The 72089-nt window shown below is 39.9% G+C and overlaps 3 protein-coding genes and 2 long non-coding RNA genes across 7 annotated transcripts; 3 read left to right on the top strand and 2 right to left on the bottom strand.

Annotated features, from left to right (window-relative positions):
- The first annotated feature begins 11999 nt into the window (after positions 1-11999).
- LOC121398008 (protein FAM135A-like) lies at positions 12000-13465 on the top strand. The gene is made up of 4 exons (XM_041576333.1): positions 12000-12188; positions 12641-12808; positions 12924-13044; positions 13304-13465. Exons 1-4 carry the CDS (start codon positions 12088-12090, stop codon positions 13463-13465), a joined length of 552 nt encoding a protein of 183 aa, XP_041432267.1. The 5' UTR covers positions 12000-12087.
- Positions 13466-14101: 636 nt separating this feature from the next.
- LOC121398368 lies at positions 14102-15184 on the top strand. 2 transcript variants are annotated; one of them, XR_005964283.1, is made up of 4 exons: positions 14102-14152; positions 14302-14436; positions 14570-14643; positions 15003-15184. It is a non-coding gene; the product is annotated as an uncharacterized LOC121398368 (long non-coding RNA). The 2 variants fall into 2 exon arrangements; XR_005964282.1 differs by lacking the exon at positions 14102-14152 and having other exon boundaries at positions 14210-14436.
- Positions 15185-18708: 3524 nt separating this feature from the next.
- Positions 18709-21589, top strand: LOC121398366. Its single transcript, XR_005964280.1, has 5 exons — positions 18709-19066; positions 19150-19301; positions 19603-19713; positions 20024-20774; positions 21180-21589. It is a non-coding gene; the product is annotated as an uncharacterized LOC121398366 (long non-coding RNA).
- Positions 21590-34532: 12943 nt separating this feature from the next.
- Positions 34533-37615, bottom strand: LOC121398357 (DELTA-thalatoxin-Avl1a-like). Of its 2 annotated transcripts, none has more exons than XM_041577547.1 (3): positions 37527-37615; positions 36641-36811; positions 34533-35392 (listed from the first exon to the last, which is right to left on the bottom strand). In XM_041577547.1, the coding sequence occupies exons 2-3, from the start codon at positions 36742-36744 to the stop codon at positions 34975-34977; spliced, it is 522 nt and encodes a 173-aa protein (XP_041433481.1). In that variant the 5' UTR covers positions 36745-36811; positions 37527-37615; the 3' UTR covers positions 34533-34974. The 2 variants fall into 2 exon arrangements, with proteins under 2 accessions (XP_041433481.1, XP_041433482.1); XM_041577548.1 differs by having other exon boundaries at positions 36641-36825; positions 37527-37596.
- Positions 37616-43671: 6056 nt separating this feature from the next.
- LOC495410 (uncharacterized) lies at positions 43672-62872 on the bottom strand (the record flags this gene model as incomplete). The annotated part of the gene is given in 12 exon segments (NM_001095067.1): positions 43672-43883; positions 44052-44282; positions 46364-46625; positions 48030-48052; positions 48480-48689; positions 50085-50349; positions 53825-53895; positions 55324-55401; positions 56779-56865; positions 57655-57741; positions 59622-59751; positions 62749-62872. Coding segments are annotated over 11 exon segments (1464 nt in total). The 5' UTR covers positions 59662-59751; positions 62749-62872.
- Between the last annotated feature and the right edge of the window lie 9217 nt (positions 62873-72089).

Consider the following 72089-nt stretch of genomic DNA (forward strand, 5'->3'; position numbering starts at 1 on the left):
CCGCCAGGCCCAGACTGGCAATCTGTGGATTCAGGCAAATGCCAGATGGGCTACTTTAAGATACCGTCAGTTACTGTCCAGGCTTGTTGCTCGCATGAAGCCACATCCACAAATTGTGGCACTCGTATGTTTTATTTAAGCCCTGGAGCTATAAGCACAAGGGCTGCATGACAAGGGATCTGAATGCCCAGCAGTCACATTACACTGGTTTATGTTTACAGATTGGCCGAATCAGACGCAGCGATGGTTGGGCCCTAGCCCTCATGGACCCTCGCCGGCCCAGACCTGATCCCCCCATCAGCAGCCTCCTAAAGAAAAAGATAATGTTACGGTGCAACAACGTTCGCACATGCTTGCGGGAGTTAGGAGGGCCCTTGTGTTGCAGCCCCGTTGGGCCCCCGGTGCTCCACTCCGACCCTGGATGCAGCTGTGATTGGTTGAGACGGGAAGATTTAAAGGAATTGTTCAGTGTAAAAATAATAACTGGGCAAATAAATAGGCCGTGCAAAATAAATAATGTATCTAATATAGTTAGTTAGGCAAAAAAGTAATGTATAAAGGCTGGAGTGACTGATGTGTAACATAATAGCCAGAACACTACTTCCTGCTTTTCAGCTCTGACGTCGGGGGAGATGCAGTTCACTTCCTGATCTTCTGAGCAACTAGAAACATCCCACCCACCTTCATACATTTTTTTGAATATTTTATAAAATGTCAGGAGTTTCTCTTCTTCATTTTCTCGTATTATCTATTAATAACAGAATGTGGATGGTTTCCTGAATGCGCAGTTATATTGTGGTTTCTTTACCTTTATACAATATAAACACGAGAGTCTGCTTTAATCCCCCCCCCAAATAAGTGATTGTAAATTCTTACTGAATTACATAAACAACAAGTCATGGTCATTAATCTTCAAGAGACACATTTTAAAATAGGCCCATAGACCAACATTTAAGAAGAAATAGCGACTCACCTGAGTGGCAAATACAGTAAAGGGGTCGCCATTGGCATTTTCACCAGCATTTTATTCATACAATTGATAAGAATGGAAGATACATTCTCGCTAAAATATATCCAGGGTCACTCTTGCCTATTGTTATTTTCCCAACCAGAATAAATAGAAACGCATGGATCTAATGATGACCGAACTACAGAAATTCCAAGAAGATGTTAGGTGGTGATATCAGGGTTACGCTAGAACCCAAACTACACACCTCCAAACCTCAGTCAGGGTTTTGTGGCCAAAAACTCAAATTTTTAGTGGAAAAAAAAACCCAAAAATTTTTCAAGATTTATTATACCCCGATGCTGCAAAAAGCCAAAAATCTGCCATCTCAAACCTGTCAAGGTCTTGTATAAGTCAGCGGGAGATGCCCCTATAGCAATCTGAAGATATCATAGTCGATGCTAGGTTTGGTTCAATAATCTAAAAAATTTGGGGGTTTTGGGAGCGATAACCGGAAAAAAAACGAGTGATTCAAACATTTGCTAGATTTGGGATCTTGTTCCATTTGATAAATTTTATCTAGTCTTTCCGCAATCATGAAAAAATGAGAGAAATGAGAATTTTAGTAAGTAACACCCTAAGTGGTTTTCAACTACTCTTAATTCTAATGTAGAAGCTTCGTTTATGAGGATAAAACTGTGAGGCTTTAAACAACATGCACAAAACATAGTGTATAAGACACGAGATAGAGCCCAGTTATTATTCTCATGATACTAATGATGGCAGGAAGTGATGGGCGAATTTCTCCCTTCGCCGAAAAATTTGTGAATCTCCAGTGAAACAGCGAAAAATTAGCAAAACTCGAAAATCGATGTCCACGTCAGTTCTGAAGCTCGCGGCAATTTTGACGTCAGCGTTAAAGTCAATGGGCGTCCAAATAGTGTTGACGCGTATCGAAATTCATTGGCAAATTTTTGTGGGAGTTGTGCGAATGTATTCGCCGGCGGCGAAACATGGAAATTCACCTGCGAATTCGCACCAGGCAAATTTATTCGCCCATCACTAATGGCAGATTCATAAATACAGTTCACCAATATATCCGAAAAACTGCTACTTTATCCTATGGCCGGGCACAAAGTATAGAAGAGTCTATTTCATTTAGAATATTCAGTCTCTTGAGAAATAAACTCAGACTCCCTCTTGGGGCAGTCGCATCTGAACTGGGAACTGGCACTTTTATTGCACCCACTGTAACCCACACCTCCTATTTGTGTCTGTAAGTCTCCCACTTAGATTGTAAGCTCTACAGACCTCTTGTCTCTGAATCACTTTGTCTTTTTCGTCTCTAATGCAGCTGTACTTTGTATTTATTACTGTAATGAGCCATTTTTTCTATTAGTTGACTGTTCTGCTGTACAGTGCTGCGTATATAAGTAGCGCTATATAAACATATACATATTTACTAACATACATCTAGTCCAGTGATCCCCAACCAGTAGCTCGCGAGCAACATGCTGCTCATTAACCCCTTGGATGTTGCTCCCAGTGGCCTCAAAGCAGATGTTTATTTTTGAATTCCAGGCTTAGATGCAAGTTTGGTTGTATAAAAACCAGATGTACTGCCAAACAGAGTCTCCTGTAGGCTACCAGTCCATATAGAGGCTACCAAACAGACAATCACAGCCCTTATTTGACATCCCCATGGACATTTTCATGCTTGTGTTGTTCTCCAACTCTTTTTTACATTTAAATGTAAATGTAAAAGTAAAAAAAGGTTGGGGACCCCTGATCTAGTCAATTATTGAAAATGCAGCTAACAACAAAGACCCAGGCCCAGTCGGCTACATCTAGACATTGTATAAGATTTATAAGGAACATCTTGAGGAACGTATGTTGAAAGCCGTCAATAACTTTCTTACAAACCTAAGAATCACCTACAGTACATAAGGTCTATCCTAGATATTAAGGGGCTACTCGTTAAACAAATCTTTCATAGCTTTCAACAGCTCTACATGCTGACAGTCTCACAGAACCGCATACAAGTTTGCCCTCTCTTATGAATTAATTTTCAAGTATAGTCAATTTTGTAATTTTAAAATTCATTTTTAGAAATCTGAGGCTCTCACTGCAACACTTTTCTGTTTTTCTGGAGGCTGATTCACGTTGAGATAACTTTTAGTATGATGTAGAGAGATATTCTAAGGCAATTGCAATGTTTTCATTTTTTTAATATGCGTGGTTTTTGAGTTATTTAGCTTTTTATTCAGCAGCTCTCCAGTTTGCGATTTCAGCCATCTGGTTGCTAGGTCCAAATTGCCCTAGCAACCATGCCTTGATTTGAATAAGAGAATGGAATATGAATAGGAGAGGCCTGAATAGAAAGATGAGTAATAAAAAGTATCAATTATTTGTAGCCTAACAGAGCATTTGTTTTTTAGATGGGGTCAGTGACCCCCATTTGAAAGCTGGAAAGAGTCAGAAGAAATAATAAAATGTAAATAATAAATAGAAATAATGAAGTCCAATTGAAAAGTTGCCTAGAATTGGCCATTGAATAACAAACCAAAAGTTATCTTAAAGGTGAACCACCCCTTTAAACCCTCATGATATTTCTACACTAAACTAGAATCCAGTATTTACACATTTGTCTGAAATAAAACTTCAGCCAGAAGCCCCAATGTGCTTAATTACTTTAAATATTATGACATTATCGTAATGATAATAAAAGATGGATTGAAACGGAACAAACAGTAACAGATAAACCATTATAAACTCTTTGGTCTCTAATACCCTGACTGCTCTCATACTACAGATTTACCATTGATATGTGCAAATACTATTACGGATACTAATAATCTCTAGAGAACAAATCCACATTTAATACGGTCCAGTGACCAACTAAGGGGTAAGCGGCGAAAATTCACCAGCGACGGCTTTGCAGCCAGCACAACACTTCGCCACACGTAAATTCACTCAGACAACGCTAATTTACTAAAATGCAACGTTGCATATAGGGCGCCGAACGCTGGCGAATTTTCACTAGTGTTACTTCGACAATCAAATCGAAGATGCGTTTGCATTCAATTCTGACGAGCGCAACTTCGTTAGAGGTCTTCACTCAGGCTAATTTGCATACGGCGGGGAATTATAAAGTTGAATGGACGTATATGTTGCATCAAATACATTACACAAGTCCTGGGAACCTTAATAAAGACAATAGAGTTGTTATATTGCCCTACACATGAGCCCACTGTATAGTTTATGTGCCATATGATAGGAAATGTAGGGGGGAAACTGGGTACCCAAAAAATGTTAAGGACTTTTGCAGCCTATCACTCTGAAAAAAGGAAAAGACGCCAGTGTTTTTTTTTGACTTTGGAAACTTTTCCCACTAAAAATATGATGTAAGTGACAGAAGAACGAGGAAGTCCCATCTACTCCATTGCACTTGCCTGGTCTGAGCTGGTGAAGGCAAGTCTGGCGCATCACGTAACGTTCAGTAAAATCCGCATCTTAGTGAATTTGCGGAGTAACCTCCATTCGCCAAAATTAAAATTCACCTGCCGATAGAGTGGGAATGAGCACTAGCGTCTGTCTCTTTCACTAGCAAAGTGACGCCTGCACCCGTTAGTAAATCGGCAAAGTGCCTATAAATTGTCGCCAGCGTTAAGTCACTTTGCGGTTTAGTAAATCTGCCCCTAAGCCTGAGCTGCCCTGAGACATTTCCCTATAAAATTAAATATTCCCAAATCCAACACTGGGAATCTATAGAAATCATTCATTTAAAACTATCTATGAAACCTGGTGTCTCCAGTCCTCTCCCATTTTCCATTCTTTATGGTATAACCATTCTGGCTGAAATATTTCAGGTACAGGTATGGGACCTGTTATCCAGAATGCTCAGGACCTGGGGTTTTCAGGATAATGGATCTTTCTGTAATACCTTAAGTCTACTGAAAATCTTTAAAATAGACAAAAGGTTTGCTCAATAGGATTAATTAACTAGCACAACGACTTTTATTATTACACAAAAGGAAATTATTTTAAAAAAGTGATTATTGGATACAATGGGTCTATGGAGCGGTTAATAATAAGAGTTCTGGATAAGTTTTGGATAACATCCTATGCTTACTTCTTGTTCAGAATATGCCAGTTATATCTTGTACTTGTACCTGTATCCAGAATCAGGACCTGGATTCGGATAAGGGATCTTTCGTATTTGGATCTTCATATTAGGTTACTAGCTGTACTTAAAAACCAACAGGATGTTTTGTTTCCATAAAGGATTAATTAATCTAGTTGGTTCAAGATACAAGTTAAGTTTTATTTTTTTTTATTACACAAAGAATGGAATATTTCGAAGATTTTAATTGACAATTCAAGGGGAGGCATTCCATAGACTAACAGTTTTCGGATAACGGTTTCTGATTCCTGTCTGTAGATATGTCGAAGTTTACAGTTAGAACAGGCCCAGACTAATTGGATTAGTATCTGAGCTAAGGCATGCGCAGAATTAGAATAGATTGAAGATTTTTCCTGATCGAATCGTTGAAATGAATCGAAGGTCGTAGTTGCAGAAGGTCGAATAGTCTCATTCGCATGGTCGAAGTACCGAAAAATACTTCGAAATTCAAAGTATTTTTCATTCGAAATCCTTCACTCGAGCTTAGTGAATCGGCCCCTAAGTTACTAGAAATCATGTAAACTTCAAATTAAACATTAAATAAACCCAATAGGCTGGTTTTTGCCTTCCATAAGGATTTAATTAAAATCTTAGTTGGGATCAAGTACAAGCGACTGTTTTCATTATTTTTTACACAGAAAAAGGAAATTATTTTAAAAATTTGGACTAATGTGAGTCTAGGGGAGATACTTTCCGTAATTTCTGAAAAAACTGGGGGGGGGGGGGGGGGGGGGGGGGGGGGATCGAAGGAAAATCCTTCGATCAAAAAAAGTTTAGCAAGCCTATGGGGACCTTCCCCATAGGCTAACATTGACTTCGGTAGGTTTTATCTGCCGAAGTAGGGGGTCGAAGTTTTTTTTAAAGGGAAAGTACTTCGACTATCGAATGGTCGAATAGTTGAACGATTTTTCGTTCGAATCGTTCGAATCGAAGTCGAAGGTCGTAGTCGAAAGGTCGAAGTAGCCCATTCGATGGTCGAAGTACCCAAAAAATACTTCGAAATTCGAAGTATTTTTCATTCGAATCCTTCACTCGAGCTTAGTGAATCGGCCCCTAAGTCTACTAGAAAATCATGTAAACATTAAATAAACATTAAATAAACCCAATAGGCTGGTTTTGCCTCCAATAAGGATTAATTATATCTTAGTTGGGATCAAGTACAAGCGACTGTTTTATTATTACACAGAAAAAGGAAATTAGTTTTAAAAATTTGGACAAAATGTGAGTCTAGGGGAGATACTTTCCGTAATTCTGAACTTTCTGGATAAAGGGTTTCTGGAGTACAGAACCCACACCTGTATACGTTGTGAGGAAAAAGGGCCACAGCCATTACAAAGTGCAACAAGTCAGACTGTGAGGAATTCTGGTGAACAAAACCATTTTGAAAAGAAACTAATGTTGATGTTTGAAACCCCAAATTCATTACTGCCGACGTTTATAACTAAAATGTGCTAAAAAGTCATTGTTTTCATGAACAACACGGACTCCCAGACGCCATATTTGTCTGACAACTCTACACTGATCACTGTGTGACTTGTAGTTCAGTCATATCTGCGGCTGAGCAACATGAAGCAACTAACGAGGTTTTGCCTCAGGGAGCCATTGGCAGACGTGGAACTAGAATTGCTGCCCCTTCCACATCGCTCTCACATATCACACATTCCCCACGAAGTGCGCAATAGTTCTGCCGCGCCCGGTCTTTTTATTTGCGCTGTTGCCCCTCCCCCTTACGTGCTGTCGCCATTCTCCATTTCCCGCCTCCCTCTCCTATTTGTTGTCGCCATTCTCCATGTCCCGCCTCCATTTCCTGTTTGCTGTCGCCATTCTCCATGTCCCGCCTCCATTTCCTGTTTGCTGTCACTATTCTCCATGTCCCGCCTCCATTTCCTGTTTGCTGTTTCCCGCCTCTCTCTGTCCTTCGTCGTTCGTACAAAACTATGCAGTTGTTTTGGGGGACGGGAGGGAGCAGCTCTCAGAGGCGGGGAACATGAATACCGAGTCTCTTGGGCAGAGGAACTTACATATTAACTGCAGGAACCAATCTCTGTCCTACTGCCGTGCTCTGAATGAAGCAATGAGTGCGTCCAGCCTCCATTAGTTATTTGTTAAGTTATAACACAAACGCTAGGCCTTCCTATAAGGTGTGCAAATCATTGGTGTGGGGACATGTGACCCCAAAACAATTAAAACTAGTCTTTTGAACTGAAATACCAGTTGTGTGGACTCTGTATCCTACATTTGTTTCATTACTTCAATGTGCCCAGCAGCTCTGCAGCCTTTGTTGCCTAAACACAACTGCTCTGCTATAGTCACACACATAATTCCCACTCATGAACAGCCCTCTGAATAATCTGCAATCAAATAAAGGGCATTGCTCATTAAAACTACATATGTATAAGTATATAATGGTGCTGCATGTTCTTTAGACCTGATCATGTGCTGCAATAAATACAGTGTGGCAAATTCACTGAAGGGTGAATTTTCACCATCATCAGGCGCAAATTCTCTACCATTATCAGTGTCGGACTGGGACACCAGGGGCCCAACTCAAAACCTTAGACCAGGGCCCACCAAAGAACCATAGATCAGGGGCCACTCTCACTACTATTATTCTTCTTCTTCTCAATCAACCTCTATTCTCCTAGTCTCTTTTCTTTACATACTATAATCTGTTATTCCATCTATTTAGCCTCTTTGTTCTCATAGAAATAGGGAATGACTAGGGATGGGCGAATTTGACCCGTTTCGTTTCGCCAAAAATTTGTCGCTGACGCCCATTAAAGTCTATGGGCGAAATTTTTTTTCGACGTACGTCTTTTGATTTTGATGCACAATGCCATACAAGTCTATGGGCGTCATTTTTTGGGCAAAAACAAGGCAAAAAAATTCGCCCATCCCTAGGAATGACCATGAAATAGGCCAAATGTTTAGCAGCACAAGGGCCCCCTGACACCTGGGCCCCCCGGGAGTTTTCCTGGTATCCCTGTGGGCCAGTCCGACACTGACCACTATGCTAATTTCCGAAAATGCCAACATGCGTCTCAGCAGCTGAACGTCGGCGAAGTTTCTCAAGTGTAAATCCGTCATCGGAAAGTAGCGAACTTTCGTTCTTTCCCCCGAGGAAAATGTTGTTCATACTCTTACGCTTCGGTCAATTTGAATAGGACGGGTACATATAGGTCATATAGATCTTTATTAGAGATGTTGGTAAAGAATAATAACCTAACTGGTGCTTATTGCTTGACCAACATGTTGTGTGTTAAAATTTGTATGATGTGAACCACTTTTCCTTGGTGTAAATATAATAAAATACAAGTTTTCAAAGGCTCACAGTGAAAAACAACTTGTTCTCGTTGCACCGGTGCCCAGTGTGTGTAATAAACATAAAATGCCACATTTACACTGGTCCTTAATATGGTTCCTGCTTATTTATTATATTATTTTATTTGCTTTATTACATTAACCCAATATGTTCCTTTGAAACCAAATACAGGGAATAAAAATGAATGAATTTTATGGAAAGAAGACCCTTTCCTTATCCAGTCAAAGAACATGTCCTATTTCTGAAGTTACTTTAGCCCTCTCAGGAATCTTTAATAAGTTTTATTTTCACTATGGGAGATGTATAAGCCGGAAGACATAACATTCTGCTTCCCATGGAGAAAGCCAAGTGGTAGATCCTATTGATTATTTCAATGGCCGCACATCTTCCCGTATTCAGTGTAGCAACGAGTTCAGTCACCTTCAAGGAGACCTGGGGACTCTGTTTACATGTGGCACATTCTCTCTATTCTTACATATATTGTTTCAATTAAATAAACAAAGAAAAACCTTAAATGTAAAAATCCACTTTTTCCTTCAAAGTGTAATAATTTACTTTCCTAATTCATAGGGAGTCATTTAGTGACTATGTAGCTACACTAAAGGGGAAATTGATATTACAATTCATTTGAGTATTACTTAATGTGGGAATGTGGTCGGGCAACTCATGAGGAGGGATTTTTTTTTTTTTAAATGAATAAAAAAAACCTAGACCAATACATGGGCCAACATAGTCACTGGTCTGTACGTGGGGTCTGGGTGCTACTGCCTTCTTGTAAAATCCAACTGAGACATTTACTGACAAACACAATCCACCTTTTGGCATTTTCTATGTTATTGCATTATTATTATTATTATTATTATTAAGTTGAAGTTACAGATGAAATACATAAAGTATATATATATATTTGCCAATAATGGTTCCTTTTCTGCTCAATTGCTTTCCCAAGGTGCTTTTATTTTGCTATAGCAAGACAGTCATAATAAACATCAAATAAACCCAATAGGCTGGTTTTGCTTCCAATAAGGATCTTAGTTGGGATCAAATACAAACAACTGTTTTATTATTACACAGAAAAAGGAAATCATATTTCGAAAATTGGATTATTTGGATGAAATGGAGTCCATAATTCTGAGATTTCTGAATAACGGGTTTCCGGATAACGGATCCACATGGCAGGGTGACTCTGAACTATTACTGTACATTTTGTACATCACACACAGTTGTTGCTCTTATCCAACAGGGGCCTCTTATTCAAATCAATGCATGTTGCTATGGTAATTTGGACCCTAGCAACGAGATTGTTGAAATTGCAAACAGGAGAGCTGCTGGATAAAAAGCTCAAAAATAACTCAAAAACCACAAAATAATAAAACATGAAAAAAAAATTTAAGTACAAATAGCAGGGAATGAATTAAAAGTGTAAGTTAAAAGGCCAGATAAAGTCCTGTATAAGGGCAGAATAAACACGGGGAATGAGGACTGATATGGTCGTGATTAAACTGATCCGTTCCTCAAGCCTCACTTATTTTCTGCTGATATCGTCCGTTTGTGTAACAGTCAGTAAATATAGATATTTAATAAGAGAAAGACATTTGAGCTCATTACGAGCGTCAGGCTCATTTATATGATGTGCAGTTAAACAGCTGTTTGCAGCTCTGGGAGGCTGGACATCGGGTCACATGACGCACCATTATGACATCACCAGTTGCGTTCAGTCAACACTTCAACTTGCCTTACAGCTGCGCCACTATGACATCATCGTCACCATGGTAACGGCATCAGTAAACAAGTCAATGCCATTATGACATCACAAGGCATCCTGTGATAAGTCAGTAAACACATATTAAGCATCAGTTTTCCTGCATCGCATCGTGACGCATCGCAGAAAAACTTCCCCGCTTTTACTTCGACTTTTCTCAATTCTCTTTCTATTCTCAATTTTCTCAATTTCTTTCTTTATTTCTATCTTTCTTTCCTTCTCAATTTCATCTTTATTACTAGGTAAGTGAAAAACCCTGAAATCTTGAATTTTATTACATTTGAACATATTTCAGTAAAGAGACAGATAAAAAAGTGCATTTTGCAATGTTCATTCGTTTCCAGCTTTGTAGATTTGGGTTTGGCCGGTAGGATGGTTTATTCCTCACATGTAACACAAACCTACACACACCAGGGAACACGTACAACACCTTTTACAGCCACATTATCAGATGATTTGAACCATTAACATGATTTTCCTCTTTGTTCCTTTGCTTTTTAGTAGATTAACCTGAAACAACAATAACTATGGAAAAAGTACAAGCTACACTTGAATTTTCATTACAACTAAAGCAATTCCAGATTCCGTTTTTTCTTCAAAGTGGGTAAGTGTGTCTTGATGCTTTAAGGAGTCCAATTTGGTTGAATCCAAATCTTCCAAAAACTTCCTAGGACTGAGTTGAATGTTAGATTTGGCGCATACTTCAATATGGCAGCTTGTAAGGCAATTGCTCTCACATACTCACAATGTCCTATGATCAGTGTTGAGTAAATAGTAAAACTGCAAGTTACTGGGCCCTGCAGTAAAATCATTTTAGGTCCTTTAGACATTGAGCAACATATTCCAATTGTTTTTGGATTGGCATCTCCTTCATAGAAATTACATTTACACTGTGGGGGTTATTTATCAAAGTCCAAATTTATCTCAGTATTTTCTGCTGCAAACTCCAATAAAATCCGCTCACGTTTTTTTTTGCGCTTATTTATTATTACATTTTCCCAAAAATGTGCTTTGCTGGAAAAAATCAGATTTTCACGATTTTTTCGGATTTTTCTTCAGATTTTCACTTTTTTTGGATTTTTCACCCGAAAACTCTGAAAACTTCGGGGGTATTGCATGAAACCCAGCGCATATCAAAAAATCATTGGGACTTCTCCCATTGACTTATATGCAACCTTGATGGGTCTGAGATGCCGGATTTTCCAATTTGGACTTTTCCATCCTAATAAATTCTGAAAAATTCGTGATTCGTGAAAGTTTAATTTTATAAACAAAAAAATCACGATTTTTTGTGATTTTTGCATTTGGAGTTTAGTAAATAACCCCCTACATATGGACAGCAGCAAAGGGCGGCTTGTGTAGCAGTGAAAGGAGCACATAGAAACATTCAGGCAAATGAACTTCCCCTTTAACAGAACGTGTTCATGAGGAGCAGAGAGAGTTTGATTTTAATGTCACATTGTTTTTGCTTTTAGATGTTACCAAATTAAGACATCCTTTGAGATTCTGACGAGCATCCCTCACACAATCGAAGCAAGGATTTTCCATACTGAAGGTACTTGTTACTTATAACCTCGTTACCTAGTTCTGCATATGGAGTTTTATTGCTGACAATCTTCTTTATTCACTCTGTTGTGTTATAGTTTGGTAAATTGATTAAAACTCTTCTGTTTTAGATAACGTGAAGTATCCGGCTTCAGTTAAGGGCAGTGTCCTTTTCAGCAGTGCATTTAAATTAAAGAAAACCAAACGTGCTATTAGAATTGACGACGTTGTGATCTACACCGTTAATATCCTCCTGGATGAGAGTCAAGTAAGTGATAAAAAGTCTTTTAGATCAGCTTTGTGTTTGTGTGTTCCGTATACCGTATCTTATGTTTCTTCTATTCTCTCTACAATGGCAGATTGAAGAGACTCTGAATACCCTGGAGAGCAAGATGAACTTTGGCCTTTACTATGCAGAAAGCCATAAAGAGTAAGTAGAGAAATGATCAGAATTGAAGAATAGATTAAAACTCTGACTCTATATTTGTGCTGTAATTCCTTTCTTTCCCATTTCTCTAATGTTTTTGCTTTACTGGAAAATGTTTAGATTCCCCCAACCCCCCATGTATTGGCCAGTTAGACTTACATATAGAAACTGATTTTCTACCTGAGCAGTTTAAGGGGTGGTTCACCTTTGTGTTAACTTTTCATATGTTATAAAATTGCTAATTATAAGCAACTTATTTATTTTTAATAGTTTTTTTTAATTTAATTTAAATTTAAAACCAATTGTAAATTGTCTCAGAATATCACTATCTACATCAGTTCTGTTCAATTAATCAGCATATAATTAATTCTAATACAATAAAGCTAACAAGACTGATGGGTTAGTGAAATCTGATTTGTGTTTAACACATCGATCTTCTGGTTTTATCTGAACAGATTAAGCAAATGTAAGCGTTCGGCACCAATGTGGAGAGAGGACATGAAATTGCACTTTAACCTGCATCGAGGGATTCACGGCCAGACGAATATAGTGTTTGAGTCATGTTCAAAGCTGTCGATCATTGTTCATGGCCTGTTGGTTGTATTACAACCCCCACTGAAGACGTAAGTACACGGATTGTTATTGTCAGATAGAGATGATGACATTATTTTACTATTCCATTAAGAAATAATATCAATTTCAAGATAATACAATCATCTGTATTTGTTGTTTTTATAGCTTTTCCAAGAAAAACTCAGTATTCCAAAGAATTCTTCCCAGCCGGTGGAGAAAGGCTAAAAAAACGAAAGTGGAAAGTGTCATTTTGGGCAAAAACTTCAAAAAGAAATTGGCAGCAGACGTAAGTAACAAACATGAATTTGTATTTGAACCTTCCAGAGGGTAAAAACAGTTATGTGAGTGGAATTATAATTACAGACAACCCCAGGCCCCACTAACTGCCTCCCTCCCTCCTCCTGAACCCCAACGAGTCTCACCATTTCACCGATGTCTTTAACTGGCAAAAGAGTAGTGCTGTGGGGTAGTAGGGCACCATCTTGTAATGATTTGTGTCCTCTTTGCTTTCTTTCTTGCTTCATGCCTCTGTTTCTCTATTTTAGGGTAAAAGCTTTGTGATAGAAGAGAAATACTTGCAGCATGCCTACCGTTTCCTTTCAACACTACGATCCTGCTTGCTGCTTTCCTATGATGGACTGTACAGTTATTTCATCTCCGTATCAGAAACGCTGCCTTCCTCATGCAAGCTGGAACTTGGTATGTGATTGCTTCTACTTTGTGACACCTAGTTGTCCTGTTCTTTAGGTTTTGTTCAACTTAGTTCATTTAGACATTGACCTTTCTCTGACCACCCAACATCCAAAATGGATAATAGATATTGATGAGTCAATGAAAACATTCTTTCCTCTCGGAAGTTGAAAGATTATGGGCATGAACAAACAAAGTGCACATTTAGGTATCCCAAAGTGACCGTTAGTTTACACACTGGCCTTGATATCATCATAGAGTCAATATTAGGGCAGTGGCAAATGGTAAAACACCCGCTACTCATATTAGGTCACTCACCATCATTAGGAAGCACCGCGAGTAACTGGGCACCTACAATTATTGCCTACATGTCTAACAAGGCTCCTCTTATTCATTTTATTGAGATGTTCCCTGTGGTGGGTAACAGATGTTGGAGAATAACATAGGTCACCTGGAAAACTCCCAAGATTAGATTCTTCTGTTGCACCATTGCTATATCCTAGGGGCTCTCATTCCTTTCCAGTCTGATCCACTCCATATTTTACATCAGAACAGCAAAGTAACACACGTGGGAAAGGGAATAAACTTATATTCTTAGATTTACAAAACATTATTGTGAAATGTAATACAATGCCGTCTTTGTTTCCTCCACAGAAAAACTGGATCTGAAAGTCCGGCTCAGTGAGTTATCTGACAAAGTGACGGTAAGTTTGCTCATTGCTTATTCTGTAATCAATACTAACCTGTAACCCCAAACTAGTTTCCTTATACTATTGGGGTATTAAAAAGTGCTTTACATACTGTATTCTCTGTGTTTACACAAATTGTTGATTATTTAATATTTTAACCATAGGAAATAGAAGACCCCAATGATCTGGCAGACGCAATAAATAGCAGCCTAATAGAACTATCAGCTCAACTTCTCAATCTGTGGGGAAAATTTCTTCAATCCTCTTTGGAGATTGAACAAGAGAAGAAGCAAATAAAGGTAAGAAGCGCATTGAATAGGCTTTAAGGCAGGGGAAGCTTAGTGCTCAATCTTCAGTGGGACTCCATTTATTGTTTTACATTGCCGTTATCTCTCAAGGTTTATGAACTGTGTCTATTTTATTGTTTTATAGGAAGAAAAGTTCAAGAAATTATTCTTTTCTACTGACCATCCCCAACAAGAAGCTATTTTATATGATGAGAAGATGTGAGTACATGGTGTTTCTTCAAATATTTATGTTTAGAGCCAGTTCTTATTTGATTGGGGAATATTACTTTTACACATTTTATGGACATTTACAGTCCTTCACAGTTTTACTTGCAAGTGATGTTTATATATGAAAATGTCATGCTGTTGTCATACTTATATAATAAATGGGAATATAATAAATGGTCTAGAATCCTTAGCAACCAAACAACAGATGTAATTGGCCTGATTATCAGACGTTTAAAATCATAGGATTGGTTGCTTTTGGATACTCCAGATTTTTTATTCCATCCCTCAGTTTTTAGTTTACTGATCTCTGGATGTGATTTATTTCTAAATATACCCGTTTCTTATTGCAGAACCGAAAGCCACAAAGAGATTTATGAAAAAGTCAAAAAAGCTCCAAAAGATGATTGTCTCGAGTGCCGGGACACGGACATGGTATCAAAATCTGCCCCCGTTGTCTTTGAAGACCGGTACTTAGAGCCTGAAGCAATAGGTACGTATGGAAAGAATCCACAGGTGCTGCTGCCTCAGTGTGTGACAGTTGTCCATCCATTATTATTATATAAATACGTATTTCTAAAGTACCAACGTATCCCACCGCTCTGTACAATAGAACCACTGAGATGACGTACTGAATGAAAGATAATATCACTTTTCTATATATGAGTGTGGATGGGAAGGCATTTTCCTGCTAACGTTAAAAATTTTGTTTTTATAGATTGTTCAGAAGACTTTGTAGATTGTTCAGAAGAGTTCGTAGATTGTTCAGAAGAGTTTATGGATTGTTCAGAAGACTTTGTAGATTGTTCAGAAGACGTTATGGATTGTTCAGAAGACGTTATCGATTGTTCAGCAGAAGTTAAACCATCCTCTGTTGACAGTATTGAAGATAATCTCAAGAGAATTATGTCACTCCTGTCAGCTATCGATGCAGACAATGGTTTAAATCCCTCCTTTTATGCCATGCCATTGTCTTTGAGGAAAGGGTAAGTTCTGATTCCTAACAAATATAAATATAATGCACAAAATGTAATGTAAATAAAATCAAATAGTAAAATATATAAAGGGCCATAACAATCCTAAATAAGTATAAATCCCAGGATCACTAGTAATCTTGCAATATAGTCACTTGCATTCAGCTATAAAAGATAACGGGGCTTTTACTGGAACAACTGGATTTTTGTTGCTGTTCATAAGAATCAAAATGAGCGATACAAGCGGCACTCCAAATAAATTTGAAGGAGTTTATTGCAACATTAGGGTAACAAAATCGCCTTACGCATTGCGGGAGACATTCCCTTAATCATAGGCCTGTTGTTGCGTGGTGGGGTGAGTCTTGAGCGGTCATATTCTCACTGTGTTTATAAGAATGTAACATCCCCCCAAGTTCTTTTCATCATAAAGCCAGGCTAGCAGAGGCCGAGCCATTGGGTATGGCATTCAAGCACCTCATTGGGGACATTTGTTTTCTACAAATGATTTATTTTTGGAGCTCAAGACTCTTAATCCAAGAGACACAGACTTCTCATGCTTTACTAAAGCAAATAGAGAATGTATATATACTTAAGACTAGATTTTGCTTAGTGAATACCCTATTGTTATTGTTATCAGGTTTATGTGTTTTCACCTAGAATTTTGGATTTCCTTTAGTGGTGTCAGTTAGTTTTACAGATATCGGTATTAGCCTAAAAATATATCTTTTGTTTTTTTTTTAGGTTATTTGACGTTAAAAAAGAACTGAGGAAATGGATAAGTCAATTCTTCTCCAACAACCCTTCCAAGGAGTTTACTCTGAGCATGGAACTAGACAACGGATCAAATGAAGGAATATCTGTGCATATCAGGATAAGACCTACTTATTGTAATTCCCTTTTTACTATATCTTCTCAGGTTGGAAATATGAATATAACATATATTTTACCTTGACTTGAACATTAACCCTGGACTTATTTTTACCCTAGATACAACAGATCCTCAAGCAATAATTACCTTTGTATATGGATGTCTCGGTGGAAGAACTGCTGTCATTGGGCATCTAGGAAACAAGGTACAGTATGTAGCTGGGACTTGGAACAAGATCAATAACTGAGGGAGAAATGATTATGGAATATATTATTCGCTTGCCCCTTGTTATTTCCTGCATAGCTGGTTCTGACTATTGAAACAATATTGTAGCAGCCAAATGATAAGAGGAAATACAGTCTAATCTGCTTTGTCGCATCAAAGTTTTATTTTGATGTTTTTGATGTTTTATTAAATTCAGCCCCTATAAGTTGCTATAGGAAAGGGGCTTTAAAAATAGTTGTTAGAATGGCCAAGGCATTGTCTCAGTTAGTCTTCTAATTCTTTGGTTTTCAAGGCAATGCTGCATTTATTTCAAATTACTAATTATATTTGTTTGTTTGTTTGTTTTCTTAGGATCAAACTCTGGATGAATATAATTCTTTGGCTAATTCTCTATTGAGCCAAATTGCAAAACTTGTGGAATCTAACAGCCTAATCATATCCAGGATCAGGTAAAGAATGTGATATTGTACATACAGAAATGCTATCCATCTATCTATCATCTATCTATCCATATATCTATCATCTATCTATCTATCTATCTATCTATCTATCTATCTATCTATCTACCCATCTATCTATCCATCTATCTATCTATCTATCTATCATATATCTATCATATATCTATCATCTATCTATATATCTACAAAGAGAGGGAGGCAGCAGACAGGGCACTTACTATGCGCATTACATAGAAATGGAAGTTGTAAGTTTTCCACCAGTAACTTTGAGTAACCACTCAGTATGTGATTGGTCGTCCATTGGAAAGGGAGAATCTAATTGGTTGCTATTGATTACTGGGGCTGGTGCTTTTTACAAATCATTATTCTTATGTAAAGTTAATGTTGTCTGATGCAATCTGATACTGTAAATACTATATATATATATATATATATCTTCCAGCAAACAGTGAAAGTATTCACATCAGACATCACTTGCATTTTACTCTAAATATGCCTAATTCTATCATTATATGTAAAAAAGATGAAGATATTAACTTTTCTTCTGTTATGGGTTAAAAGTGAGCTACAGTTAAGAAATGTACATCAATGTGAGACCCAACAGTCTTATAGGGCAGGGCCTACGTTACTCACTGTGTCTAATGGGGATGTATAATGTATACATAGAAATGCATCATATCATTTTCTTAGAATATTAGCTCATAGAGTAGAAAAGCAACAACACACCCAGAGAGCAAAAATAAATGCTAATATTGCTGATGGACACCCAACATTGTGTGTTTTTATTGTGTAGATTATTCCAAGAAACCAGCAAAAAGAAACTCGTTTGGGAGCGACTTATACCTACACAAAAACAGCAGAGCAGTTCTACTGGTGAGTTAAACATTGATTTCCCCATTTGATTTCAAAGGAAAGAGGACATTACTTTGATAAAATTGACTTATTTTATTGTAGGTTCCAAAGACGACTCCAGTAGTGAAGAGGAAACACATCTAATAGTCAGTGCGCACGGCTTGGGTGGTAAGTAAAATTTTAAAGATTTGATTCTGACACGAACACTTGCGTGTGTTTTGTCATATGATTTACCATTGCCCTGCCCTGTTATAATTAATGGCTTTATTTCTACTCTAGGTTCCGCACTTGATCTTCTATTAATAAGACCTCATATTGAGTCTGGAGTGACACATGGGAAAATCAAGTTCCTAATGTCTTGTTGCAACGAGGTACGTATATCTGTGTGTCTAGTTCTGAGGAGTCATCTCCATTCCTATATGAGACTGTTCAAACATTCTATCCATCTCAGCTCAATGGGAACTAATAGGCAATGATGATAAAATGTAACTATCCTGAGAAATCCTTTTATTATTAGTATTTTATTGGTTTACTGATGATTAATATGAAATGATCAGTTATAGTGGGGCCCATAAAGATCATTCTGATATATAACTGTAAGAACTGGTCTGTAACAAATTGACGTACTGTAACAAATAGATCCACCAATGACAATTCCTTTTGAACAGAAACGTCTTCTGTGGGGTTTAATATCTCAAAATATATAGAAAAATTATATTAAATTGCATGAAAAATGTCGCATTGACAAGGTGGGAAGTGGATAGGTCTTATAGAAGATTATTGTTGCTGATTGTTAGCAGACAGGCCCTTTAATATTGCTATTTTATACACCGTTAAATAATTGTGGCAATTATAATGTTTTCATTAGTGTCGGTCTCTGTGCATGTCTTGTTTTAATTCTGATGCAATATTTATTTTTCACTTCTTGTGTTTTCTTTACAGCGCTGCACCACTGGTGATATTGATAAATTAGGCAGCAGTCTCCTAAATGAAATATTACAGTACATAACAAGCAAGAAGCTCATTATTTCCAGGATCAGGTACAGTAATTAGCAAAAAATCTCTATATAATCTCTTATATATATGAATTTTTTATAGTAATGTTACTTTTCTCTCCCCGCAGCTTTATCGGCTTTTCTTTGGGCAATCTAATAATACGCTCAGCCTTGTGGAGACCTGAATTTGAAGGCTACCGTGGAAACCTGCACACTTACCTCTCCTTCGGTGGACCACATATGGGCCTTCTGTACCCCAACTCGTTTCTCTTTAAAACTGGTAGGGATTTACTGGCCATTGCTTTATTATTGACAAGTAACTCAAAGATTAGAAACAACAAGTAATATATGTATATGGATTTAACCATGCTTCATTTACATCAAGTACAATTCATTTATCATTATGATAGGACAAAAGTCAAAAATGTCAAATTATGTTTGGGAAAGATCACGGCTGTATTTTAGAACTTTCAAGATGCAGTGTGTTTCCTGATAATATAACCCCACACCTACATTTCAATGAACTTTAACATGCTTTTATATAATACACTGAATAAATCTGTGCATCTCTTTTGTTATAGGCCTGTGGTTAGAGAAGCGGTTGCATATAGGTGTCTCCGTATCTCAGATGGCATTATCAGATCACAAAGACCCAAGACAAAGTTTCCTCTACAAACTCAGTCAGAAAAAAGGTAAGACATATGGCCCGTCTTTCGTATGGCTTTCATCTGTATATTAAATCATATAAAACCCTAAAATAAAGCTGCTGTGATCTGAAAGTTTTATTAGAAGCTTTTGGGAACTATTTTAACCATAACCAGCAAGGTAGTATTTTAAGAGATTTTCCATGTCTTACAATTGACCTGACATGGACCCAATACTCTTCAGTAACTTACATTAGTGATTTGAAATTTATCTTATTGAAAGTATTATGCCCGTGATTTCATGAAAGATACGTCTATATTGTTCTGGAATCTCATGGTGAATATTATTGTATTACAGGCTTGGAGCACTTCAAGAATGTGATTCTCGTGAGCGCGTTACAAGATTACCTTGTTCCCCATCACTCCGCTCGTATTGAAATGTGCAAAGATGCTGTGAAGGGAGATGAGTTAGGTAAGGTCTCACTTTTAAACATACGTCTACTGAACAGAGTACATGTACCACTGAAGCAGTAGCCAGTTCTCCTCCAGCCAAGACTACAGCTCCCACAATGCCTTGCACACTGATGTGATTCTTTACAGGTTTGTTTATCACAGATCATGCAACAGATTAAGGAAAGTAGGCCTCTTGGCTGGAGGAGAGTTGACCCCTGCTAAATAGTTCCAGCTGTACATTTTATTAAAAATCTTTCCTGCACATTAAGAAGGTGCACAAGTCTTTGCTGGATAAATCCAAGGTCATTGTTTGTTGGTGGAATGGAAAGACTACCGTGTATTTATATAACAATGTAGTGCCGTTTCCTTTTCAGGAGCTGTTTACAGTGAGATGCTCCGAAACCTCCTTGAGCCTGTTCTACACAACGAGAACTGTAACTTTGTGAGATACGACGTTAGTTTCGATCTGGCCAAATCATTCTTGTCTTTCGCTGGGATTGAAGGCCACCTCGCATTAATTTCATCTTGGCAATATTTGGAAAACTTCTTTCAAAACGCTGGCCTGAAATATTTTGAATAGAAGAAATGTGATGCCCGAAGTGCCAGAGACATTGAGTTGCAGAACCTTTTCTACCTTGTTGCACAATGGACTAATGGTGAGATTTATATCTGTTTAGATTGTTCCATCTAGGTTTATAGATAGGGCCTTATTTATCAAAGTCCAATTTATCTCAACATTTCCAGCTGCAAACCCTGATCTAATCCGCACAGGTTTTTTTCTGTGTATTTATTATTACTTTTTCACGAAAATTTTTTTTGACACTTCTCCCTTTGACTTATATGCAACCTCGACAGGTCTAAGATCCCGGTTTTTCTAATTTGGACTTTTTCCATCCTCAGGGTTTACTGAAAAAATAATAATTTTTTAAAAGTTTGATATTATACTAAAAAAATTGGGATTTTTGTATTCGGAGTTTAGTAAAAACCCCCCCTAGAGTCTGTTTTATTTAACTGTATTATAGCTGATTAATATACTGATATAATCTTATTCTTACCTACAGATTTTGCCGCAAAGACCGATCTACTGTAAAATGCTGATGTTATAGACCTGTGAAATGTATTTGTTCTTTGTAACTGATTTACCAATAAAATAAACTTGAATTAAACATATTTGTTGATTCTTTTATCCTTTAATAGAAAATGGTCAGACATGATCATGGGGAGGGAAAAGTCAAAATGTTTTTTGTGACACCCTGATAGAGACAAATTGCATAAAAAATATGTATAAAAACTTTCCGACAATGAAAACACCATTAAGCAATAACAATAAGCCTATTGGCAAAAAAAAGATTATCATGATATGTGTTGGTCACTGAGTATAGTTGTGAATACAGAGATTTGTGCAACAGAGAAAATAAACATCTCCCAGCTTTGTACAATATATAAATCAAATACTGTATAAATCAGCCTGATTTAATGAGAAAATACAAATTATATTGTGTATATAGTGTTCAGCCCCCAATTGGCCGGCAATGTATTTCCTATACTGGGAGAGAAATTATGGATTTGAGTGTTATTGAACAAGTAAAATACCCCATTAGTCTGTAACCTTGTTATGAGCTAAGGGGGCCCAGTCTGAAGGCCAGTTAGGGGGAGATTTGGGGTGAGTGCTTATTTGTGCCCTGGGTACCCCTGTAACTATAGCAGGGTGACACCCCAATGTTTCTATATATCTGTATCCTTGTTATGAGCTAAGGGGGCCCAAGCTGAAGGCCACTTAGGGGGAGATTTGGGGTGAGTGCTCATTTGTGCCCTGGGTACCCCTGGAACTATAGCAGGGTGACTGTTACCCCAATGTTTCTATATAGCTGTAACCTTGTTATGAGCTAAGGGGGCCCAGTCTGAAGGCCACTTAGGGGGAGATTTGGGGTGAGTGCTCATTTGTACCCTGGGTACCCCTGGAACTATAGCAGGGTGACTGTTACCCCAATGTTTCTATATATCTGTAACCTCGTTATGAGCTAAGGAGGAGCTACCTGAAGGCCAGTTAGGTTGGAAAATGGGGCAAGGTACCCCCCTGGAACTATGGCAGGGTGACAGATATTTCATATACACAGATAAGATAAGGGTACTTTGGCCAGATGTTGAACCCAAGAGCGGTGGTGCACACCATATATTTAATTAGCTGGTAAAAAGTTATTAACATAACACTTAACCAACTAATGTCTCTTACCAAAATGCTTAGACAATTCATTGAGTTCCTGGTCATATAATGAATCTGGTACATTAATTCTTCCTCTGTTCTTGGAGTGGTACAGGGTGACAAATGTGCACTTGGAGACCATCTGTATAAGGTTCCTGGAGTTGGCATTGGTAAGATAGATAAGTCGGACATCCAGTCCGGGAATAGACAGGAGAAAATTGATCAGCCAGTCGTAGGACTATGGATTTTCCTGCGATACAATTGCAATCACTTTTTTAGATGCCATATTTTCTGGGGGGAAACCTTAAAATTAGACATTGTGAGGTCTCAACATCTTAGTTAAATATATCAATTTGGACTGAAATAAGGAAATAATTAGCTAACAACTGTTGAATAATTAAAATACAGGTCTGTGATATTCAATTGTCTGGATATAGGGGCTTAATTGTTCTGAAATTGAGAATTCAAGGGTACCTAGAATATGCGCAAACCAGTGGAGCCCCAGTTGGGTAACCCATATGAACCAATTAGAGAGTTGATTTAATTTTCTACCTTCAGCAAACCGGTTATTGGTGGCAGAGTCATACTTTACTGCTCTGGTCAATGCTAGTGCTAATTTTAGAATCTTTCAGAATTAAAGGTTCCCTGATACTAGATCCCATTTCTTTATTTGTTTTTGCACACTATAGTATGTTCATTCCATTTACACCAATCAAAGGTATTTCAGATATTCAGGTGGGAATCTCTCAAGCTGCATGTCATCCCCCAAATATGTGAGGAGGCATCTTGAACAGGACAGCGATATAATGGGATAACTCATACAGCATATGGACCCGTCTACAGATGGAACCTCGTTTGATATGCTAATCTAGTTCATGTGGGGCATGCTGCACTTTATTTATTTTGGTGGGAAATGTATATGACTTTCTGTGCCAGATATCTTAAGAATGTTTGTTCTATCCATACCCAAGGAGAACCCCTCTCAGATACTCACAGTCTTTTGATATATTCATAAACTTGTCATAAACTAGGAGGACCTAGACCAACCATTTGACTTCAAAGTCCATAAACCACTGCTCTGAGTTCTTGGTTTATTTAAGTTGATAAAAATCAGTACTTTTTCCCCTACATGGATCTTTCTTGAGGTTATCTAAGGATATGGGCTATAGGCAAACGATTGTCAAATACAAGAGTCCTCTGCACTCAACCCATTATCAATATATTTAAGACAGAGACATTTTGTGCTACTGCTACTGAAAAATGCCTTACCCTTTAAACAAAACAGGGATTGTTTGTCTATATATTGCAATATATTTAAGATGGCCAACTACTATAGGCAAATGAAGAGACAAGAAATAAAAAATCCTTCCCCAGACCAATGTATTACCAGATGATGTTCCTCATAATGGGATACTTTTTAGAGGCTTGGTTTTGAGTTACATGTATATGAATATAAAGCTTCCAACCCCAACAACCAAATGCATCACATTCCTGGAGTATTTAATTGCTGCCCATTGTGTTTAATCTGTAGGTAAGTGGACCCCAACCAGTGGCTCGGGAGCAACATGTTCCTCACCAACCCCTTGGATGTTGCTCCCACTGGCCACAAAGCAGGTGCTTATTTTTGAATTCCTGACTTGGAGGCAAGTTTTAGTTGCATAAAAACCAGGAAGTACTGCCAAATAAAGCCTCATGTAGGCTGCCTGTCCATATAGGAGCTACCAAATAGCCAATCACATCCCTATTTGGAACCAATAAGATGTAATCGTTATTAAACAAGTAGTTCTGGATAGGGAGGTGACCCATGGACATAAAAGAGTAATTTGCACGTGTCCAACTTCTCGTATTAAGGCAGTGCTATGTGAGTGGCAGGAGGCACAGGAATGTCTTTTGCTTTAAGAAGGCACTTACTGTATTTTCTAATATCTACAGAGCAATTCCCACCTAAGTGCTAAATGTATCACTCCCCCAGCATCAGCTACTAAATATATCTTCCAGCCTCCCAAATACAAATCCAAGGATAATAAAATATCAACAGTTGTTTGTTCTCATGTTCCTTACTACTATTCATGGGCTCAGAGGAATAAATTCATGGCCCTGGGGCCTGCAGCTAAAAAGAAAAGATGTTGGGTATTTATATGACCAGAAATACCCCCCTCTCCCTGTGGCCCCCTGCGGGCTCAGTAATAGTTACTCCATGGATGTTTTCCCCATACTTTTAATGCACATTTGGGATAGAAAGGCAGTGAGTGCAATTTTGGAAGCAATTTGTCATTTCTTCCCACAATTCCAGCATCATTGAGACCTAATGCAGCTTTGCATTTGCCAGAACTGCCTGACATGTCTTGTTGTTTGACCAATCAGATGCTCAGAGTATGTCCGTTTTTGTGCGACCGCAGTTGCAGCTAATAAGCCATTTGATCTATGGGGCCCACTCCTCTGCAGAACTGGAGGGCTGCAGAACCATACAGCAACCTCTGTGCCTACACTAATGGAGCCCAGACTGGCTTGTCAATGGCACATTGTCCCTATTGTGTGTAGGATTGTGGGCGTGGGCCGATTCTATACCAAATAAACACAGGCTTGTACATAAAGGCAGCTGCCAGTCCAATGGGCACAGAGCCAAGGTATTTGCCCTCCCCCTGTATTTCCAGAGTCCTGCCCACATTCCCATGGCCCTTCCCACATTCCCATGACCCTTCCCACATTCCCATGGTCCTTCCCACATTCTCATGGCCCTTCCCACATTCCCATGGCCCTTCCCACATTCCCATGGCCCTTCCCACATTCTCATGGCCCTTCCCACATTCTCATGGCCCTTCCCACATTCCCATGGCCCTTCCCACATTCCCATGGCCCTTCCCACATTCTCATGGCCCTTCCCACATTCTCATGGCCCTTCCCACATTCTCATGGCCCTTCCCACATTCTCATGGCCCTTCCCTGCTCTTGGGAACTTGTTGTTTGCAGAAAGCTCTGTCCTTTAACTCTGCGTGTAATTCCTAAATGTGATCTCCACCCAGCAACTCATCGTATGCCCAAGGAAGGAAAATTCTAACTTCCCTATATACATAATATATATATTAATTAAAGGTGGTATTTAAATTATAAATACATGTAATTGCTATTGAAAGCAGTGTCTGTCTGGCCCTTTCTGTCCTCTGGTTCTGACTCTTGATACAGTGTAGCCTCTGGGTGTCTGTCAGTTGGCTTCTGCTCCAATGTTTCAGGAGTCAGAACCCGCAGTGAATTTAAACAGCCTGACCCAGCTAGACCCTATAGTAACATGACACAGAGAAATTTGTTCTGCCCCCTCTCAGGGCTGCCATCACTGCACTTAGGGGGTTATTAGAGGGATGTGACTACAGAGGAAGGAGACCCAGGGTATAGGGGCCCCATGAGGCCCTATTTCATATATCATTTCAATAAATATTGGTAAAACAAGTCAAACTCTAGACATTTTAGGGGCCTGAAAAATAATTTGCTGTGGGCCCAGTAATATCTAGTAACACCACTGGTTATTTACTAAACTTCGAATTTCTCTGGTCGTGCTTTTTGGGGCATAACTCAAATTTTTCTTTTTCCTTTTTAAAAAACTCAATTTTTTCAACATTTATTAAAGCCCGATGCTGAAAAAGAGCCTTAATCTGAAAATCCGACCATCTCAGACCTTTCCAAGGTTGTGTTTAAGACAATGGGAGAGGTCCCTATCCTATTTGGAAGTCTCTGTGGTCTGCGCTGGAATTAGCCTCCAAATCTGACTATTTAAGACTTTCTGGGCAAAAATCCGAAAAATTCAGGCTTTTCAGGAAAAAGCCTGAATAAAATGTACGATTCGTGAAAAAACTCGTATGATTCGGATTTTTGCTTGATTTTATCGAGTTTGTCCCCAATCCGAAAACGAAAAATAAACACCAAGACAAAAGAAACTTTTAAATAGCAAAGCCTTTATTAAGAAATAACTTACAGAAAGTCCACTTCCTGTCTGCTTCAGAAACGGCGAAAAGGCGACCATCCATCCTGCAACGATCGATTTCTCCTCCCTGGCTATTCACTGACAGGCGTCGCCTCCATCCTCCTCCTGGTCTCCCGACGCACACTTCTTCCTGCTACTGTTGTGGGGAAGTGAGTTCGGCTGGAGGGGCCTCCAGTTGGTGGGAAATTGGAGCCGGCTGGATAGATGTGCAAAGTCCTGGGGCCGGTGAAGCTCTCCATCCAGGATCTCTGCAGGGCTCCCTGCACTCCCCTCTGGGGGGATATGGTACAGACTACAGTGCAGCCGACAGGGCAGCGACACAGACAGTGAACACAGTCCGTCCACCAGCACTACCGTCGCCTCCAGTTCTCAGACTGGCCCCGGCGGGACCCAACCTCTCGGCTTCATGGCAGTTGGCGCAGTCACAGGTGGCTCTGCCCAAGTAGTGCAGGGACTCCCCCAAGGGCCCGGTAGGTGACTGCCCGGGCCTCCACCGCTCCCTGCCCCTGCCGCTCCCCCTCTGCTTCCTGCACTACCGCCGCCACCAGTACTGAAGTGTCCCAGGCCGGCTGCGCTGGGACCGTGGGAAAGGGATGGCTTAGCAGAGGCAGAGGCAACAAATTTTTAAACATTTTTTTTTATGTTACTGGTCCTTTAAATAATGCTTTTAAATAATGTAATAAGGTAAAATTGGGTATGGGAGTTTGGTTGAGGTTTTTCTTATTTAAAAAAATGTAGGGATGCACTGAAGCCACTATTTTGGATTCAGCCGAACCCCCGAATCCTTCAGGAAAGATTCGGCCGAATCCCGCATATGCACATTAGGGGTGGGAAAGATTTTTTACTTCCTTGTTTTGTGACAAAAAGTCTTGCAATTTCCCTCCCCATCCCTAATTTGCATATGCAAATCAGGATTCAGATTCGGTTTCGGCCGGGCAGAAGGATTCGGCCGAATCCGAATCGTGCTGAAAAAGAATCCTGGATTCGGCGCATCCCTAAAAAAATTTGATAAATTAAGATTTTAGTAAATGACCCTCTTAATCTTAGAAACAAAATGAGTTTCACCCAACAGCAGTCTGAATACGTTCCATGGGGCCATTGTGATGATTGGATTAGGGCGGCTTCGTTTTCAGCTTTGAACAGAGGAAGCATCTGGGGTGAGAGATGAAATGATTCCCATTGCTTTAGACTTTGCACCTCTGGGGGTACGTCCAGGTATTGGACCTGTTATCCGGAAAGCCGATATCCAGAAAGCTCCGATTTACGGAAAGGTCGTCTCCCATAGACTCAATTTTATACAAAACAATCTAAATTTTTACAAAGTATTTTCCTTTTTCTGTTTAATAATAAAACAGTCGCTTGTACTTGATCCCAACTAAGATATAATTAATCCTTATTGGAGGCAAAATCAGTCTATTGGCTTTATTTGATGTTTATATGATTTTCTAGCAGAATTAAGGTATGGAGATCCAAATTACAGAAAGATTCCTTATCTGGAAAACCCCAGGTCCTGAGCATTCTGGATCAGGTCCGGACTGAGAATTAAAATAGGCCCTGGCATTTCAGGTACACAGAGGCCCAATAAGCCTACACAGAGGCCCTCCGGCCTTGGCTGGTGTTTTACCTCATCCTCATCAACTGTGAGCTGATTGTAATATTTAGCAGCTTTTATCACTAGATTATAGGTGAAACTATTCTATTCTATGTATTGGCTGTGGACAAGAAATAAATGTTTTGAATGATGTGACCCTATCCAAGTTCTGACAAAATAAACAACAGGAAACATAAGTTAACCCCTCACTTCCTTCACCTTCTGAGCTTTCATGTCTTCTTCTTCTACAAAAAGAAAGAACCATCTAAAAATAAAAGGTCCCAGTAACAAATAAAAAAATGAATTGACAAAGCAACATTAACAGCCGCAGCTGGGAAGTGACTTACTTATACTACCCATTATAGGCTCATTATAACATTTATAACTAAGCAGCAACTAAAACTGATGTTGATGTATGACCATAAAAATATACACATATTTAAAGTGATAAACATATCACATAAAAATGTAATCATTCAAGTACTCTCTACCAAGAGTTAGTTTGTGTGTTGAGATTTCCCAATTAAAACAGCAAACACAGAAAGAGCAAGTATTCCTACGAGTTAAGCTCCCCATAGACGCAATGATTCTTCTTGCCGAACGACCGATTTCAGGGAAGCCCGACCAATCCGAAATTATCACGCAGTTAGTGGTATTCGAACGATCGTACAGCTTACGATTTTTCGGCTGACATCTGTCGGGAAATTGATCGGCCAGGTCAAAAAATCTTTGTCGGTCCCAGTGCAATGTATCTATGTTTGCAGGGCCAAGCAGCTCCCCTTTGTTTTCCTGCCAAATTGGTCTTTTTAGTTGATGATAAATTCGTAGGATCGTACGATCGTTCTGAGAAGATTGTGGTCTCACAGTCAGGATCTGATCTTTTATAAGTCTCAACTTCTATGGCCAGCTTTACATTATTTTCAATGCCCACGCACTGTGTGAGCAATGATGCCCTGTGTGACATAGGTTGGACTGATGTGAATGACAAATAACCTGGGTGCCCCTGCCCTACTGTAAATGATAAGGATATTAGAAGTCACTAAGGGGTTGTTCTGTGACCATATAAAGACACAAGGCTGCAGGCTGAGTTATACAGGGAACTCTGAGTATCACTCCTGTATTATAAGGGATAATGTACCCCCTACTGTAAATGATAAGGATATTAGAAGTCACTGAGGGGTTGTTCTGTGACCATATAAAGGCACAAGGCTGCAGGCTGAGTTATACAGGGAACTCTGAGTATCACTCATGTATTATAAGGGATTATGTTCCCCCTACTGTAAATGATAAGGATATGAGGGGTTGTTCTATGACCAAATAAAGGCACACGGCTGCAGGCTGAGTTATACAGGGAACTCTGAGTATCACTCGTGTATTATAAGGAATAATGTACCCCCTACTGTAAATGATAAGGATATTAGAAGTCACTGAGGGGTTGTTCTGTGACCATATAAAGGCACAAGGCTGCAGGCTGAGTTATACAGGGAACTCTGAGTATCACTCGTGTATTATAAGGGATAATGTACCCCCTACTGTAAATGATAAGGATATTAGAAGTCACTGAGGGGTTGTTCTGTGACCATATAAAGGCACAAGACTGCAGGCTGAGTTATACAGGGAACTCTGAGTATCACTCATGTATTATAAGGGATAATGTACCCCCTACTGTAAATGATAAGGATATTAGAAGTCACTGAGGGGTTGTTCTGTGACCATATAAAGGCACAAGGCTGCAGGCTGAGTTATACAGGGAACTCTGAGTATCACTCATGTATTATAAGGGATAATGTACCCCCTACTGTAAATGATAAGGATATTAGAAGTCACTGAGGGGTTGTTCTGTGACCATATAAAGACACAAGGCTGCAGGCTGAGTTATACAGGGAACTCTGAGTATCACTCATGTATTATAAGGGATAATGTACCCCCTACTGTAATGGATATTAGAAGTCACTTAGGAATTGTTCTGTGACCACATAAAGGCACAAGGCTGCAGAATCTTTCACATATTTTACATTAATTACACTTAAGTGAGAAAAGCAGCTCTTTATGCACATAATTTTTTGCAGTTTTACCCCAATATATGAGTGGATGAGTTCAAGACCAATGCATGTTTACATATGGGCTGTTTTGATCTTTTTGCCCGGGCTGCTTTTTACTCCCAGTCCGGCTCTGGAAGGGAGTAATACACAAGGTGTGGGAGTGGGCAAGATTGCCCCCACCAGCCCACTAAATACTGACTTTCTATGAACCTTATAGCAGCCCCTCTGGCATTTGCCAGAACCCACAGATTGCCAGTCCGGGCCTGTTCTGTGAGTTCTGGCAAATGCCAGAGGGGCTGCTGTATGGTTCCATAGAAAGTTACCATATAGTGGGCTGGTAAGGGGCTGTTTGAGCTGGTAGGGGGCTGTTTGGGCCTCTGGGCCTATTTTGACTACCAGTCCAGGCCTGGGTCAGTCACACACAAATGCACCAGATCCCAGTCTCTGTCACAGACACAAACAATTGTCTTCTCCCCTCCACCCCCCAAGGCAAAGTCTAACAGAGCATCATGTGACCAGGCTGAAAATAAGAAACAAAGTTTGAGTGTATGAGGCTGCAGCTGCCACTGACTCCTGCAATGTGATCGGGGGAGGCACAATCAGCTCTCACTCACGTCTTATTCTCAAATATGGCCACTTGCTCTTGTCCTGCTTGAGGGGAACACTCCAGGGGGAGGCAAACGCCCCGTCTTTGTCACCCATAGGTAACGTAACCTCCATAGCCAACCAGCCTGTGGCATTTATTCATCTCATGCAAATTGTACATAAAGGGCCTTTGCTAAAGTATTTGGGCCTCGGACCAACTGTCTGTTTTGTTACAGAGGGTGAGAGCAGGGCTAAACTATTGTGTAGTGTTATCTGTATTGTACTAAGCTCCTGCCCCCCATCCCCTTAAAATCAGACACTAATGAAATCCACCCACAGCCTGAAAACACTGCTATTTATTTTGCTTTCATTTTGTTGTCTCTACAGCCCTGATCCCACCCCCTCTCTTTTCCATGTGAAACTGACAGTTGCTCGGCTGCCAGCAGGGTTGCCAGGTCTCATTTTCAAAACCAGCCAAAGTCATCGTCAAAACCAGCCCAAAACTAGCCAAGAGGCACTTCAAAACCAGCCCACAAATAGCCCAGTATGTGCAGAGAAAAAAAAAGTCTAAAAACTTAATGAATATATGTGAAAATACACCTCTTTTCAAATTTTCACTAATTCACATATTTTTCCATGAAGCCAAATGGGGCCGATTTGCCGTCACCAGGGGAGTAATTACAGAGGGGGCCAGGAGTAGGGTTGCCACCTGGCCGGTATTTTATCGGATTGGCCGGTAAAAATGACGGCTGATCCCAATGTTATTAATTGGGAAAAAAGATAAATATATAGGAAGGCCAGTATTTTTTTCCAGAAAAGGTGGCAACCCTACCCCATAAGGGCAATTTTAATAAATACTGGTAAACCAGGTCAAACGCTAGACATTTTGGTGGCCAACAGATTATTGCCCCAAAAATGTCTTAAATCAAGGAAAGTCAAAGTCAAAATGCAATGGTTACTCTGGACTACACAAGTCGGTCTCTCATTGCATGCTGGGTATTGTAGTCTTACATTCAACTCGGCAGTTGGTAAATTGTTAAACAAAAACAACATTACCCAACATGCATTGGGAGATAAAGACTCGGCACATTAGGGCAAGAAAAAACGTTGTCTGGTTTCCAAAGTACAAAGGCCCAAAAAGTAGCCCAAATCTGTACCTTGGATAGTTGGCACTTTCAAAACCAGCCTGGGCTTTAAATTAGTAGCCCAATTTGGCTGGAAAACCACTAACTTGGCAACCCTGGCCGCCAGTAAATGAGATTTGAGGCTGAATCCTGGAGAGCTGAGCTTTTCCACTTTCCCCCCCAATATGTTGTTAGTTACAGAAACACATCTGAGCCAAACTTGCCATGGGCACGCTGCTGCCTAGCCTCTGACTCACTCCAGCCTCCTTCCAAAAACATGAGCCACACCCACCGTACAACCCATGCCTGAAGGGGAGTGGTTAATACAATCTTGTCTTTGATTGGGCAGCCAGACTACAACTCCCAACTGGCGTATTTACTGAGGCATGCTGGGATTTGTAGTACTGCAACATCTGGACACCCGGCTAAAGAAACAACTGGCAGAGAGTTTCCAGTAAAACCACAGCAGGGAAAGCCAACCTGTTGCCTTACAGCCTACAACTCCCATCACCTCTACTGCCTGGAGAATCCAAATTCAGAAAAAAAAAATTATAACCCAATCTTAAAAAAAGTAATTTCTGGGGAGTAGAGTAAGAACTGGATAGTGAGGAGGATGCTGGGAGTTGTAGTCTGACAACACCAGTTTAGTATAGCTGATCACTAATTATAGAGCAAGAATTCATGTACATGGGAAATACTTCTGTGCAGTTTGTCATTTTATAACTACAACTCCCAGTATCTTAGGTGAGAGCTGCAAGGAGTTTACAACTTATTCAGAAACCCTTTAAAGTGAATATTCCCAGTTTATCCCCACGGGCTGATAGAGTTGCCCCTCCTGTACGGTACGTGGGAGTCGCAGAAGGTCCTGTGTCTGGAGGGAGAAGGAGCTGCCCAATCGGAGTGAAGCCATTTGAAGCTATAAGGGGGTTAAGCTGGCCATAGACGCAAAGATACGATCGTACGAATCGTGGATTCGTACGATTTTCGGACCATGTGTGGAGAGTCCCGACATTTTTCGTCCGTCGGAGATCGGTCGTTTGGTCGATCGGACAGGTTAGAAAATTTCTGTCGCCTGCCGATAATATCTCTGCGTGTATTGCCGATCGTACGATTTTCAGAGGGAGACTGTCACTAGTGTTGTCAGACATAAGTATCGTACGATTGCTGTCAGGGGCAGAACATTGGGTGATCTGTTCTTATTTGATCGGAATGGTAAGACTTTGATCTGAATGGTTAGTGGAGGGTCGGGAGATGGGAAAGTCCGATCGTACGTTGATTCGTACGATCGGATCTTTGCGTCTATGGCCAGCTTTAGGGCTTTAAATAACGATCCATCCTGGAGTTTATCCCAGCCCAGTGTGTATCCCAGTGTGTTTAACAGTGTGTATCCAAGCTCTGTGGGTGGGATTCAGAAGAAGTTTGGTGCAGACATTAAATAGGGAGGAGTCAGACTGGGATTTGGGGGTTCCTTGGGTCAGTACTACGGAACGCATTTAAGGACATCCAACTGCAAAATACATCTCCTTCATGCGATGTCCTATGCCTTCGGAATGGCGCATCGATTGCTTTTACCGTCACTCATCGTCCAAATCTGCAATCACACCTCCGTCCTCTACCCTCCCTTCTCAGCCGTCAATCATATTAACACCGCCCTCAGCCCTCAGCCCTCCATCCTCCTCCCTCAGTCCTCTTCCTTCTGCCCTCACTCACCACTTTAGAAACTGATGGATAAGACTGTCGGCTGAAAAGAGAGATCTGGGGGGGGGGAATTGCTGAGCAGTGAAGGCGGAAGGAAGAGGACTGAGGGCGAAAGGCTGAGGGTGGAGTTTGTATGTTTGACGGCTGAGAAGGGAGGGTAGACGGAGGTGTGATTGCAGATTTGGATGATGATTGACAGTAAAAGCAATCGATGCGCCATTCTGAAGGCATAGGACATCGCAGGAAGGAGATGTATTTCGCAGCAGGATGTCCTAAAATGCGTTCCGTACAGTCACACACAAATGCACCAGATCCCAGTCTCTGTCACAGACACAAACAATTGTCTTCTCCCCTCCACCCCCCAAGGCAAAGTCTAACAGAGCATCATGTGACCAGGCTGAAAATAAGAAACAAAGTTTGAGTGTATGAGGCTGCAGCTGCCACTGACTCCTGCAATGTGATCGGGGGAGGCACAATCAGCTCTCACTCACGTCTTAGGGTAGGACTACACGGCCGACTTGGATGCGTTTCCATCGGATGCGACAGGAAACAAGGTAATTAACAGAAAAGTCACATGATGTCGCAGCGTTCGTCCGACAGTCGTGTCCATTGGACTTTTCTGTTAATAACCTTGTTTCCTGTCGCATCCGACTTGACGCGGGTGTTTTGTCGCCCAGCGTCGGATACGATGGAAACGTATCCAAGTCGACCGTGTCCTACCCTTATTCTCAAATCTGTGTCATAACCCTGTATTCCCTCACTTGCTAAACACCATCCAATCCCTTCTTATACCTATCTAATGTATCAGCCTGTACCACTGATTCAGGGAGACAATTCCAGATCTTCACAGCTCTCACTGTAACAAACCCCTTCCCAATATTTAGCTGGAACCTCTAAATCATTAGAGAGATTATTATATGATCCCCTTATATATTTATACATAGTTATCATATCACCCCTTAAGCGCCTCTTCTCCAGCGTGAACATCCCCAATTTGGCCAGTCTTTCCTCATAGCTAAGATTTTCCCTTTACCAGCTTAGTTGCCCTTCTCTGTACCCTCTCTAATACAATAATGTCCTGTTTGAGTGATGGAGACCAAAACTGTACGGCATATTCTAGATGGGGCCTTACCAGTGTGCTATACAGTAGAAGAAAGAGCTGATATAGACCTTAGTAAAATAATACTGTACATAGTTTGCAGAAGTCACTTTATTCAACAAACACAACAGGAAGTTAGTAAATAGCGTTTATGATGGTAAAAGCCAAGCGCCATCGTCTTGTTGGTTGCTATGGATTGCAATCTTTGTGACCTTTATTACATTTCCTCAATATCTGAAATAGGTGAATGATCAGTTATTCTTACAGCAAATACTATAAAATAATACTATTATTTTCAAGGCAATTACAAGTATATATGTGTACAGAATAAGCCTTAGTTATAAAGACTTGAGGCTTATTTACTAAGACAGATGCTAAATTGCAGTTTCCTGATCCAACCAGCAGTTACTTCACTAAAAGGTAGAAAGTAAAACTCTTATTAATTGCTATTGATATCTAGACTGGTGCTATTTAGTAGTTAATAAGCCCCTTGACTGTTGATTGACAATCAGCCATATGATCAATACCTACCAGTAGCCTATTTATCAGTCTCTACAATATCTAATTTTAGGATGGCCTTGTAGTCATTGGACATTGTGGCCAAGACTTTCAGGTTGCCATGAGAAACCTCTAAGGCCTGTGCGTGTCTTTTGAGGTCAACGCATTTAAATTCAGTGGACGGGTGTTTATTGTAGTACATCTCATTGTATAGGGTGTGGTCAGCCTTACGGATCTGATCAGTGATCCACACCCCAAAATATATGCTGTGTAAGTTATAGTCGAAGGGGTTTGAGAAGAGAATGGCTATAGTGTGTGATGTAGAGTAATGATAAGTGAGGACCCCCACGCTGCCACGGGCTGTTAATGACTTCTTCACAAACACACAGTAGTCAGTGGCATCAGGAGAGATGGTGGGAGGTGGTGGAGAATGGACGTAGCCACTTTCACAGTAGGTGCTGCAATGGGAATAGAAACAGTGTCAGGGTTCTGTCTTTAATAAGAACTAAATATCTCTCAGACATGAAAGGATCATTGTTTTACTCAGGAAGAAAAACTAAGAAGCACTTTATTCTGTATTCGGTATCCCACAGTTTAGACAACTAGTCTCCATTAGGGATGCACCGAATCCGGGATTCTGCCAGGATTTGGTCTTTTTCAGCAGGATTCGGATTAACCAAATCCTAAGGAAGGGAATCACATGACTTTTTGTCACAAAACGAGGAAGTAAAAAATGTTTTCCCCTTCCCACCCCTAAGATTTGGTTTGGTATTCGCCGAATCTTTCGCAAAGGATTCAGCCAAATACAAAATAGTGGATTTGGTGCATCCCTAGTCTCCATAAAGTTTAATAATGTTACCCTGGTCATAGCTATAGTTATAAAAGTCTAAGGGGCAGATTTACTAAGTAGCAAAGTGGCTAACGCTAGAGATTATTCGCTTGCGTGAGCCCCCGCAAGGACATCTCCAATATACTAACAGGCGCCAATTCACTAGTGAAACAGACTGTCGCTATCGATCATTCACACTCTGGCGAATGGACGTTACTGCGCAAATTCACTAAAATGCAGATTTTACTTAACGTTACCTCTTTCACCAGAGTTGCCTTCTCCACCTCAGACCAGACGAAGTGCTTAAAAGAGGCTAAATCTTCACTTACATCATATCCTGTGAGCCGAAAATGCATCAAAGTTCAAAAAACGATGGTGTCTTTTCCTTTTTTTGGGTAAGCGTTTCTTTTCCAGACATTTCATATCATATGGAACATTCATTTTACAGTGGGCTCATGTGTAGGGCATTATATTACCTCTCTTGTCTTTATTAAGGTTCCCTGGACTTGTGTAATAAAAACCGGTAACTTAAACCATTTGCAGCAACATTTATAATAAAGACGCCCGTACAACTTTACATTTCCCGCCCTATGCAAACTGACCTAAGCGCAAGATGACTAGTGAAGTTTCTCTAGGCACAAATAAATAATTACGCATCTTCACTATGAAATGCTCGTACTGCCAAAGTAACGTTAGCGAAAAGTCGCCAGCGTTCGATGCCCAGGACAAAACATTGCATCTTAGTGAATTAGCGTATTCATTGTGTATTTGCGCCTGGCAAAGTTTTGTGATGGGTGTGAAGCGGTCGCTGGTGAGAGTTTGCTCATTAGTGAATCTGCCCCTAAGGCTTTAGGATATATTAGGGCAGAGGCTTTACCTTGGAGAGGATAAAGTAACAGATCTGGTCTTGTTGGATATTTCGATGCCCACGCATCTTCCTGAATCCACTTTGGAAAGTAAATCGACCATTGATACCTGCATGGCGCCTTGGGACTTCCCACTGCCGACTTCAGGGTTTTATTCTTTGGTCGGAACCTCAGGTGAAGTTCTATTGCAGGGATACTGCCATTAATAACATGATTATGTAATAAGAGTAAAGTTAGTCTGTATGTCTCAAAAATATCATCATTGTTTCTTGCTGCACTGCAGAATCATTTCATGAGACTTTCTGATATAGCCCTGATATATTGCTTTATGTCTATGGGCAGAGATAGACTCTGTACTGCCGAACGGGGTTGTGACTGATTGAACAATCAGACTGAAAAGGTAAGAAACCTTAGATGAGACACAGGCAATAGAATCCTGGCACTATAATAAAAGGGACTAATTGTGATAACAGAAACCCTTGTGTTCCATCTGCAGTCGCCCAACTAGTGTTACATAATGGAACTTCCCTTAAAGATTATTGTCATCTATAAACACTGAGTTTATATAATAGTTCACAAAGCCAGGAGCTGTTATAGACAGTAATATATAGGGTCCTGCCGGAATTTAGGAAACAACTGTAACAGGGCGATACTAACACCAACATAAGTGAAGTCATGAAAGCCCAAGTATGAACTGGTTAGCCCTTGAATATTGGGTAGAGTATTGGCTCCCATCTACAATAAAGAAGATAGGAGCTGAAAATACATCAGTGTAGCCAAATGGTTTTTTTAATATTCTCTTTAATATATTGTATCTTTTTCTGCTTCCCTACCTATAACTATGAAAATACCAAATTAAATTCTCAGTTTCATAACAGGCGTAGACATGGCTCTTACCTCCCTTCACAAAACACTGCTGCGTAGCTCCTTCCTCTGTTGATTTTAGCAGAGAAACAAAAGTCTTTTTTTTATTTTGTCTGGAAGAGTAAGAAACAATCTATTGGGCAGCCACTGTGGCCCCTCCTTGGAACTAACTGGAGATGTTTCCTGAAAAGAACATTAACTCCAACCATGTGCATTGTTTTCAGGCGCTCTTTTTTGGCCAAGTGCCCCATGGATTTTGTTTCCCTCCATTTAATTATATAACTGCTCTGTGGTCGCAACACTTCACATTTAAAGAACATTATTCGAATTTGGACAGATTAAAAAAAAAACCCTTAAAAATCCTGTGCTCTCCAACATTTCCTTGGCTTCAGTGCAGTGTCCACCGACTGGCACCTGATAAACCTGGGTGTCTCCACTGTGCTGTGGGGAGACAGTGGGTACTAGGTACACTCCTATCTAGTATAATCCAAAAATAACTAAAAGAATTAACCCATTGGGTAAATTATTGCACACAAAATAATGATTAACAAAATACCTTTATTTTTTTAAATGCATTGCTACTGATTAAACACTAAGGTACCATCTACATAACTCAAACACTAATATTGACTTCTCTAACTAACACAAATGCACAGATCCCTTCTACAGGACTTTTTCTTCTGAATACTTTAGGCAACTTTCAGCATTCAGTATTATCGCTTCAGAGTACTCGCTTATGGAATTCGTTGACAGTTTTTGTGCAGTCGGACGTGTTGGCATTTCGTACTTGGCTCACTGACTTCCATTAATCCTGAATTTCTGTAGGGCTCAGACTGCCAGATGAATTCAGCAGCACAAATGCTTCCCACCCACCATCCGCTGACCGTCAGATGTGGGAGTTAGGGGGCAGAATGGGGCAGGTAACAAGGAAGGGAATGGCCTTTGCACCCTTACACTGCAGTCTGTACCTCTCTTGTTCCCCAATGTCAGTGATCCCCAACCAGTAGCTTGTGAGTAACATGTTGCTCTCCGACCCCTTGGATGTTGCTCTCAGTGGCATCAGAGCAGGAGCTTATTTTTGAATTCCAGGCTTGGAGGCAAGTTGAGTTGCATAAAAACCAGGTGTTCTGCCAAACAGAGACTCCTGTAGGTTGACAGTCAACATAGGGGCTACCAAATAGCCAATCACAGCCCTTATTCGGCACCCCAGGAACATTATTCATGCTTGTTTTGCATCCCAGCTCCTTTTGCATCTGAATGTGGCTCAGGGGTAAAAAAGGTTGGGCATCCCTGTCCTTTGTCAATAGGTTAATGTGTGGGTAATATTGTATATCAGGAGAGGCAAGATTGAGGCAGTATATAAAGAAGCGCAAAAATACATAAATCATTAAAATCAAAGGCAATAAAACATTATTTACACCCACAGACTAAACCTGTTGCAATATATCATTATTGGAGTCCATTAATGTGAAATGCCAGACAGGCACATATGTGATACAAAATAAATGTGTGTGACTTTCCAGCCAAGTGTGAGATACTATTTGGAAGACTCCCTTTCACCAGGGTCCAAGTGAAGTCTCTGTTGTGGCAGTTAAATATGCTGCAACACTGAATATATTTAGGAATACATCAGCCCTATTACACCCTATTTTCTATTCCTCTTTATTCTGTCTCCCCACCATCTCCACATCTCTAACCTATCACCGTAATATCTGTCTCCTGCCCCAGAGAAAATCCTACCAGGAGCCAAGTAACCTGCCTGGAGTGTGGGAGGAAACCTGAGTGCCTGGAGGAAAACCCAAACAGACATGGGGAGAACATTCAAGCCCATCGCATATAGATCCCTGTCTGGAATAGAATACAGGGAAAGTGAGACAGAAAGAGGGGGAAAGTGAAAGGTGTGGGATGTACCCAGAAGGATTCATTTATAAACATGGGTCCATGTGTAGTTGCCCATAGCAACCAATCTATAGTTCAGTCAACTACCTGTTAAAAAAATAAAAGCATCTGATTGGTTGCTGTTGTTAGCTGCACTGGTGGAGTTTATCATCTATATTTTTAGTACTGTCCTACTTATTACCTGTAGTGGGCCAATTACTGTATATTTCATACAGTATTTAGATTCATGTTCAGTTAAATTGATGGTGTCACATAGTTAAGTTTATGGAGCCTCTGAGTGAATTGGGGACCATAAAAAAACCATTGGAGGGGACACATTTGGATCATGGGCCTCCAGTTCGACAGCCCTGATATATTAGTGTTTCCTTGAGTTTCTCATCTCTTCATCTACTTCCATCTGTTTATTCTCTTCTCCCTCAATGAGAAAGTTGGAATGGGTCATTGTGTAGGCAAAAGAAGACTAAGTGGTTGAGTGAATAGTAGAGGCCACTACTACCTAGATTGTAACAGTAACCCTTGTATCCCTAATATATCAAGGCCATAAGCTATCTAGGGGTGAGCAGCATGCCAAGGTCCAATAGCGCTAAGCAAATAAACAAATAGATATGCACAATTACTCACTTTAAGCATTTATTAGTGAACAAACACCACAGCAATATATTATATATTGCCTGATGCATTTATCACCATTGGTTGCTTCATCGGAGGGGCACCCTTGATCAAGCACCCTTGTATTCCACCTGCAGCCGGCCAACTAGTGTAACTCCCCTTAAAGATGACTGTCATCTAGACACTGATAGTAGATTAGTTGGCACAGCCAGGGTGTAGCTGTTATAGACAACAGTATGTTATATAGGGTGTAAAGAGCTGTAACAGGGTAATACCAATATAATACCAACACCAACATAAGTGAAGTCATGAAAGCCCAAGTATGAACTGGTTAGCCCTTGAATATTGGGTACAGTATTGGCTCCCATCTACAATAAAGAAGATAGGAGTTAAAAACACATCAGGCAATCCCAATCATTTTTTTCATATTTTCTTTAATTTATTGTATATTTATCTACTTCTCTTCCGATAACTGAAAATACCAAATCAAATTCTCAGTTTAATAACATGATGGAAAATGGCTCCTTCCTCAACAACAAAAGTTTTTTTTCCTTTTTCTCTGGGAGAGTTAGAAACAATTTATTGGGCAGCCACTGTGGCCCCTCCTTGGAACTAACAGCAGATATTTCCAGAAAACAACATAAAATCCAACCACGCACATTATATTTAGGTCCCCTTTTTTGGCCAAGTGTCCCACGGATTTTGTGTCCCTCGGTTTTATTATTTTACTACTTTGTGGCGGCTACACCTTAACTTTGAAGAGCATTAATCAAAAATAATGATTTAATATTCATTTAAAGAAGGATAATATTTCTCCCAAGAAATGTCCCTTTTCAAATGTTTCTATTTCATGGTTTATGTACTTGAGGACGTCAAATTTTCTTCTGCATTTTGAGAAAATTGCAGCAACAGACTTGAAACATAAACCAAACAAAGTGTATTTTCAATGTTAAAGCTATTTTTTGAGAGTTTTTAAACAGTCAAATTTGTAAACAAAAGCAAGGAAACAATGTGATTGCTGTTGCTGCCAAGTTCTTTTCTGGTTCAATCTCTTTGTAAATATTTTAGCGCTTGAGTTTAATCATGATTGAATTTCAAAAATTGGTTAATGAACAGTGAGATTTTAGTACATTAAAGGGGGATGTTCACCTTTAAACAAACTTTTAATAAAGTGATTGATTTTCATTTATTTCTGTTTTTTGAGTTATTTAACTTTTATTCAGCAGCTCTCCAGTTTGACATTTCAACAATCTGGTTGCTAGACTTTTAGAGGGTTTTTTTTTGCTAGAAATTGTCACAAAAACTTAATTTTTTTGAGGTTTTCACATTTTTTACTGCATCGTTCACTGCTTTTTTCATTTGTACTTTTTAAATTGGTTATATATTAATACATTTCATTACATTTGTAGTTTTAGAGAAAGTAAGTTTAGTCGTGGTTTTAAAAACCACTAAAATGAGACTCTTGATAAATAAGCCACCACAAGGATGTTCTTTTGCTGGCATCTATACTGTTTTATGGAAAAAGGTCCATCTAACCAAATTGTCCCCATATATTGCAGAAACTCAAATTTCACATGCATAACTGATGACTTTTACATGGGGGAGTGAAAATATTCCCTATATGTATCGGATACATTTTTATCATTTGTATATTTGTAACTGGCACTAATGTTGCCATTCCCTTAAAGGGGTACTCACCTTTAAATAAAACCAAATTACCATAGCAACCATACATTGACTTGAATAAGAGGCTGGTATTAGGAGAGGCCTGAATAGAAAACGGAGTAATAAAAAGTATCAATTATAATACATTTGAAAGCTGGAAAGAGTCAGAAGAAGATGGCACATAATTAAAAAGTCAATAATAATTATAGGCATCATCATATTTTCAAGGAGACTTTATCCCTTTTTACTTTAATGGTCAGGCCACACAAGCAGATTCGGGGAGATTAGTCACCCCAGCGACAAATCTCCTATTCTTTGGGGCGACAATTACCCCGAACTGCCTTCCCCCTGCCCTCCGCCGGCTAAAATGAAAATCGGCTGGGGCAATGCACATGCGGTGCTTCGTTTTCAGAAGTCGCCCCAAGTTTCCTTGTAAGGCAACTTCGAGTGACTTCGGAAACTGAAACTCAAGCTTTAGTTTCCGAAGTCGCTCGAAGTTGCCTTACAAGGAAACTTGGGGCGACTTCTGAAAACGAAGCGCCGCATGTGCATTGCCCCAGCCGATTTTCATCGCTGGGGGTGTCTAATCTCCCAGAATCTGCTCGTGTGGCCAGACCCTAAAGGAGCCATCAGCCTAACTTCAATTAGAAATTACTATTATTAACCACATGTTCCTTCTTTTTCCTTAAAGGAAAACAATATGTTTAGAATGAATACTTAACCAAAAATGAATTTATATTATATGAATTATTTTATGATTACATTAATTTATATATTTATTATATACATATTCTAAGGTTGACCCCATCCTCAAAGGACAATTTTGGGCAACTTCGAAAAAACAAAGCTCTTTTTTCATCAGCAATTTACTTTATTGACAGTGGGAAAGTATTTTGGGGAAATCTGTCACAATTTAATCTCCCTATATTGCCATTTCTTTGCATTCGCCATTCCACTGAACACTTTTTTCTTTTCTTTCTTACGTCTCCATGGATAAATATTTTTATAGAGACCTGCAATGTTCATGGGTATAGCCTTCCTATAAACAGGGTAGGAGAAGGCACGGAAATGGGTCACTAAGGGGAAGCAGGGCTTGACCTCAATGTTAAGAAATAGAACAATCTAATAAATACAAGTAACTAGAAAAAAATGGACATGTACAGTAACTGAGGTTGAGCTGCCATTTAATGTATTATACCATAGTCACAGCCAGCTTACTATAAATACATATACAATCACATTCAAACCATTTAAAGGAGCTTAAATTCATATGTGGGCAGACAGAATATCAAAATAGACGTCAATTAAATCCAGCTCCTTCCTCAGGTGTCACTCAACAGCCATGACCTAGAGCAAGGAAACACCGTTATGCAACAGTTTTCCATGCACATAGTCAATATATTTATGAATTATGAACAGACTGTGACTCAACTGCCATAAAAAGCAGGTGTTACAAGTTTGCAACATGAAATTGAAATTCACAGTGTTCTCACTCTCTGTATCTAATGAGGGATCAGCGACCTTCAATCATATAGCAAAATGTTTCATGAACATGATTATATTGCTTAATGTACATTTTCACTCTTATTTTGATTAATATCCTTTGTTAAGGAAGGATTCCCATAAATGCTGAGGAAAATTGAAAATAGTCACTAGTAAAGCTTTTTTTTTTTTTTCAGTTGGACAAAATTGTGAATCTGGAAAATTTTCCTATTTTCAACTTCATCTTCATCATGTAGCTATATAGCATGTGGCAGTCTCTGTTTAATGGGGAAGAAAGTTCTCTAATACTTGGCAAATGTGCACATTTCAATACAGCCAACCAGTTCGTTTTCACCGGTCATCTGCAAGTGAAGAAAATGAAAGTGAATATTTGATTGGTTGATGAGACCAAGATAGAGAAAGGACAATATTTTTTGCCCCTCAACCACCCCAAAAAAAATATTTATAGCAGAGTTTATCATGTCCTCCACAACTATTTCACTGACTGGGGGTCTTTATAATAGCAATGATCCCGTATTTTGCCAGGGCTAGGGGTTCTAGAGCTCTGCCTTCATCATATTTTTATTTTGCTGAGGCAACTGAAACCATGAAGAAGCCATGAGTCTTATTCTGTCTCATTTACTTCATTTGTCTCCAATGGGAGTATATTTGAAGTTTCCTCTTGTCTGTGGACATTTGTGGTATCTGCTGCTCCACTCATCATGGTAGCTTTTGCTAGAAAATAAAAAAAAATAGAAAAAAATGTTAAGGATGGCCAAAGCTTGGTCATCATTTACTTGTAACACTTGGCCTGTGTGAAACCACTGGAGGCCCAGAGGAATCTTACTGAAAGCATTTCTAATTAGGTCACTGGCAAGTAGTCACATTTACAAACAGCCTTACCCTCTCCTAGAATCTCTTTCAAGGCATCAAGTTTTTTCTTTACATTAATTTCATCTTCTTCTATCTGCTGTGTAACAAGTCTCTCGTAGTTAGGATCTGTCTCCTTTTGGGTGAAAAGGATCAAATCTTTGGCATGGCGCCCAATGCTGGGTTGGCTCTGCAAGATCCTCTCTTTCTCCTCATTGCTGCTGTTATCAAGATCATCTACCACAACAATCACATTGTCCTTCCCTACAGACATAAACAAAAACATATTCCTTGTATCTAGGTGGGCTTTGTCTTTACTAATCCACTAATAAGCAAGAGCCCAGTGGGTGAATCCCATAACAAGTCATTGAAAAAAAATTTGTCTCCTCTTAATAGATTGAATTATACCATGTACAGTATGTCACACATTCGGTTGAAATAATGAGTGTTTGGGAGCCAATGAAAGTTTATGAGGTGTCCCTAACATCGAGGGGCTTTGCCTACACTACTTATTTTTACCAAATGACACATTCATTCATAGATACTTTGGAAGCAATTCTATTTCAATATATTACAGATTTTTAATCATGTATCTTTTCCTTTAGGCATTTAAATTAGTGCTGGGTTACAAAACCTGCAGCAAAGTAGGTAAGTGTCCTCAGCATTAAGCTTTTCTCCCTGAAGAAAAACTCTATATTGCCTACAAGAGTTGATGGCTATTGTAGGATGTATACGGCTGTCCATTAAGCTCTAAGATGGAGCTTAGGGCAATATTCTTGATACTTCTTAAAATGCTCATTGAAGTTGTCAACAAAGTGGATCTTTGAATGATTTGACCACCCAAGAGGAGCCAATCAGGCTGATCCAATCGTTCACCCTCGTTTTCATTGGCTTTTACATACGGTACCGTGGCTTTAAAGTGGCAATGTTTGGTCCATTTCAGTGCTGGTTTTTGACACCTTTATAAATATGCTGTCAGAAAAGGCTTTGGTTACAGTTTACCGACAGCCTGTGTCCCCTGCCCCCCCCTTGCACCTGACTTCCCCGGGCTCGAAACCTTCCCCTACTGCTCATTCTCTCACATCAACCTGCTTTCCACACCTGCTCTGCTACTTTGCAAACTCTTTCTCTGCCAGCTCTTCTACGTCAGCAGGGGACATGCTGCACCTTGAGGCCCAGGCCTTTGTAGCCTGCCTAGAAATCTAGCCCTGCATATATCAATAATATAGGCACCCAATATAAAGGAACAACAACCCACTCCTGATCTCCTGGGGCCCACTGCCAATAGTCCAAGAACTTGAATATAGCCAAGGCAGATGTATATAATTTTTTAATGGGGGAATTATGCCTTCCTGCCATTGTGCCCTAGGCACTTGCTTTTTGTGCCTACCCCTAGTTCCAGCCAGGTCACACCAATAATGCATAGACATCAGAAACTTTAACTCAGTGTAGAATCTGATTTGCGACATGCACACACCAAGCATGGGCAGCCAATTTCTCACCATATAATTGTGTAGGAGATCAGACAAGTCCTTCCCTTGTTTTTCTGTCTGTGACTTAACCAGCCCAGTTACAGGGTGGAGAGCCATCCCATTGGCTGGGTGCCCCAGTGCATCCCAAGGATTAGGAGGACCCAGGGGAGTGCCTGACTTTGGAGACAAATGTACAGGGTTACAGACAGAGCTTATAATGGAACCCGGTGGCAACAGCCAGCCAGAGAGATCCAGATATGTGGAGAGTGACAGTGCTGCTGTTTGAAAAAACTAACTAGGAGGAACTTGGAAAGGGCTGTGTTGTGCTCTGCTTTGAGTAAGCATTTGAGCTTCAGGGAGAGCCAGTGTCTATCTCCTGCCTGTGGATACTTTGGGCACTGTGTGTTTCCCCAGGGTGAGGACAGGTCTTGCTCATGTACCTGCCGTGTGGGATTGGCTACTAACTCCAAAGGTAGCACTTCCTGGGGACATAAGAGCTCTTGGGGAAGGGACATTGAACTGTCCTGAGTTATTCTGCATTGATCCACCCAGTGTGGGACTGTGGCATTGAGAGACTGTACCAGGGGTTGATTGTTACAGAGGTTCCCCAGGGCAAAGTTATTTTGTGTGATTTGCTTTAACAATTATTGCATACAGCTTTACATAAAGTTTATATTTTTATTACTGGAACTGTGTGATTTATTTTTCCTAGAGGTGTGCTCCACAGTGCCCACTAGGTGGAGGCACTGCGCTGTAATCCCAGTTCCCAGTATCTTTCATAAGCAAAGAGAACTTTAGGGCCCTAAATTGCAAGGGGTTATTTACTATTTAAAGAGTCAGTAACCAAAGTGGGGTTACAACTGTGTTCCATACCCAGTGCAGAGGCCAGATATTTAATTTCTTCATCATAGAGAGAGTCAGTGACATCAGTGATGTTTATCCTCACTCTTTTCTTGGTGTGATAAAGGATAGCGAATGTGCAATGAGAAACATCATCCCAGAACTTGTGTCGCCCATTGTTAGAGATGTAAATGTATCTGACATCGGCCTGACATGAGTTTTTCAGATGCTGGGCCAGCCACTCAAAATCACTTTCTGAAGACCGTGAAGCGATTCCAATAGTATGTTTCTTTGGCTAGAAAAAAAATGTTGTGCATTTAAAACAGAAAAGAGACAAGGCACAACCAAATGCATTATTGCCACAGGAAGCAAACTGCAAAAAAGGCTTTCTCTTTGCACCCTCCACTCACTGAGCACCAAGAGGCACATCCCAATTATAGCCTGCATTTACCAACATTGTATTCATAAGGGGTGGGCAACCACCATTCTGGCTCCTACTCACCCTGGCCAGGGACAAATACATATGGCTCTGTAAGTATCGCATTCTGCTTGGCAGCCAATATATACAGAGCTGCTCCTTGCACCTTGCCTTGCACCTAAATCCCCTCATGTGCTCAAGTTTTGCACCTTTTATTTCTTTAGCACTTGTGGTCACAATAGCTCACAATAATGCATGTTCTTAAATGTTACATTCAGGACAATGACCTGTTGATGTAAATAACTGCATAGTTACTGCACTGAAGGCAAAAAGAATCACTCCTCTACTAACTTCTCTTGATGACGCAACTGTTGCTTTAGGTTCATAGGTCCACTGTCAAGGAGGGTAGGGTACAGTATTATGCATGGAGCTTGGACCAAGTAAATAATTCTTTGCATCAAGTGAACATGTGGACCTAACTGTATAATTGTGTAATGACTGAAGTCTTTTAGTCATTTTTCCAGGTGTTTTGAAGAACCTTAATGAATTACATTGGCAAGAAGCCATTGGGCTCTTTTAGCTACATCTTAATCAACACAAACTGCTATATTTGTTCATAAAGATCATTGTCTTCATTGACTTGTAGTTATCAGTGATTATTTAAGTCATGAGGTGGCATCTGTTATTTTAGAGGCCCCAAACTATTAGGCTGAAGCTTTTTCAGGAACCCACGACATTGAACAGGTAGGATGCTGCAAAAGTAGTCATGTAAGCCCACCCTGAATAGTATTGTTCAATATTTAATATATGAATAATCTTGGAACTTGAGAAGTTTAACTGACACAAAGTGTTTATCTTCTTAAAAATGTTGACCAAATGTTAGACCTCAGACTAAAGAAAGTCTGGAAAAAACTGCTCTGTATATAGTTAAGGAGGTATATGTTCTAAGCCTCTTGTATGTAACCTGACCCCAATAGATTACCTCTACCTTACTCACCCTCCCTAGACAGTCTTGAGAGCCAGAAGGTACCCTAAAGAAGTGTGGGTATCAGTGCTAAAATAAAAGACAGTAACATGAATGGTCATATGCCCACCAGATAAATAATGTCCTCAAAGACCCTAACCACTACTTCTGTAAGCTACATTGCTGCAAGAGCCCCTTCTGAGTCAAGTTATCAGTTAATTGGGGCATGGACAACTATTACTTCTACTCTGCATGCATTTAGGTATTTTATTCTTCAGATAATTCAAGTTTATCAAGGCAAATAAATTATCTCTTACCGAAGAACGGTAACTTTCATATCCTAGAAGAAAAGAAAGGTTATTAACATTAGAGATTTTGTTCACAATCAATGAGCAATGGTTGGGGGACCCAACATGAAAGTCTTTTAGGGGATGACAATGAGGATGGAGGTACACCTACACTGTACTGTGTAGCTAAAAGCTCTAAACAACTTTCATAATGGGTAGATAATAAATTATTAAAATTGGTAAAAATATTTATTATTGTTGATTTTGTATTGAATATATTGACCTCTTAGTATCCACTTCAAAATATGTCTCCCAAATGTTATTGTACAATAACAAGCTTCTTTCCTGCCTGTCTGTATTATGACCATACAGGGGGCTACTGACCAAGAACTACCAACATCCTATGCTCAGGGCTGTTTGAAACTATAGTTGGGATTTCTAATATGAATATCTGTCACCAATGTATGCATATTTTGGTACCTCCGCAAGCAGTAGATAATGCCGCCTTTATCTGGTCCAATTTCTTCCATGGATATAAACCAATGAGGTTTTCATATTGCTTGATTTCTCCTCTTGTGAAGAGCAGTTGGTTATACTCTTTTCCAATTTTCTCATGCAACTTTTTCTTCATCTTGTCTTCATGTTTTTTGTTTTTAAGATGACCCAAAGCAATCATCATGTTTTTCTTCTCTGTGGTATAAAAATAATAATACAGAGTATGAGAAAAGTAATATACAAGCATCTGGAATGAAGAGAATATGATTACATCTTCTAACATGGTGCAGAGATATTTATTATCTGTATTCATAAGAAGTTTACATTACAATTGTATTTACAGATTGAAGATAGTATGGTTCGATAAAGGCATTGTTTTTGCACCTCAGTTGTTTGGAGAATTGTTGCTAGTGTCTACATTCTGCTTTGGAGTGCAGAGACCAATAACTATCCAACATGACAGCAAAGCTGTCTGTTCTTGGCCTTATTCAGGGGAGCAGGTCTCTCCATTCAGTGCCAACAATAAGAAGCCCATTTATCAAAGGTCAGATTTTAGTGGTTGTAGAGGTTTTTGAAACCACCATTAAACACTATTTCTCTAAAACCATGAATGCCATGAAAGTTATTAGAAGAAAACGATACCACAAAAAAGAATACTTAAGCAACAGATAGTTAATATAATATTACGTGGCATATTAAAGAATCTTACCAAACTGGTCAATATATTTAAGTTAATACTGACTTCTACAGGATCTTGACAACCTTTACTTTGCAATTTTTTTGTGTTTTTCATGAGTTTACACATTATTAATCTTGAATGTGAGAACCACTTTGTTCCTACAATGCTGAGACTGAGAATAGCAATGTGATGATGCATATGACATTGCTATGACAAAGGTGTTGTTTAGAGAAGAACTTGAGCGAGGAAGCACCAGCTAGATTTAATGATACAACCAGTGGGTATGGATGATATTTCCAACACTCAAGGATATATTTTTTGCCTATAGTAGTGACACAATGGTGATTAATTATGGGACTGTGAACCGGGAAGGATGGGATATAAAAAGGACCATAATTCTATAATTTGGAGAGACCTGAATTCTCATTAAGGAAGGCTGTTCATAGGCCAGAAGAAGCCCTCAACTTCTCCAGATCGAGTTGGCATCATATTAGTCTGTTATGAATGAAGTCCTCTGTCAGCTTGGCCATTCTATACTGTATATTGGCTAAAATTTGGCAGATATCTATCAAGCAGGTTACAAAAAGAGAAGTGAATCAGCGCCTTGATCCACAGCACTCCCAAAGGGTCTTTCTAAGTCCATATCACAATCTGACCATTAGGCTGGGGGCCAAGATCCTGAGTTGGTCCAGTGCACTTGTGTCCAAATGAAGTAAAGATCTCCTTGTATAGTGAATCTTACAGCATATGCCCAGGTTGAGAAGAAGCTTGCCCATATTCCCTATACTATTTATGTTGTAGAGGTTTACTGCTACCCAATAGAAATGTCTTTCACCCATTTCACCCACAACTTTCCCCCATTCCACATTTCTGTACTGAAGATCAGAAACTAGTTATGGATGAACTTTTACCAAGTTTGGAAGTTGTCTGTCTCACGGTGCTGGCAATCATAGAATCAGTCATTTTGGATCCAAATGTGCCTCGGTGGTAAAAAAGTATATAGGAACACTCTGTGAGTTTCTTTTTAAGTCCTTCTATATCTTCAGAGTAGCAGATAACTTGCACATTATCTATGTGGCCTTTAAAGATGTCTGATTGCAACCAGTATTTCAACCATTTGCACTCGTCCTTCTCCGAATAGGTCAGTATCCCAACAGTGAAGGATTGTCTGAAAAGCTGAACAAAGGCAAAGCAGATGTTACAAAACAAAAAGCAGTCATATGGGAAATAATAAACAAATGTTAAATATATTTTAAATGATAACATCTCTTTTGTTCGGTGGATATGGGTTGAATGTAATTGAGGATATATATATATATATATATATATATATATATATATATATATATATATATATATATATATATATATATATATATATATATATATATATATATATATAGAAAAATGTTCAGTGTCAATGCAATAAACTGTAATGTTGGGGTTAACTTACCCAAACAAGCAGGGGATCCAGGTGCACAAACCCTAAACCTTCAGTTCAGGAAGGCAATATAGCAGATAATAAATAGTGATAGGCTGGCACAAAACGGATCACACTCCAAAAATAGATGTAGTAAAAAAGTCTTTTTATTAGAGCAAAAACATCACAACAAAGGCCTTACGCGTTTTGTCCCATAGGGGCACTTAGTCATAGGCTAAATGAACATTTATCACACAGTCCTATTTAAATGAAAAAGAACCAATCAGTTGCATGTATCTAACTGCCAGTCCAAATTGGAGGCGGTAATTGGAGATAGGCCAATGGTAAGGATTCATTCCACAGTATGATTAAAGCTTATGGTTACAAATTGAATGTCTATTTTATACATAAAAATACAGTTATATAGTTAAAAATGGAAGTTTTTGCAGCTCGTTAAAGCAGTCAAATAGCAGCATTGTATTTTGATTTAAATAACATAAAACAAAGTTCAAATGTTCAGTTTACATAGGGTGACTATACACTTTCAAAGATTTTTATTTTTACACAAAACAGGAAACGTTATATTCCAAGTTCATGCCAAATTGAATGTAACTGCTTCAAAACAAAAAACAGGAAAGCCAGAAGAAAGATTTCACCTTTAATCTCTTGAAGACCTCAACTGGCTTAGTAAGGAACTTTATGGAATAATTAATAAAAGGTGTTAATATTGTAGATAAGAATATCTCACCCTGCGTGGCCTCGTATCTCACATAACCATTCCTATGTGGTATCTGGCTATTCATCCGTCTTCAACATTGTTGTTCTCAAACTTTTTTTATATTTGAAAGTATCTTTATACCCTGCCAGAGCGGATCCTGTTACACATTATGACAGACATGTCTGTGCATCAGTACAAACTAGATATAGTCATGGCAGAATGTAGCTACGGGCAGCAAGACTATGCTCTATTATGGCACACCAGTTTATGCTGAGTTTATTTGTCTTTATATAGAATAAGTATACAACTGATTACATATTTTAACAGCTCTTCTAACATTTAACCAATGTAATTTGCAAGGAATTGTTGGGACACGTATATTTAAATCCTCTACTAGTTAAGGAAGTCCCGTTAACAGTTACCTATGCACTTGGGAAGATGTTTCCTCAATTGGCCCAAGGAGGTTACAACCATTTCCAGTTCTATGGTTAATAAAATAGGTTCCCATCTCCTATGGCTTCCACCTAATAACCAGAGTGGATGCTGCTGGGGAATCTGGTACATAAGTTCCCAACAAAGACGAATGCCCTAACTGAAATGAGCCATTAGTGTAAATTGGAGAACAGTCTGCCAACTGTACAAGTATGCTCTAGAAGTGTAATACAGAATTTTGGATATTTCACAGTTAAGGTGGCCATACAATATTAGATCTGCTTGTTTGGTGAGGTCGCCCAATGATCGGATCATAACCCAATATGCCCACTAACGACTGGGCGATACCGGATGAATCCGAACGTACGTCCCTGGGGCCTAATGATCGGATTACAATGCTGAGAATGGGCGCCGATGGGTCGAAGGAAGGCATCAACCAGCGGAAGCTTGCAGAAAAAAATCAAACTTGTCCGATCGATATCTGCCCAATTTTTGCCCTGATATCGATCGGGAGGACCCGTCGGGAGCAGATAAGCTACCGAATCGGTCTAAAGGATCGATATCGGCAGCTTTAATCTGCCCATGTATGGCCACCTTAAGCCTCATACACACAATGGGTTAACAGATATCTGCCTTTCCATCAATGGCAACTGTGAAGGTGCAAACCTGGGCAACAGCCACCCTGCCATAAAACAATCCTCGCAGCTACTGTAATGTCCATATCAAAGATATGTGTGGTGTGAGCAGGGATAGCAAGAGTTCCCAAGTAATGGAGACTCTGTTGGATCAACAAAGGGGCATTGGATGTTGGGATTTCATCCACAGTGCCTCCTAACTTGATTTCACTCCCTTCTCTACCTAAGCAGAGATGAATCATCTCCAAAAACAGCTAAGATTGACCTGACTGGCTGGGACTGTCTTTTGGGTGTGGCTATCCTGGGAGAAGGGTAGTATGCTTGATTGAATGGTCTTCCTTATGTGTATATAAAGAGCAGTATACAAACGTTGTTAGTTAGGCACTTTCCACTCCCCTCCATTGCACCTTTCCCTAGCCCTTTCTTCCTTCCTCCATCTTAGTTAGTTCCCTTTTTATTGTATATCTTTTAATTCATTTGTAAATAAATACCACTTATTTAAAGATCAGGCTGTTTCAAGTCATTAGACTGGCACCCCAAAATAGAGCAGATCCAACAAGGAGTGCAAGCTAGACATAACTGCTAGGAAGAGCAGCACTGAGCTCTAACATAGGGACTCAGGCTAATATTTGTCTCTGAGGCTTTCACTGGAGGGGGCCCCAGACCACTAGCAGGTACTCTAATAGGTGAACTGAAACTTACCACCATGAACATTATTAATTAAATCTACCTAACTGTACAACATGAGTAGTCACCATTCAGTGAGGGTCCTCCATCACCATGTATCAGTTACCCAAGTATTCATAAATTAAAGGGTAGTTTAACTCTGATACATTATTAGGCTAGACATTATGTAACTTAGTCCAGAGCTTCTAGAAGCAGATGTACATCAGCACTCTGATTGAGAAGATCATGCATCGAACTTTGTCTACCAATAGATTTATGTTTTAGGTTTTTTATCTTGGTCAGCCATTTCCTTGTCATTGGCATTGCGCATGCAATGCGTCCACTGGGCCAGTTAGCACCCGGGCAGTTACCCATGGCAACCAATCAGATGTTTGCTTTCACTGTTCCACTTGAAGTTGTTGAAGAAAAGCCAATCACTGATTTTTTGTCATGAGTTACTGTCCAGGTACAAATATTGACAAGTATTTATAAATGAGCCCAGTTTTGCCTTCCTGGTGAGGCCACCAGCAGGAAAAAGGATTCCATGAGATAAAGAGATTTAGCATTTTATCTTCATGACTCAGGACTTGGCTATTGGCTGGTTGGTGTTTGTTTTGAGAAGGTTCTTGTTGTTACACTGATTGCACAAAAAATATAATTTCTACTCATTAATGCACCTTTAGATGTCCTTTATACTGCCCAGTATCAGAGACACACTAAAAGATAACATTATGCCGTTAGATCCAAAGCAGACACTACTAAAGTATGTAAAATTCTTACCCAAGATGTAGTATAGTTAGACAGAGTTAAGAATATCCATTCGATCCACTCCTCAAAAGAAATTAGTTTTTCTGTAACAGTAAAAGTAAAAGCAGTTAACTGATTTTACACAATTAAAACATTTTCAGGTCGTAATACTAATCTATGTAAAGGAGAAGGAAACTCGTCTTCCACTTGGGGATGCCAAATGTATTGACTTAACTGAAACCAGGGGCCGGTGCTCCTATCAGCAGAAAACTGCACTGGCCCGGGGTTATTCCAGTGAGCACCACTGAGCGATCCTCTTCCAGCTTCTTATTTCGGCTGCGCATACACAGTAGAGCTAAAAGCCAAACTTTAACTTGAAAACTGGCTATTGAAATTTGAAGAAAGAAGAAGCCGGAAGAAGATCACTCTGTGATGCTCACTGGTATAACCCTGGGCCGGTGCAGTTTTCTGCTGATATGAGCACTTGTCCAGACTTAAGTAAAAGTAAGTAAAGACAATCACTTAGGGGTGCCTAACATTTGGCACCCCCAAGTGGAAGAAGATTTCCTTCTCCTTTAAGGTAATAGTTATTGAAAATTAGAATTTTTGTGCTGGAGAGATTATTATTGCGTGTTTTTGCTTGAACCTTCTGAAACCTGAACACATACAATAACATTTTATTGCATTCTTAAGTAAATCAAAAGTCAATTCTAAAGTAAATGGAGTGAGTGGGGCCTTAGTTAAGTGGTTGGGAGGGAAATGGAGGTGGAAGCAGAGGAGAAGGGAAGAACAGGGAATATGGATAGTGGCAATGGAGTATATGGATAGTGGGTAAAGGATGTATGAGTCTTTGCTGGTGGTGAGAAGAGGACAACCAACATCCCACCTTTGTGTCACAGCTGGCAGTGTAATGCTGGCCCCAGTTTTAAGCTCAAGCGTGACTTTGGAGCCAAATGTACAGGGTCTCCCAGAGAGCTGAACAGAGCCAGCATGAGTAGCTGAAAGACTGTCAAGTACAGAGAAGCTGTTTAATCTGTGGAGGTACAGATTGAGCCCAGGCTGTCCCCTGCCAACCTGCTAGAAACTCAGGAGGAAAAAGGTGCCACTGGTGAGATTTATCCTGCTGCAGAGTTGCCTATAATCTCCAGTGTGATTGCCTCTGAGAGCATCCCGGTGAGTGAGCCACCCAAGGGAGGATACTGGCACGGATACAAGTGTGGGGCCCCAAAGTGAAGACAAGTCTTGTGTTTTTACCTGCTACGTGGGAGCTGCTGCTAAATTCCAAAGGGAGAGGTACTTTTGGGAAATGGTAGCGCTACCTGGGGAATAAGAGCTCTGGGGAAGGGACATTTCATTTTAACTGTGTTGTTATTAACACCTTCCAGAGGATTGTGATCTCATGAAACTGGTGTAGAGGCTGCCAGCATTGGTCTCAAAGGGAAAAAAATGTTCTGTCAGTAATGATGTTACATGTTTGACAAAATGGCGGTTAAGAAGGGTTGCTGAACTATGAAAAATAAGTGTCATCTTACCTTTTATAGTAGATGCTATACTATAGCCTGGATAATGAAGCAGAGCCAGGGCTTCACTTTGTACATTTTCACTTTCTCCTTTGTAAGAAAAAAGAGTGAGAAATAATACTTTTTAAATTATTTTCCCTACAATATCAACATATGTAGATACTCCAATGAGGTAAAGGTAACACTCAACAGGTCATCCGTACAGAGAGTCATTTGATTACAGTGGGCAAAATGCAAAGTGTGGAAACTCACAATTTGCTGTTTGTTATTAACAATGCAGGTTTCCATTCCCACCCACAGAATTCCAGGAATGTACAGAGATAGATGTAAAACAGCATTAAAGGAGCTGTAAAATAGCAAGCCTACTGGATATACAGGTATGGGACCTGTTATTCAGAATGCTCGGGACCTGGGGCTTTCCAGATATTGGATCTTTCTCTAATTTGGCTCTTAATACACTTAAACATTAAATAAACCCAATAAGCTGGTTTTGCCTCCAATAAGGATTAATTATATCTTAGTTGGGATCAAGTACAAGAGAAAAAGGAAATTGTTTTTAAAAATTTTGATTGTTTGGATAAAATGGAGTCTTTAAGGGACGGCCTTTCTTTAATCAAGAGCTTTCTAGATAATGGGTTTCCAGATAACGGATCCCATAGGGTGACTAATCTCCCCAACCTGCCTCCCGCCAGCTAAAATGTAAATCGCAGACAAGATGGCACTCGGAGCGATTGGTTTTCCAAAGTCGCCTCAAGCTGCCTCACAAGGTAACTTTGGGCGACTTTGGAAAACGAATCGCTCTGAGTGCCACCCCGCCGGCGATTTACATTTTAGCCGGCAGGAAGGCAAATTACACTCATTGTGGACCCTAAATGAAGCTGACAGTTGTGTTATTAGTTTGTAGGATTGAAAAGGAAAATTGTGTTCCGGTGCATTAAGCATAAATTTGACACCGGATATCGATTGCTAAGTGTTTTAGGAGAATTAAAGATGAAGTTGGAAATTAGAAACTTTTCTAAAATCTTTCCTAAGCAGAAGAACATCAGAGCAGCCTCTTTCTTTCTCCTGACAACTTCCTTGACTGCTTGGTGGTCAGACTGGTGGGAAACTGACCAGCAGGTGGCGCTGTTGTAACAAAATTCATTCATATTAACAGTACATGTATCCTTTAATATCTTGGAAGTAAAAATGAATAAATAATGAAAATGCATTGCAAAAGTGCTTAGAATAGCCCCCTCATTAATGTTACATTCACTTATTTTTAAGGTTTTCATATCCTTTAAGACTGCTCCCTACATTAAATTGTTTGTGGGGGGGGTGGCACCACAGTGTTTCTCTATTGGAGCATCACTATGTTGTTTCTGTCTGATTAAGTAATCTATGCAGTATAAAAATAATGCACCCATCAATTGTGATCTCTGTATCTGGCATGCAGTGCAACACTAATTACCTGAGAGAGAATCCTACCTGGTTTGTGGACTATTACATAGGGTTCACCATCTATACCACAGTCGGGGGTTGTGGTTATTGAAGTGTCACATGGTTCTTCATTTTCTGTAGCAACAAAAATTAATTTACAAGGTAAATGCATGTATGATTTATGGAGTTTCTCTATCTATGACTAGCAACCAATCAGATGTTTGTTAATAAACAGGTAGCCAGGAAGTGCTAGCTGCTGATTGGCTGCTGTTGATTGCTAGGCCTAGAGCAAGTACGTCTTTTATCGTTACTCCATGAACATTAGTTTAACATGAAAATGGACAAAGTCTACACTTTACTAAATATTAATATTAAAGTTAATGAAATAAAAAAAAAAATCTTATGTTTTTTTTATTTATTGAGCTAAACAGAGAAACTGAAGCCCCTCCATGTTTGGTCCTTGTGAGGTAGATTATTCGATTCCTAGTGCTCAGACAATCCTCCTGCATAATGGACCCCTGCTAAAGTTGGGCCGATAAAAACTGCCAAAAGACTAGGGGTATATTTAGTAGGGATGCACCGAATCCAGGATTCAGCCTTTTTCAGCAGGATTTGGCCGAATCCTTCTGCCAGGCCGAACCGAATCCAGATTTGCAAATGCAAATTAGGGAAGGGAAGGGAGATCTCGTGACTTTTTGTCACAAAACAAGGAAGTAAAAAATGTTTTTCCCTTTCCACCCTAATTTGCATACGCAAATAAGGATTTGGATCAGTATTCAGCCAAATCTTTCGCAAAGGATTTGGGGGTTCGGCTGAATCTGTCTGATTAAGTAATCTATGCAGTATAAAAATAATGCACCCATCAATTGTGATCTCTGTATCTGGCATGCAGTGCAACACTAATTACCTGAGAGAGAATCCTACCTGGATTGTGGACTATTTCATAGGGTTCACCATCTATACCACACTCGGGGGTTGTGGTTATTGAAGTGTCACATGGTTCTTCATTTTCTGTAGCAACAAAAATTAATTTACAAGGTAAATGCATGTATGGTTTATGGAGTTTCTCTATCTATGACTAGCAACCAATCAGATGTTTGTTAATAAACAGGTAGCCAGGAAGTGCTAGCTGCTGATTGGCTGCTGTTGATTGCTAGGCCTAGAGCAAGTACGTCTTTTATCGTTACTCCATGAACATTAGTTTAACATGAAAATGGACAAAGTCTACACTTTACTAAATATTAATATTAAAGTTAATGAAATAAAAAAAAAAATCTTATGTTTTGTTATTTATTAAGCTAAACAGAGAAACTGAAGCCCCTCCATGTTTGGTCCTTGTGAGGTAGATTATTCGATTCCTGATTTCGAATCCAGATTTGCAAATGCAAATTAGGGAAGGGAAGGGAGATTTCGTGACTTTTTGTCACAAAACAAGGAAGTAAAAAATGTTTTTCCCTTTCCACCCTTAATTTGCATACGCAAATAAGGATTTGGATCAGTATTCAGCCAAATCTTTCGCAAAGGATTTGGGGGTTCGGCTGAATCCAAAATAGTGGATTGGGTGCATCCCTAATATTTAGCAAAGATTGAAATTAGAGATGACCACAATCCAATAGTATGAAATCTCGCCACTTTACGTTAATTTCTATGGGAATTTTGATCCATTGATAAATACTCTTTAAAAAATATGAATGGTGCGTGGAGATTGATCTCTAACTTCACTCTTTGGTAAATATGCCCCTGCGTCCTTCCTCGACCAATATCTGGTGGAAAAGGAGGCAGCTATTGATCAGGCAGGTTTAAAAATTCTGTCGGATCAAGGACCACATCAGTTTGTTAATGCGGTCCTCTCTGACTGACTGCATTCCTGGCATTGTGAGCCAATCATTGGGCCCTAGAGACCACGATTGGATCAGCCCAACTTTTCCCACTGAAGGCGGGCATATCGGGGCAAGATTCACTCATTTAGCGACTTCTACGAAGAAGCGGATCTGCCCTTGTATGGTCACCTTAACATAACAGGCACAATAAATAATGAGCTGACTCGAAAGAACCAATAATGGAGTACCGCAAACAGCAAAGGTTTTCATCAACTACTTGCCCCAGGCTACCCATATCAGAACAAGGACGACATTAAAGGGAATGTAAAACCAAAAATACAATATTGAATAGTGAAAGAAGTGCAGTATTTTAAGAAATCGCCGTTTTTTCCAGGTACAATGCAGCATTTTTTCCTTGTTTTCAGCAAAATTGCTGGAACGGGTTAAGATGCAGCCACTGCTGAACATTGTGCACAACTTGGCCCATGATGCACCAGATTAGCTTCTGATTGGCAAATCACTGGAGTTTCAGGGGACATCGTCTTTATAGGATTTGTGCCCATATCCCATCTCTCTGATTTTTTTTTTTTTTAACTTTTTATTTATTGCTTCCACAATCCAGTCAGATAATACAGCAGGCAGGCCACAGGAAAAAAAAAACATAGTTTCACAGTTCAGAGAATATCTCAGGAATTCCTGGCAAGTAGAGGTAGTTGGATTGTGAAAGTACCCATCTCTCTGATTTTTGGTGCAACTTTCCCAACTTGCAGGTTATGAGGTGCAATTTTGCTGAAATTTGGGAGGGTGGGGAAAGCACTACACGGAGGCTTTTTCCAAGTTTTGTTTAGCAAATAATGCAAGTTTTGCAAGTTACCATAGAAACATTTTGAGCAAATATACAGTAAGTGTCAAGGATTTTTATAAAAGAATTGCTTCCTTCCTTAAAGTTAAAACAGCTCATTGGCTTCCAAATTATAATGTTATTTAATAATATAATAAATACAGTATATTATTTATGGTTTCAAGTTTGACACTGTCAAAATACTCCCTAAAATTTTCTCATATGCTTACCAATAGCTGATGGCGGGTACTGTCCTTGGGATGGCTCCATTCTGATAAGTACCTGCAGCTGTCTCTTAGTATTCAGTTCAAATACACTTTCCCGACAAATAATGAGCTGCAACCTTGAATGTGTTCTTTTCTGTATATAGAAGAAGGTAAAGCAGAATGAGATGGTGCCTGTAGTAACAGTGGATAATAGTCTCTGGGAAGGGAGTGTGACTGTGGGATAGCAGGTATAGTAGGGAGAGATGGTGCCTATAGTAACAGTGGATAATAGTCTCTGGGAAGGGAGTGTGACTGTGGGATAGCAGGTATAGTAGGGAGAGATGGTGTCTATAGTAACAGTGGGATAATAGTCTCTGGGAAGGGAGTGTGACTGTGGGATAGCAGGTATAGTAGGGAGAGATGGTGCCTATAGTAACAGTGGATAATAGTCTCTGGGAAGGGAGTGTGACTGTGGGATAGCAGGTATAGTAGGGAGAGATGGTGTCTATAGTAACAGTGGGATAATAGTCTCTGGGAAGGGAATGTGACTGTGGGATAGCAGGTATAGTAGGGAGAGATGGTGCCTATAGTAACAGTGGATAATAGTCTCTGGGAAGGGAGTGTGACTGTGGCATAGCAGGTATAGTAGGGAGAGAAGGTGCCTATAGTAACAGTGGATAATAGTCTCTGGGAAGGGAGTATGACTGTGGGATAGCAGGTATAGTAGGGAGAGATGGTGTCTATAGTAACAGTGGATAATAGTCTCTGGGAAGGGAGTGTGACTGTGGGATAGCAGGTATAGTAGGGAGAGATGGTGCCTATAGTAACAGTGGGATAATAGTCTCTGGGAAGGGAGTGTGACTGTGGGATAGCAGGTATAGTAGGGAGAGATGGTGCCTATAGTAACAGTGGATAATAGTCTCTGGGAAGGGAGTGTGACTGTGGGATAGCAGGTATAGTAGGGAGAGATGGTGCCTATAGTAACAGTGGTATAATAGTCGCTGGGAAGGGACCTTGGGGTATGTAATAATGGTCTCTGGGAAGGGACTATTGCAGAGCAGATATACTTTGATTACTTACATGCAGAGGCAGAGTACACAGTGCACTTAAAGGAGAATTCAAACCCCCAAACTAATAAAAACCCCTACCCTACATAGTCCCCCTCCCTGCTCCCCCTGCTCATATGTTAACACCTGTAAATGTCCCTATTCCTTTAATCACCCCTCGTTGCAGTCAGAGCTCATGGGCGCCATCTTCGGTCTTCGTTGCATGCGCAGTTGGAGCAGTCTTCAGCTTTGTGATAGCTCCGAAAGTGACGGAAATTGTTGAAGGAAAGGAAAGGGACACAGAGATACCAAAGTGATGGAAGATGACGCCCGTGATGGCAAAACCCTTGTAATAGGCCATGAGACACCAATTTAGGAATGCTGGGTAAAGTGTTTGGTATTGTTATCCATTAGTTACACAGAGCTGACATGCTATGCAGCACAACTTGTTAATTCTGGAGGAGCTCACAGTGTAAGGTCCATATTAAATTCCCATCACACAAAATTACTAGGGCCAACTTCATTAGTAGCCATTCAGCCTGCCTGTTTGAACTGAAGGAGAGAACCAAAGTAATCAGGGGAAAGCCAAAGAGAAATGCATGCTGGGAAATATTTTATAGACTAAGAATACAGCATTGCTGATTATATGGCGCAGGCAACAGATTCCATTGCTCTTACATTTCCCCCCACTAATGTATCTTCTCATTGCAATGATCCAAAAGACTAAGTGCACCTATATGTAAAAGTATCTACAATAGACTCAGATTTAGTCTTCCAGACTGAAGGAAACAAGATTCAAATAATTTATACAGTGTAATTAAAGTTCATTTTGCTTGACTAACATGATAAAATAGAATTTGGAATAATTGTTTTGGGTGACGGGTCCCCTTTAAAATCCAAATTTTTCTGAATTATTTGAGTTTTTGGCATTCGGACTTTAATAAATAATCCCCACAATGTTAGGCTGTTTGTCAAGTGATTAATTATAAACAATTCTAAGCTATTTAATGGTATTTATAGTACCGTACAAATCATAGTTATATTGATTCTATATAAAATTCTCTAGTAAATAAAACTTCCCATTACCCAGTGGTGCAGTCGTTGGAAAGATTTTTGAGAATTTATATGGGCAATCGTCTTTTTCTCCCATTTGATCCATATGCCTCTTATTTTCCTTTTGGCAAAGGCAACCCGAATCTGTCTAGGGGTCCCCTATGGGGGCAGTGCGTATTTTTTAATTATAGCGATGAAACAAATGTGGTCGCCACAAGAAGTCTAGGAGAGAATTCCTTACTGCCCCCCGCATATTACTGCACAACAATTCCCAGCACAGTTTAACCCTGGATTATACATTACAGGATGTTGGGAGCTTTAGTCCAGTGCCAAACGTAAGGAAAAGAGAAATACATTTAAAGGAAAACTATACCCCTCAAACAATGTAGGTCTCTATAAAAAGATTTTGCATAAACAGCTCATATGTAAAACCCTACATCATGTAAATAAACCATTTTCATAATAATATACTTTTCTAATAGTATGTGCCATTGGGTAATCATAAATAGAAAATTGGCATTTTAAAAAATAAGGGCCGCCCCTTGGGATCATACGATTCACGGTGCACACAAACATACCAACAAACAATACATGCTAGGTTACGAGCCAGAGTTGCGCCTTTTGCGTCAACACTTCCTGTTACAGTTAGAGCTGCAGTATTTCTGGTCAGGTGATCTCTGAGGCAGCACACAGACCATCACAACATGGTGGTTCAAGGTAAGAGGTGTAAAAGGACAATATTTACTTTAGTATATATACCAGTTTGGTAAGATTCTTTAATATGTCACTTAATATGATAAATTGCTTAAGTATTCATTTTGGGGGTATAGTTTTCCTTTAAGCAACATGACTCTGACTCAATTTCTGGTAATAACTATTGTGCTAAGCAGTGAAATCTATGAGCAAAACATTTCCTTCTGCCATTGTTACAGAAAACGCAGCTCTGAATCTAAGCACAAAGCTCTATCAGAAGTGATACTAATAAATGTTCTGTGTGATGCCTATGGGTATGATTCCTCACCCAGGATCATTCCAGAGGGTTACATACTCACCTATTGGAACCCCAGCAGGAGAATGAGCCGTCCCACAATCCCCAAATATTCTCTGCTTCTTCTGCGCTAGAGCTTTGCTATCTCCCTCTTCTTTTTTACTTCTATCCTTGTCTCTGACTTATTCTCCTCTCAGTTTAGTTTCACTTTCTGCTCTGCACCTTCCCTCCCTGCTCTGTTACTCAGTAACCTCCTGTTATTATGTAAAAGGGGTGGTTCACATTTATATTAACTTTTAGTATGTTATTGAATGGCTAATTCTAAGCAACTTTTCAGCTGAGCCTCATTTATTTTTCTTTTACAGTGTTTAAATTATTTGCTTTTTTCTTCTCACTCTGTCCCCCTCAAATGGGGGTCACTGACCCAATCTAAAACGCAAATGCTAAAACATGTATTGTTATTGCTGCTTTTTATTACTCATCTTTCTATTCAGGCCTCTCCTAGTCCTAGTCCGGTCTCTTATTTAAATCCATGTGTGGTTGCTAGGGTAATTTTGGCCCTAGCAACCAAATTGTTGAAACTGCAAACTAATAAAACATGAAAACCAATTGCAATTTGTCTCAGAATATCACTCACTTTACATCATACTAAAAGTTAATTTAAAGGTGAACAACCCCTTTAAAGGGAACACAATGTTCCCACTTGGCTGAGCACCTGTAAACATGCACACATCAAAATGTGGCGCACAAAGAATTTTGGGTGCAAGTGCATTATTTCAAACTTAATCAAAGCAACCCACCTCTCAGCTCACACAGCTATTTAAAGGGGCACATGATGTAATATTTAATATAAGATATTTTCAGCAAAAAAAAAATTAAAAAAAGATAAGAGCTAATTTTGGACACAATCCCTTATCATTGGCACAACCCAATACAAGTTGCACGGGGGAGCTTTGGGTGCTGGGTTGGGATGGAGGGGAGCTCTTTGTTCCTCCAGGAGGAAGTGGAAAAATTGCAAATGACACGCAGAGTAACTTCTAACTGACCTAGTCATTTAAACCCTAAGCAGCCAGAAGGGCAGAATCCCTTCAGTATTATAGGTCCAGTACCAGACTCTGTAATCAGTGGCAAAAATCAGAGTGAGCTTTAGCATCAATTTTAAATTAAATTTTTTTTTTTTAATTTCATTATTCAAGCCAGCACATCATTCTTTTAACCAATGTGATAAAACAGGGGGGTTGTTCGGAACTCCTAAAAAGTTCCAAAAACAATTTGAACCCACTAGTGCAAGTGGAAGTCCGGGTGCACCTGCTTTCAGAAAAGCCGGCCAGCATATTGAAAAGAGCCATTTAAATGAAAGCAGAAAATATTTTATTTAGAAATTACACATTTTATGGAAAAAGTACACAGCCATGCAAGCTGCCTCCGTTGTTGTTGAGTTGTTGTGAGTTGAGTTGTTGTCATTTCAGACACACCTCTGAAGATGTTGCTCTAGAGCAGTGGTCCCCAACCAGTAGCTCGTGAGCAACATGCTGCTCACCAACCCCTTGGATGTTGCTCCCAGTGGCCTCAAAGCAGGTGCTTATTTTTAAATTCCAGGCTTGGAGGCAAGTTTTGGTTGTATAAAAACCAGATGTACTGCCAAACAGAGTCTCCTGTAGGCTGCAAGTCCATATAGGGGCTACCAAATAGTCAATCACAGCCCTTATTTGACATCTCCATGGACTTGTTCATGCTTGTGTTGCTCTCCAACTCTTTTTTAGATTTAAATGTGGCTCACGAGTAACAAAGGTGGGGGACCCCTGCTCTAGACAAAGCAGGCCTCAAATGTATGAAGACTACATCCACCTTGAAGTTTGGTTACAATCCTTTCTCAGTTTTGCTCTGGATACTTCAAAAGTTAACCAGATATGTGTCTGGTATGATCATCATCAAACAGCATTACATCTCAGCAGGGTGTCCTTCTTCCTCCATAAAGTTCATTTAAAGCCTTGGCTACTGACCACACAGGCCAATTAAAAAGGCTATATAACTAGTAAAAAAAAAGTATATCAGCACTAATTCCTTTTATACTTGGAAATAAATCCCCTGGCACCATCTGAGGTTTGGAAAGTTTAAGACAGAACTTCTTGCCCTGGAACCACTGGTCAGCAGCCCAAGATCAAGTAGCCTCCCAGAAGCTCCCGCTGTTGGACTTTGCTCCCATCATACCCAGGAGCAGTTCACAGTCAGCAATCTTCTGGTGTGCCTTTGAAACCCAGCATATGCTGTGAAGCCTTTTTTTAAATTTGTAAGTACCATTTTTTATAGACTGTGGGGTTCGTTTATAAACACTGGGCAAAGTTGCAGCTGGGCAGTAAGCCATAGCAACCAATCAGAGATTAGCTTTTTCCAGTCAACTGCAGGGTAAACACTGAAAGCAATCATCTGATTGGTTGCTATGGGTTACTGCCCAGGAGAAATTTTGCCCAGTGTTTATAAATGAACCCCAGTGTGTCATTTATATTGCAGTTTATTAATCTGGACCTGGTGTTAATTCTTGTAACCTGGAGCCTAACAGTGTAACTGACCTTACATACAAAAAAGAGAAAAATGAATTAAAGCATAACACCATCTGTACCTTTCGCTTGGACACTGATTTAAGAAAAAAGTAAACTTTGGCCTTTACTTCCCCTTTAAAATTGCTGTAGAAATGTTTCCTTGGTTTAATCTCTCCTCCCTTGTTGCTGCGCTGCCAGACACATTGTTATTTCTAATATAAGCAACATGAGATGTGCGTGCGGCTGAGCTACATTACCGAATCTGCTCCTTTCTGTTTCATTCTGACTCGGTTCAGCAGCGTCTGCTTTAACCCTCTCAGTGCCAACTCACATGCAGAGGGTGGCTTCCTCTGGAACAGGAGCAATTACACATTTATTGAGCAATATTGCTTTAAGAATTTAACCCTGATGTTACAGTGAGCTGACAGTTATGTGGCCCTATTAGGCCCTATATGCTACATGTTTTTCTTATGTTTTCATTAAAGTAGCAACATGTGTGTTTACTGTGCCTTTACTGTTTGTGACACATACCCCACATCCTGTGCTTGAGGTTAGAGCTGCACAGACATTTATTTTGTGCTCCAAAAATGGTTTTAGAAACAAGTGTCAGTTGTATTGGACAGTGGGTAGGAGAGAATAAGGGACAGCAACCTATCGGCATAAATCTCTTGCACTTGTCTGGACTGCCCATGCAGGGCCACCATCAGGAACCACCGGGCCCCATACTACTAAGTTAGCAGGGGGCTTCACTTATGAACCAATTGCTACTCTAGGCCCCTGAATGGGACCCCAGCTTTTAAGAAATGTCCTTGCACACTCCTGGTCCCTAATCCACCCAGTTACGTCCCATTACATACCTCCCAATTGTACTGTTTTTCGCGGGACAGTCCTGATTTTGACAGCGCAAACCGTAGTCCCGAGTTTCTCCTGCTCTGAACAGCCTGAAAAAGATAAAACGTTATTAAAGCTCAATCAGATAAGGGGCTTTTGGCAGAGAGTCCAGAATTACGTGACAGGTGCACTTAGATACATTTGTAACAATTTGAGATAAGCAAAGAAACAAACGTAACAATTGTAAGATAAGCATGAAATCTGACTTGCAGCTTAACCGGCAATTCACCTTCATTAGCAAAACTGTAATAACACATAAAACTTGACCCTTAAACCCCCAGACATGTGTTCAAACTTTTTTTTTTTTTACAAATTTTGTAAAATGGATGTGGTATTTAGGGGGTGTGGCCATAAAATGGGCGTGGTAACTCTTTTTGTCCCTCTTTCTGTTTTCCAAATATTGGGATGTATGCCATTATGTTAAAACCCTGCCCATAATCTAACCAAACCCCATCTGCTCCCCTGCAAGTCCAGCTCTTTTAAGACTTGGAAATCACACCTTTATGCCTCATGGGGCCCCCCTGCTACAGGGGCCCTCAGGGTTGGACTGAGACAGTGGGACACTGGAAAAAAACCTAGTTGGCCCCGGTCCTCCGGCTGGAACTTGTGGGCACCCCTCCCCCCCTCATGTGCTTCAGAGGTGGTGGTGTCTGGCCAGTTCCATATGGAGGAGCTGTATCCGACACTGGGGCCCCTGTACCCTCGCCCCATTGGTGGCCCTGTCTCTAAGCAGTGGCTCATGATGGGCTCTGTGCCAAAGAACAGGGGGCAGGTATTCAGTTTAATAACATTCCAGCTGTTGATCTCTGCTATTTACACCTACCTGACAATTTTCCTGACAGTCTTACTTATGTTTTATCAAACTGCCACATTCATCAAGACAAAAGTGCCAGTTCTTCAGAACCGATTCACTCCTTTAAGCAGTTGAATTCAGTTTATTTTCCTATGGGGTGGGCGCCAGTGCAGCGGCAGTACTGAACTATAAGTCACTAATACACAAGAAGCTTGCTGCATACCGCAGTTTGTTTGTAAATCAGACCAGGATGGGAAGAAGATTGCAGACGACTGACAGATCAGCCCTGTGTTTGTGGCACATCCGTGTCATACATGCAGACTGGCCTACACGGCATGCTGGGAAATATTTTGCTCCCTGAGACACTTTTTATGACCAGAGGTTTTTGCAGTTTATACAGAGAGTCACAAGTAAACAAACATGCCATTCCCCACCTAATAAGTGATGTCACATGACTCACTGAAACCTGTGTATTATAATAAATAAAGTAAAATATCAGGATATTATTAATCACCTTGGAGTTCTATGACTTTATGCTTTTATATGGTCATAGAACTTGTTGGTAACTTCTAATATCCTTATATTTTACAATGGGGGGTACTTTATTCATTATATAATGCCCCTAGTCACCAAGCCCTTTGTACTATATAGACTGTGTTTGCACATAATCAGCCCAAGGACTCAGGAGTGGCTGCATTTCATTCTTACATCTATTATAACTAAGTCACTGCTATTCAGGCCAACAGATTGTATTGTACAGACTTTGCACACAATCAGTTTGCTTTCATTTGCTATCAGCTAACTTCTATAATATTACAGCTAGGAGGGGAATGAATGGAGCCAGGCACTGTGTGTAAGTAAAAGTACCAGTGAATAAGTGATCCAATAAGGAAGTCAGAGAGGGCGGAGCTTGTGAGCTGGCAGGGAGGCTGTAGCTGGCAGCTGGGACGCTGCTTCCTGGATCCAGTCAGTAATATGGAAGCAGAGGCTTCAGATGATTTCTATTGTACACAGAGTGTTTGTAGGAACAGCACAATGGAGAGATCGTGTCCTGTGAGGCAGGCACAACCCAAACTGGTATCTGGATGTTTTAAAGGGTAAGTTCAATTCTTATGATCATGTGCAGATCATTGGCAATTAGGGCTGCCACCGGTATTTTACCGGCCTGGCCAGTAAAAATGATGGCTGATCCCAATGTTATTAATAGGGAATAAAGATAAATATATAGGAAGGTCAGTGATCCCAATGTTATTAATAGGGAATAAAGATAAATATATAGGAAGGTCGGTGATCCCAATGTTATTAATAGGGAATAAAGATAAATATATAGGAAGGTCAGTGATCCCAATGTTATTAATAGGGAATAAAGATAAATATATAGGAAGGTCAGTGATCCCAATGTTATTAATAGGGAATAAAGATAAATATATAGGAAGGCCAGTGATCCCAATGTTATTAATAGGGAATAAAGATAAATATATAGGAAGGTCAGTGATCCCAATGTTATTAATAGGGAATAAAGATAAATATATAGGAAGGTCAGTGATCCCAAATTTTTTTCCAGAAAAGGTGGCAACCCTATTATGCAGCTAGCTAACAAATTCCTTTAAAGGGAACACACGAGGGGTTATCTATGAATGCAGTGCAGAGTGCAAAGTGCATTCTTTTTAGATTTTTACCCACAGTGCAGTGTTTCCCTCACAATTATTTCAGCATAAATGCTGGCGCTGAAAGAGTCAAGTCTGCCACAGCTGCTCCAGAATCAATGCAATTGCCGCATGTGTGTGGCAGCAAGATGGACGCAACTAGCAGCTAGTGGGGATGGAGTCCGTTCCAGCACACAGCATTAAAACCAAATTAAGTGTTGTTTGACTGCAAGTCCTTATTGAGGGGAGCCACTGTGGAAATGAGTGTCAAGTTGTGGGGTGTCTCCTGGGTTCCCCAGTGTTAATTGATGCACTTGGGCAGGATTCAGCGGAAGAGGCAGGACAGACACAATGGTGCTTAGTACAAGTATAGGGAAGTACAAGGAGTGTGTTTGGATGCAAATAATTCTAATGAGCAGTGTCACTATACACACAGCCTCCTGGCTTGCTCTGTCACACTTTCCCCTCCCACTTCCTTCTGCTGACTCCCAGACTGCATTGCAACTTCCTGCAGCACTTCCTGGCATCCAGCTGATTGCTAGGCAACTGCAGACCACAAACATGTCAGTGGCTGGGGCCTAGAGGGTTGTGCTGGGCCTAGGGTTGTCACCTGTTCAGTTTTGACCCAAACAGTTCGTTTTTGGAAGGTCTGTTCAGTTTTCAGCTTTATGAAACCCGAACATTAATCTGGCCAATACACGAAGAGCATTTAAATACTGAGATACCTCAACATGGCTTAGTTACTGTCAAGTCCAGTTCATTTCTTGTTATTACAGATACAACAAAAATCAAATCAATCAAAAATAAGAATGTTCTTTTTCTAAATGAGCATCGCTGTATTTCAGAGCTTTCTGGATAACTGATTTCTGTATAATAGATCTTGTACTTGTAATGAAAGGATTGGGCTGAATCATCAAGCAGAATAGAGCTGGAGATAGGGTTTTCAACTGGGCATCAACACTTTAAACATTGAGAATACTGGATAGAAATCCAGCCAGTTGCATCTAAGTGATGTAATAACCTTGCCCTGGTGTCATAACTCCACCAACGTCATTGTTCCCACCTCTGATGTCATCATGCCTGTTCCTACATCACTGACCCACTCCCAATGTTATCTGCCCCACCCCTGAGTTTGGGTTTAGCCATCAGCAAAGGTGGCAACCCTACCTGGGCCCTGAACAGCAGCTTTAGTGAGCCCTGGAACCCACAGTCCAACGCTGGTCTCCATGCACTTCCCCATAGTTCTCTCTCTGCCCCATTGAATCTGTCCCTCCTCCTGCTCCAAATCACACACAAGTGCAACTATTGACCCTTCACACTGTAATTCCAGGGTCCCCTCTGAAAGCTGTGCCAATAGTTGCATCAGATATTTACACCTAGTGCGGAAACTGTCCCTTTTTGAGCGGGACAGCCCGCTTTTGACAGCTCTACCTGCTGTCCCGTGTGAGAAATGGAAAGTCCCTATTTCTCTGCACTGAACGGGAAAATCCCTATTTCTCTGCACTGAACAGCCAAAAAAGATACAGTGTTTCTAGCTTAATTAGCTCATGGCAGAGAGCCCTGAATAGATACTTAAGATTAGGGATGCACCGAATCCAGGATTCGGTTCGGCCAAATCCTTCTGCTTGACCGAATCTGAATTTGCATATGCAAATTAGGGGCGGGGAGGGATATCGTGTGACTTGTCACAAAACACAAAAGTAAAAAATGTTTTCCCCTTCACACCCCTAATTTGCATATGCAAATTCGGATTCGGTTCTGTATTCGGTCAATTCTTTCGCGAAGGGTTCGGCCGAATCAAAAATAGTGGATTCATGCAGATACAGTTGCACAGTTGCAACAGTTTTGTCCCTTGGGAGAAGTTAGACTCACAGTTTAAATTAGTAAAAGCTTCATTAGTAAAACTGTAATAAAACATAAAAACTACAGAAATGTGTTCAAACTTTCATAACCTGCCAAATTTTGTAAAATGGGCATAGTAATTAGGGGGTGTGGCTGCATGCCAAATATTATTGTTCCTCTTTCTGTTTCCAAAATGTTGTGAGGTATGTGCTCGCAGCGTGACAAAAATTTTACGCCCACACCCCCTAATTACCATCTCCATTTTGCTAAATTTGGCAGGTTAAGAAAGTTTGAACACGTTTTTTGGGAGTTTTAGTGCAATGTTTTATGGTATAACAGTTTTGCTAATGAAAGTCTCAGTTCTCCCAAGGGACAATTGTATCTTTGCTTATCTTAAATTGTTACAAAAGTATCTGAGTGCAGCTGCTGACTGTTTTGGGCTCTCTGCGGAAAAAGCCTCTTCTTTTAATTAAAGGGGTGGTTAACTTTTACTATGTTATAGAATGGCCAATTCTAAGCAACTTTTTGATTGGTCTTCATTATTTTCTTTCTTTATATAGTTTTTAATTATTTTCCTTCTTCCTTTAAATCTTTCCAGATTTCAAATGGGGGTCACTAAAAAACAAATGCTCTATAAGGCTACACATTTATTGCTGTTGCTCCTTTCTACTGCTCGTCTGCCTATTCAGGCCTCTCCTATGTATACTCCAGTCTCTTATTTATATCAATGCATGGTTGCTTGGGTAATTTGTAGGGATGCACCGAATCCAGGATTCGGTTTGGGATTGAGCCTTTTTCTGCAGGATTCGGTTCGGTATTCGTCCGAATCTTTCACAAAGGATTCGGGGGTTCAGACGAACCCAAAATAGTGGATTTGGTGCATCCCTAGTAATTTGGACTCTACCAACCAGATTGCTGAAATTGCAAACTGGAGAGTTGCTGAATAAAAAGCTAAATATCTTAAAAAAACACAAGTAATAAAAAATAAAAACCAATTGCAACTTGTCTCAGAATATCCCTCTCTGCATCATACTAAGAGTTAAGTTAAAGGTGAACAACACCTTCAAGTTCCACAAACGTTGTATCTTTTTCTGGCAGTAGTGCAGGAGACCAAAGGAGAAAGCAGGGGCTGCGGGATGAGCTGTCAAAATCGGGACTGTCCCGCAGAAAACAGGACAGTTGGGAAGCATCTGAGGAAAAAATCATGATGAATTTTGGCAAAGATTAAACTTTGCACACGTTACTGCTCCAATACAAGGGGGTCTCTAGATTACTAGAAGTTGTGAGACAGTTTTCTCTGTTTGTTTCTATCTGCTTGCAGTGATGCTTCGTGGGATCAGACCCCAGGAGAACATGTGACTGTAATATACTGGGATACACCCCCTGATCTATGGTTTGTGGAAGCAAAAGTAAAGGAACACTGGTCAATGGGGGTCAGGGAAGTGACGTACATTCCTCTTTGTAACACCACTGAGGATGAATGGAAATGTGCAGCAAGTAAAGCCACTTATATCATATTATATCACTCTGTGCAATCAGGAAAATTCATAGAAGATGGGCCTCCTTATCTGGAATTCTGTATGGGAAGCCACGGTAAGAACCAGAATATCTCTGCTATGCACACATGTTCCTAATGCAGGTATAGGACCTGTTATCCACAATGCTTGGGACCTCTGCATTTTCAGATATCTTT

The sequence above is a fragment of the Xenopus laevis genome, chromosome 9_10L (assembly GCF_017654675.1).
Source record: "Xenopus laevis strain J_2021 chromosome 9_10L, Xenopus_laevis_v10.1, whole genome shotgun sequence".
Classification (NCBI taxonomy): Eukaryota; Metazoa; Chordata; class Amphibia; order Anura; family Pipidae; genus Xenopus; species Xenopus laevis.

Excerpts from the sequence above, each read along its gene's own strand:
- LOC121398008 (XM_041576333.1), top strand. The coding sequence starts at position 12,088 with ATGTTTCTTCTATTCTCTCTACAATGGCAGATTGAAGAGACTCTGAAT. Across the intron at positions 12,189-12,640 it reads TATGCAGAAAGCCATAAAGA|ATTAAGCAAATGTAAGCGTT; the intron begins GTAAGTAGAGAA and ends TTATCTGAACAG. Across the intron at positions 13,045-13,303 it reads AAAAGAAATTGGCAGCAGAC|GGTAAAAGCTTTGTGATAGA; the intron begins GTAAGTAACAAA and ends TCTCTATTTTAG.
- LOC121398357 (XM_041577547.1), bottom strand. The coding sequence starts at position 36,744 with ATGCAGGTATCAATGGTCGATTTACTTTCCAAAGTGGATTCAGGAAGA. Across the intron at positions 35,393-36,640 it reads GTTACTTTATCCTCTCCAAG|CACCTACTGTGAAAGTGGCT; the intron begins GTAAAGCCTCTG and ends TTCCCATTGCAG.